The 65,861-nt window shown below is 43.6% G+C and overlaps 1 protein-coding gene across 6 annotated transcripts; it reads right to left on the minus strand.

Annotated features, from left to right (window-relative positions):
• Positions 1–8,296: 8,296 nt before the first annotated feature.
• On the minus strand, positions 8,297–59,421 carry FGF1 (fibroblast growth factor 1). Of its 6 annotated transcripts, none has more exons than XM_081179927.1 (5): positions 59,331–59,421; positions 53,356–53,528; positions 19,104–19,305; positions 10,327–10,430; positions 8,297–8,810 (listed from the first exon to the last, which is right to left on the minus strand). In XM_081179927.1, exons 3-5 carry the CDS (start codon positions 19,270–19,272, stop codon positions 8,619–8,621), a joined length of 465 nt encoding a protein of 154 aa, XP_081036053.1. In that variant the 5' UTR covers positions 19,273–19,305; positions 53,356–53,528; positions 59,331–59,421; the 3' UTR covers positions 8,297–8,618. The 6 variants fall into 6 exon arrangements, with proteins under 6 accessions (XP_081036053.1, XP_081036048.1, XP_081036052.1 ...); XM_081179922.1 differs by having other exon boundaries at positions 8,297–8,813; XM_081179926.1 differs by lacking the exon at positions 53,356–53,528 and having other exon boundaries at positions 8,297–8,813; positions 59,331–59,352.
• Positions 59,422–65,861: the final 6,440 nt, after the last annotated feature.

Raw genomic sequence — 65,861 nt, forward strand, 5'->3', positions numbered from 1 at the left:
GAAAGTAAAGGTCTGACTATCAACAGATGCAAGAGCAACAGGATCTTAGGCAAAGGGCCCCGAGGAGAAGGGGGGAGGCTGGGGGGAAACGAGATGGGTTGGGAAGGATGGAGTGAAAGAAGCTCATGGGAGTCCAGGTAGAAAAGACAGATTGGAGGGATAAGGTTGACAGGCATTGAGAAAAGTACTGGGAGGAGAGTGTGGATATTATGAGAGGAAACCTGGGAGATTGTGGTAGGAGATTGCTGGGCTGGTAGAAGTAGCATTAGGGGAATATTACAAGCCACAGGAAATGTGTGTGAAGGAAAAATGAATGCAAGCACTGACCCAACACTCTGTCTCCTCCAAAATTTTCTGCATGTGGTCTTTAGGCCTGTTTAATTTTCTTTCCTCCTGACAGCTGAGACTGTATACTGGTTTCCATCCCTCCCAAAGTCTGCTTATAACCTGGAAGACTTGAAAAAGAAATGTGAAGATTCTTGCTTCCTGCTTTGGGGAGGCAGTAGGCTGTGAATGTAAAAAGGTCAGGTGTGATGAAGAGAAGTGGGTGGGAGTGGAGTCTTGCTAGCTCCTCAGGCTTTCTATTGTGTGTGACAGAAAACAGAAGCTTTGGAAGTGAATGAGGAACTCCCCTCCATTTTCCTAAAAAAAACATAGAGGGCTTCTCTAAGGAAGGTAGAGGGAGCCCCTTTCTAGTTCCCCCTGGAACTGACCTGGGTGTTACAGTTGTTGCATGCACTGCTTGATGCTTTCCACATACAGTGGTACCTCTGGTTACGTACTTAAGTCGTTCCGGAGGTCCGTTCTTAACCTGAAACTGTTCTTAACCTGAAGCACCACTTTAGCTAATGGGGCCTCCCGCTGCTGCCGCGCCGCCGCGCAATTTCTGTTCTCATCCTGAAGCAAAGTTCTTAACCCGAGGTACTATTTCTGGGTTAGCGGAGTCTGTAACCTGAAGCGTATGTATCCTGAAGCGTATGTAACCCGAGGCACCACTGTAATGGACTAGCCACCGTGCAGGCAGCATCTCTGTGTAGCAACTGTAATATGTGGACCACCATACCTCAGATTGTGTCTTCCTTGGACTGAGAATCACCTCGTAGGTGGAGGTGTTGTCACCAGTAATGATCAGTCATCTCTCTTTCCCACCCTCAAAATGTTTTATCGGGAAGCTTAAAATGCATTTTCTCTTCACCTGCTTGTCCATCAGCCGGCATACATCGCCTGACAAAATTTTCTCTTGACAGACCACTGGAATTATTTGTGGACTTTTTGAAGGTCTGATTTGCTAGGAATGAAAAGGTAACCGTGGAATTTTTCAACGTAGGAAATAATTAATACTGTCATCTGTTGAGATGTAACTCTTGTTATTGTACTTTATTGTGGTAAAATATGTGCTTAAAGGCATAAACTAACCTGCTTGTGAAACCACAATTAGTTCAATATATGTTTACACATGTAAAGGACGAGCACACTCATGGATTGCCCCTTCAGTATGAATGCACCCACCCATTCATGTTCTTTTACTCTTGTGAAAAGAGACCTACACATGTACGCATGTTAGGCACTTTCACAAAAGCAGGAAGACTCATTACACATCCACATCAGTTCAAACACTTGGCTACCTAGGCATAGCATGTGAAGGAAATTCAGTTTTCCCATGTGCACATTCACTGAGTAGCCCTAGAGAGGTCATTCTGTGAGTTGCCAGCTGTTTTCTAAAATGGCTCCTGTGCCTTTAACAGGTACATGAGACACAGAACAATCCAGCTGCTACAGTCTCCAGTGTGGGGGTGGGCAGGGAAGGGGGGGTTCAGGCACTGGTTTTCTGTTTGCCAAGCAACTGCTAAAGGCATGGGAGCCCTGACAGAAAAAAGTCAGCAACCCATATCTTTCATTGCAACTGGTCCTCAAGGTAAGGTTACCAGATTTATTTCAATTAACCTGGGGACACTTAATTGAAATAAGTTGGAATGATAGGATTTTGTCAGCGGACTGATTTGTAAATCTGAGGACTGTGCCCGGGAACCTTACCTCAAAGGCAGGTAAGGGAAACACACCCATTCCAAGCTTAGGGTTAATTTAACTCCTAAGGCTTAGCGGGAGAAAGAGAGGCCTCTTTTTTAATTGCCCCTAGATAGCCTCCCATATATAGGCTGAACAGCTATCTGGACCAGCTCCATTTATGTGGATGTTTTGTGTGCATCCAACTGCAGAAAGCTGACCTGTAAGAAATCCCCCCCCATGCCAATCCACTTGAAGTTCTCTGAGTATAGGTCCCAGTAATTCTGTCTCTGTGTTCCTTTTCTACAGATTGTTTCTTCATCCTCATTATTCAGTTACCAGCTTGTCATGGGCTTTAGAGCTGCAATTTATATGTCCAGCCAGCTTTTTCTTTATTACACCGAGGGGCCCTCTCTATCCTGGGGCTGTGGGAGGGTGTGTTAACCTCTCTGCAAGAGCTTTTACATTCCAAACATCCTGTGCTGCTGCAGTCTTGTTCAGTTTTTTCCCTTCAGGTGCTTGAAGATCCTCTACCCTCCAACACCCTCCTCCTGTGCCCCATTCATACAAAATATACTCACTTTCTTACCTCCCCCTTCAGCCCAGCAGCTTGAGAACTATCCTGCCCCCCCACCCCCATTTTCCATCGTTAACAGATATTTAGTTCCGATAATCTATTAAATCAATTTTTTAAAAGGAAGGTTTTGTCATCTTTCATCTCTTCATCTGAGCTGGAGGAGGGATAAACTCCTTAAAACCGTGTATGGCCATATTCCAGTGCAGATTTAAGCAGCCTTAAACCCATTGAAATTGATGGGCTTAGGCAGGCTTAAATCCGTTTTGGATAATTTGTGGCCTATAGCTTTAGCTGGCAGTGCTGTTCTCTCCTGTTCATCCATCTGGAGCAATTACTGGGGATTATTTTTCAGGCAGGAGTGTTGACATTTCCCCCCAGTTGGGTGTCAAGTATACACGTGAGGTTAGCAATAGCCAGGCTTCAGATGTCTAATGAAAGGAATGCCCTGAGGTTAATGAGGTGCTGGGAAACAGCAGAACTAAATCCGATATTACCGTTTTCCAGCTTTCGGATTTAATTAGAAGTTCCAATCACCTGTGCACACAGACATTTCTGTTTGCACCCAATTGGCAACCTGGTTCTTTGAAAGAGAGGGGTGTGTGTGTGTGTGTGTGTGTGTGTGTGTGTGTGTGTGTGTGATGGTAGCAAAACCTGACTATATATGCTGGTTAGCTGTAGATGGCCCATAAACTAGTTCTAGCAGTTTCTCGTGCCGTGTTCCAAATCTGTTAACCTCTGTACTACTACTGTATCTTCCTTTCATAAAGACTTCCTTGCACTTTCCTTTGCCTTTTCCCTGTGGCACCAAGAGTTCCATTTGCATTTTAGTGCACAGTTTTGGTCCTTTGCGAAAGTTGCTGCCGCTGTGTCCTTGCACTTCTTTTAATCCCAGGGCTTCCAGCTATTATCCATCAAAATTAAGCTGTTCCGGCATCAGGTTAATGGACATGAACCTTATCAAGGTGAATGAATTATGGAGTTAAATGCTAAGTCATTTATGTAAAGGATGGCTCATATCCAAGAGGGCTAAGATATTTGGATACCTGCTTTCTAACTGCACTGCAAAACCGACAGGTGCATATTCATACAATCACAAGTGTCCTGATGTAAGTCTTCTAGCCAAAAAATAACTGCACTGTTGAATGAAGTGATCCATGTTTTTGCTGCTTAAGCATTTTCAAAACATGCCTACAGTCTGCATATATGTATTGCTTTGATCTACTCAGAATAAAGTCTCAGCTCAAGGAAGGCACAGATCAGATGGCAGGATGCATTCTGCACCATTTCAAACCATGGGCTTTATGGACTATTCCTCTACATAAACAAAGCAAAAATGGGCATACAGAAAAGTAGAGGTCAGGGGCAAGGGTTCTTATCTAGCCTTCTCCTGACAAACCATTTTCTTTGTTTAAGGATGTATTGTCATAGGGAAGTTTTCATCTGTGGCCAGAGGTCCCCCACCCTTTTATTATATAAATATTGTATATTTTTTTTGTATAATTATAGTACAACACTGTTTTATTGCATAATTATAGTACAACACTGTTGATTTGGGATTGCCATTTGTTCCAATCTATCGCAAAAGAGCAGGTTTTCCCTCGGAAAGGAGCAGGACAAGGAGAAAATTGCTCGGATCTGCGTTTTCTAGGCAGTCCACAAGTGGAAACACGGACAAGCTCGTGGTCAGTTCCTGTCCCAGCAGTTTGTATAAGACTGTATGGAGGAGCATAAACAGAGCAGGGAAGCTCCTCTTGGTTGGATTACATCAGATGAGAGTCTCCAGCAGGCCAGGTGGAGCAAATGCACATAGATAGAAAAGACAGCTGGGCATTTCAACAGAAATGCTTAATCCCCGGAGAGGATGATGACTGGGAACAGGGAGGGGGTCTTATAGAGAAGGAGTAAGCGAGAAGAAAATTTGGCAGGAGTTTACAAACAGAAGAAAAACAGAATGGTGGGAAAGAAACACTGATCTCATTTGACAAACGAAGTGCTTGCTGCAATGTAGTACTGTTGAATTGTATCTTATAGCAGTGAAAAGAAAAGAAAAGAAAAGAAAAGAAAAGAAAAGAAAAGAAAACCCTGCACGCACACACTGGAGAAAAGAAGTTTCCAGCAAATAAGAAAAGTGCCTTGTGAATCAGAGGCATATTTCTCGCAGACTCTGGTTCTGTGGAACTCTGTTCTTTTGCTGAGGAAAAGTTTCTATCTTGGGACAGGAACGGATTTCCTGAATTGTCCTCTGTCCAAGAAATAACAACATACCCTTCCTTTAGCTGCTATCCTGGAAATACCTCCCACATGCTAGGACTAGAGACAGGATGTTAGGTAAACTGGACTTGCACCCTGACACGTGTTGTTTTTCCCCTTGTGGAAATACTTGGTAGGTAGGCATTGCTCAAGCTCAGGATAGGAACACAGGGAACTGCCTTATGCTCAGTCAGACTCCTGATCCATCTTGTTCAGGGCTGTCTAAACCAGCCTTTCTCAACCTGTGGGTCCCCAGATGTTGTTGAACTACAACTCCCATCACCCCTAGCTAGCAAGGCCAGAGCTCAGGGATGATGGGAGTTGTAGTCCAACAGCATCTGGGGACCCACAGGTTGAGAACCGGACTGGCAGAAGTTCTCCAGGGTTTGGGGCAGGGAATCTCTCCCAGCCCTACCTGGGGATTGAGCCTGGGACTTTCTGCATGCAGAGCAGATCACTAATGAGCCACGGCCCAGACTATGATCACCGTAGTCTGATCTGAAATCCTTCCTGTTCACAAATACTAGGCTAGTGATGCTGGGAAGCTTTTCCTTGTCGCATGCAGCTTAGCTCACAGCCTTGCAACATCTGGAGCTAGTGCTTGGAATGCGAGGGACCCAGGACTGGGGCAATTATTCCAAGTTGTTTTGGGTGGGCTTATTGGCACAGGTGGCTGTCACTTTCCTCCCATTAAAAATGTGAGTATTGCAATGGAAGACGGTTCTCTGTTTATCTCTCTGCCTATCTCTCTCCACCCCTTGCACCTATGGTTGTTATAGGATCCCAGGCCTGTCCCAAACCAAAGCAAGAAAATAATGAGACACAAGAACGCATCCCTGCAAAAAGGCCACTATTTCATCTATTGAGGAATGTTATTAGCAAATGGGCCTAAAGGATTTCAGAAACCTGCAGTGATGGTTTAGGAGCAGATGGTCCAATGGGTAACACAGAGTGCCCTATGTTTGGGTTTGTTCTGGAACCAAGTGTGACTTTTTGGAAACACTCAAGTAATGACATGAATAACCCTTACTGGTGTGAGATGTAGGAACTGACAGTGGGGAAGCACTGAGGGTGTCCTTTGGTAGTGCCAGATATGTTGAGGTACAACAGAAAACAGATTGCCAGCAAATTAGTGTATCACAACAGCTTTGATTTGAGCACTTTTAGCCAATTGATTTTTGTTTTTTGATACACTTTAAATTTTCTATTGTATGCTTTTATAACTGTATGCCACTTTGAGATATGTTTGTAGTAAGCGACAATTAATGTAATTAGTAATGATAAAATAAAACTCAGGAAAGGCAGAATGTTTAATCAGAAGTTAATCTGCATGCTTTGCTGCTGTGGAAAACACACTGGGAAATCCGGAAATAAGAACAGCAAGATAGCATAGTTTACCTCCCTTGGAACTAAAAACTGTGGCAAGCCAAATATATGGCTGATCAAGCAGCTTTTGAAATTCAGTAAAATAATACAGATTACAGTACTAATACCTAGGGAAGAAAGTGATTCATCTGTCATTTTGCAACTGGTCAATTTGCAATTGTATCCCCAAACCACTCTAGAATGTGCAGATGTTACATTCAGATGTTATGTTTATTAGTCTTGTACTCTCCTTCAGCATAGAGCTTATGCCTGTATTATAGGCAGATAAATAGGCTCTTTTGAGAAATGATGCTGAATGCATGTAGCTGGGAATGGGGGGGGGGGTTTAGGTCAGGGCCAAAGTGCATTATTTTGCTCCCACTTTTGTGTGTTTAGTCAACACTGAATGCAGCATCTCTGCAGCCCCTATAATGATCTAGATTCTACAGTAATGGCATGCAAACAGACCCACCCTCCTTCAAAATCGTGGAAATCAATGGAATTTAAAGAGGTCACGAAACCTGGGATATGACCTGCAAATCACAACAAGGTTCCATGTATCTTGCAAGGACAGAGAAAAGTGCAAGTTCTCTTAGAAGGTCATTGGAAATTCGGTTATTTAACCACACAGTCATTGCATACAGTTGAGCTGGTTGTTTTTATGCCTGCAGCAAGTAAATGAAATATGTGGCAAAATATGACTGCAGATGAACAATGAATTCCTATCACACTTCTCTAAGTCTGTTCCCTAGTGCAGTGTTTCCCAACCGGTGTTCCGCAGCACAGTAGTGTGCCGTGGAACTTTGCCTTGTGTTCCGTGGAGGCGGGCGAGTCGGGCGGTGAGAGGCGGGGCGGCGGCGGCGAGCACACGCGGGACGGCGAGCGAGCGAGCTCCCACATCCCATCGCCGCTCGCTACTTGGCCTGCGCATCCGCTCGCTACTGGGCCTGCCCCAGGAGGTGGGGTTGCGGGCATCACGCCCTTCCCCACGTGAGCGGGGAATCCCATCCGCCCCCACGTGAGCGGAGCGGGGAATCCCATCTCAGCCCCCGCGAGAGCAGGGGAATCCCATCCGGCCACGCCTCCTGGCCAGCCAATCGGCTGGCTGGAGGGGGCGTGGCTTGCCTCGAGATTTTTTTCATGAAACAAGTGTGCCTTTGCCCAAAAAAGGTTGGGAAACACTGCCCTAGTGAAATCTGCTTTCTACCAGAGCTCCTTGCCCCCACCACTCCCCAAAAACATCAGGCAACCAAAGAGCATGTTGTTCACTGGTTCTGACATAGCTGATCATGTAACGGTGACTGGTGGAATAAAGCCCCATCAGCCTGGAGCACCAAGCCCAGCTGCAACACTCGTCCTAACTGGGGGCTCTTATGATGGCTGCACCTACCCATAAGCAGGGCTGGCCTTTATCCCATGGCCTGTGGGCCTTGCCAGCTCCAGATCTCTGGTTTGCCTGGGGTTTTCTGGGGCTCAACAGACTGTGCTGGTCTCGAGGGGTGGGGCTAAGTGTCACCATCAGCACAGTGCAGACCACATCTTTAATGCCACACTGAAATCAGCAGGATTTGGGCTCATGGTTAAACTTTCATTGCTTCCAACTGGAGTTACATTTGTATATAAATGTTCCACTGTGTTTTTATATTTGTTCTGTGTTTGCTCATTTTCCTTGCCAAAGTATTCAAGATCTTGTCTTATGCAGTGCTTTTTTTCTTAAAAAAAATGTTTAGGGGTACTTTCATTTTCCTGCTCATACTGAAATACTGCCCCTCAACGAGGCCAAATTTAGATTCACAAAATGTTTAGGGGTATGCGTACCCCTGCGTCCCCACCAGGAAAAAAAGCACTGGCCTTATGTAATATACACAATATTGATTGTCTACAGTTAAAATGGCTTAATAATGTAGATTGTATACAGTCTTATTAATAAATAAATATATATTACAGAAATATTACCAAGAACCAGAGCAATGTTACTTGTTAAGAAGCAAGGATCCTGGTACTATAAGCACACAGTTAAATTTGTTTTAAATAATAGGATAGCTTCAGCATTGTTGATTATGATTCCATGTGATACACAAGGATTATGAAAAAGCTGTCTGGAAGTTAGATCATATGGTTTAAATGCGGGTTTCAGAAAAAGGGGAGCTTTGCTACATATATGACCGTAGAAGCTGAACACCAAGGTACGTTCTGTTGTATGACTATTAAGTGACCTGGTTCATTTTGGAGGCAGTGCGTCTGAGATGCCTGTGCACTCTGCTTGTATACATGCATGTTTTATGGAATTGCTTTGCATTTTCCCCATCTCCCACATCTTTTTCATGTTCCCCAGCAGGAGGGAGAATCGAAGGAAAGGAAAGGGAAAAGTCTACTGGCTGCTTCGGTCTAAGGAACATATTTTGCTACGTGGGGAAACTATCTAATCAGGTGAAACTGGCAGGGGAAGGAAGAGGATTGCCTTTTGGCCATAATGAGTCCGTGGTCCCAGTTTGCTTTTCCCATTCTTCTTCAAGCCGACAAACCAGTTTTTATCTGCGTGCATCTTTGATGTGTAGGTATTGTAATGGTTTTCTTCCATTCTCTCCAGGAACAAACACTCTTCCGTTGGCAACTGCTGAAGAAAAGAGAAAGAGAGACGTGCATTCATAATGGGAAGCAAATGAAGCAGCTGAGTTCTCTGTCAGCAATGAAGGATGGTGCTGGCTTCTGCATCAAGCAAGTGCTCTCTCTCACTTTTCGGTGCATTTCCCCATCACGTTTTTCATTGGGAAAAGTCTGGTCTTTGGGGGGAAAACAGGTGTGTTAATTGTGCAGCCTACATTTGCTGCAGTGTGACTGATAGTGAGAGTCTGGAAGTGCCCTTCTGAGTCAACAGTGCTGTGCAGCAGCAAAAGAAGCTAATGCTGTTCTAGGCTGCATCAACAGAAGTATAGTGTCCTAATCAAGGGAAGTAATAGTACCGCTCTATTCTGTCTTGGTCAGATCACACCTGGAATACTGTGTCCACTTCTGCGCACCACAATTTAATAAGGATGTTGACAAGCTGGAACGTGTGCAGAGGAGGGCAACCAAGATGATCAAGGGTCTGGAAACTAAGCCTTATGAGGAGAGCTTGAAGGAGCTGGGAATGTTTCTCCTGGAAAAGAGGAGACTGAGAGGAGGCATGACAGCCATATTCAGATATCTAAAGGGTTGTCATATGGAAGAGGGAACAAGCTTGTCTTCTCCTGCTCCAGAGGGTAGCATCCAAACCAGTCACTTCAAGTTACAAGAAGGGAGATTCCATCTAAACTTTCTGACGGTAAGAGCTGTCCAGCAGCGGAACAGACTCCCTCAGAATGTTGCGGACTCTCCTTCCTTGGAGGTTTCTAAGCATAGATTGGATGGCCATCTGTCATGGATGCTTTAGCAGAGATTCCTGTATCACAGGGGGTTGGACTAGATGACCCTCAGGGTCCCTTCCAACTCTGCAATTCTCTGATTCTGTGTTGATCCATGTGATTGGGAAACCTGGATGGAACATAGGAAGCTGCCTTATAGGAAGTCAGACCATTGGTCCATCTAGTTTAGCGTTGGTCCATCTACACTGTCTGGCAGTGGCACTCCAGGATTTTGTCAGCCTAGCCCTAACTGGAGATGCTGAGTTTGAACCTTGAACCTTCTGCCTGCCACTATGATGCTTTGCTACTGAGCAACAGCCAAGATGGCAGCACTAACTTTTTGGCTCCACCTATCTGTTGTTCTGCAGGGTTGTTTCTTTTCAGCCCCTTCTCTATCCTTCCACCACTCCAGCCTGCTGAGTGAACGGCACATACAGCATCTCTGACGCTTGTTTATCCTAGGGTTAAATTTGGCTCAGTGTCTCTAATGGCATCACCCTCTGTGATTTGGCAGCTGGAGGAAGAAGCAGCATTGCTCCTTCCAAATACGAAATCCAATATCTGGAAGTATTTTGGAACATCGCTTCTCATTATTTTATTTATTTTTCCAGAAATAAAGCTGGGCAAAATGTGGCAACCCAGCTGCAAAAACAACAAACAATGTCTATTTGCTGCTCGTGGGCTACAATATATCTGCAAACCTCAAAACCTCCCCCAGTCCCAGTCCCACAGAAACCTCATACTTACCGAGCCATATAAACGGCCATTGGCATCCATGGCCAAGTAGTGCCCAGACTCTGTGCTCTTTATGTACACCTCACCCAGATTTTCTGCACTTAGCAGCAGTTGAACTGCAATAGAAAATAATAGTAAGAACAGCAGCAGGAAGGTAAAGCAGTGGTCCAGAGAAGTAGGAAATGATGTGCTAGCTTCTCTAAGCTCCTTGGAGGAAAAAAAGAATGTGGCATGGGTGTAGCAATTGAGACCTGCAGCAAACTATTGCAGTGTGTGGACTGTTCCTTGCTCAGCTTTCCAGTCTTTTGTAAAGTTATTCATTACAAATATCTCTGTTTCCTTCTTCTCCATGGTTGCATAAAATCCAAATCTGAGGGGATCATTTAGTCTTTTGGTATGACTCCTTTCACATTTCTGGACCAGTCATCAGCATTTAATGCCTCCCCTTAAATATGAACCATCTCACAGAAAAAAGTAAGTTAGAATGGCTAGCCCAGTGTGCCAGGACAAAAGTTATGAAGGGGAATATGCACCCATGCCAGAGGTTCTTCCAGTGGCAGGGAATTATTTTGTTAAGTCACATTCAGATGACTCAATCAGATGAACCATTCCCCTGCTGAAGGAGAACTTGACAACCCTCCAGGATCACTTGGGCTGTGCAGTAGCTCTGAATGCACAGCTACAAGTAGATGTGAGAATTGCAGCCAACAGCCATTTATGAAAACAAGAACTGCTTCCTATGGGAGGTTGGGGGTAACGATTCTTAATTCATATTCATGTTGCTGTTGTTGTTTTAAGAAATGTGATCTTGCAAGATAAAAGATGATGCTGAATCCTCTAATGACTTTGTCTTAAAGTTGGCTGCGCATGCACAACTCATGACAAACACCAAACAGAGAAAGAGAGAGGAAATTACATAATATTGTCAGGGGAAAACTGACTTTATTTATATTAAAATTATTAAACCAATCCTTTATTTTATATAATAAACTCCAGTGGGTAATTTGGGGTCAGTAACAATGAAGTGAGGGGACACGGGTGGCATTGTGGGTTAAACCACAGAGCCTAGGACTTGCCGATCAGAAGGTCGGCGGTTCAAATCCCTGTGACAGGGTGAGCTCCCATTGCTCAGTCCCTGCTCCTGCCAACCTAGCATTTTGAAAGCACATCAAAGTGCAAGTAGATAAACAGATACCGCTCCAGCGGGAAAGTAAACGGCATTTCCGTGCGCTGCTCTGGTTTGCCAGAAGCGGCTTAGTCATGCTGGCCACATGACCTGGAAGATGTACGCCAGCTCCCTCAGCCAATAAAGCGAGATGAGCGCCGCAACCCCAGAGTCGGTCACATCTGGACCTAATGGTCAGGGGTCCCTTTACCTTTACCAATGAGGTATGGGGGTTTTTTTTGCCATAGATATCCATTAGCTACCTTCTCTCTCTGTCTCCCACGATCTTCTTGCTTCCTTTCTCTGTCTCCCATTTTTTCTTTACTTCGCTTTAAAAGGGACACCTAGCAACAATCTGGCAGTGGTGCCACTGGTTCCAACCCACCACCCTGTACAGCAGCCCTGTTCATGTCTGCTCATCCAATTCAGCATGACTTTTTCTGAGGCAAGTGTGTTCAGGATTTGCATGTGTGCAAACACAGACATACAGAGGGAGAGAGAGAGAGTGCGTGCATGAGAGGAAGGGGTGAAAGAGAAGATTATGTTTCCCCTAGTAGCAGCCCATGCCTCATTAAAGAAGACCTCTTTCTACTTTTGTGGCTGTTTTGTGGTGTGAGTTAGAGGATGGACTGCTTATCACTAAAAGAAACAATTGCTGTTTGTACACAACATTCCATGTAAATGGGCTCTGTTCACTTCAACAGAGTCAGGGCTCTGGCCCTGTACAAATGTCATTACAAAGATTAGTTCAATAGGTTGTGGAAAGTGAGGGCACCACCCAAGTTTACTTACGTCGTCAGCCCAAGACTTGTCCTCTGTAACTAGGGTTATTCCGCTGGCACATACCCGTTTAAGGAGTTTCCTCTGTAAATATTTTTTCATCAGGATGTCCAAGTTTAATAGCTCATTTACGCTAAGCTCATTTCTGGCACAAGCTAGCAAACATACACCCTTTAGAAAGCAACACTGGCTACACGCAACATTTTTCCGAGGGGGGGGAGAAATCATTGAGAAGACTATACTGCGCCAGTGATGCATGGTGGGAGGGGTGTGTGTGTGTGTGTGTGTGTTTTCACATGGAGCTAATGCTTTTCCTAGTTCATAGCTGTTCTTCCTCTTACAGCTTGCTGACCTATTAGGGAGTAGGAATCCATCCTTGTTACAACACAGCTGGACACTGGGAAGGCCTGGAAAATCTTTTGCTACCACAAAAATGAAGCAATGGCTACTGTGTTATATGGCCTTTTCAAAAGGATTAGACAAATTCATGGAGGAGAGGACCTCCAGCATCTGGTGGTGGTGGCTAAATGAGACCTCTGTATACATAAGCAGCATCCCCCTCAATACCAGACGATCAGAATACACAATAGAGCAGGGAACCTTTGGCCCCCCAGATGTTGCGGGACTCCAGCTCCCATCAGCCCCAGCCAGCATGGCCAATGGTCAGGGCTGATTGGAGCTGGAGTTCAACAACATCTGTAGGACCACATGTTTCTCACCACTGTAATAGAATAAGGCCCCGCTTTTCTCCCCACTCCATTAAAAAAAAAAATTGCCAATATAATAGAAAGTAAGAGAAAAATAAACACTGCCAGCTGACTCTATCTTCAGGGTCAGTTTCAGGGAACAGCATTGGGTGGTTGACTTTTGGCCCACAGGCAGTTGTGCTGTGGGGTATCATAGGGTATTATCTGGTCCCCAATGCTGTTTAACATCTATATGAAGTTGGAAACAGTCATCAGGAGATTTGGAGCAAGGTGTTACGAGTATGCAGATGATACCCTTTTTGTTACCATCTGAATCAGGGGAGGCTGTGCACAATTTAGTCTTGGTGGTGTGCTGGATGAGGACCAATAAACTGACTCTGAATCTTGGCAAGACGGAGGCACTGTGGTTGGGTGGTTCCCAAGTCCAAATAATTTATCAATTACTTGCTTTGCATAGGGTTGTATTTCCTCTGAAAAACCAGGTTAGTCGACTGGGGGTGCCTCTATATCCATCTTTGTTTCTAGACCCAGGTGACCTCAGTGGCTAGGAATGCCTCCTACCAGCTAGGGTACATAAGATAGGTAAAGCCATTTCTGGACCACAATAGACTGACTATGGGCTGGTAGCCTATTGGACTACTGCAATGCACTCCATGTGTGGCTGCCCTTGTGGTAGGTCAGGAAGCTGCAGCTAGTGCAAAATGCGGCGGCTGTACTGCCCACTGGAGCAGAATATTATCAGCACAGTGTTCTTAAAATCTAAGTGCAGGTCTTTTGCACTTGCTTCCAGGGCGACTCTTGGAGTTCTTGTAAAACACATAAGTCTGGAGTGGATTCTGTTTTTCTTTGTTCTGAACAATGTTCCCCTTCCCCTTCTACACACACACCTATCTGTGATATCAGTGCATTGTGAGTGTGTGTTCCAGTGCATAAAAACAATATTGTTGTGAAGTGGGGAAGATCTCAGCTTAAAATATTTATCTATCTATGTGTGTATACTTGCCAACTCAGGATGGCATTCAAGGCATCTGATGAAGTGAACTCTCAACATAAGAAATTTGACTAGCACTACATCCCCTCTGAAGCCTATTCTTGATATCTCTGCAATTAATGGTAGAGGAGTTCCTGCCATATTCTTTATGTTCTGCTGTGAGCAGCAAACCTTTTCTGAGGTCCACAGAACTCCCTGAAGGCAGTGGGACTGACTGATGGCTTTACTTTGAACAACAAAACCTATTTCCCCTGTGCCATGTAACTGCTTTTGAGTGTCTGCTAAGTTTGGAAGACGTTATGCCCTTATGAAGGTCATGTTCTGAGCAGGGAGTTGAAACTGGTTGACCTCAAGGATTCCTTGTGGGATGAGGGGGCTCTCTTTTCAAACAGTGCAAGCCCAGACCCCATACTGCATGCTGAGCTAGCTACACAGGGCTGACACCAAAGGTCAGCATCAGGGGCTGTTCAGTGATGATGGCAGTGCAGTGGGGCCACTCAGAAATGTGGCTCTAGAGCTGGTGCTGCCTATGTATTGCAGAAGAGAGAGGTGTTAGCAAATACACTTGTCGGGAGGGGTGGGCCTCTGTATTTCAGAGCATGTCTCTCCTCCTGCATCTTGCCCAGCTTGTTCCTTGCAAACGGCAGGCAGGCTTGTGTGCCTTCTGCAGATTTCCCTCCTTGTTTGCTTTCCTACCTCCGTTGCTTGAACAGGGTTTCTGAAAGGTTGCATGCCAGTTTACTCTGGGTTAGAGACTTCCCGTCTGTCCTTTGCTATGTTTACTCAGGATGAGATCATCTTCGCTCAGTCCACTGTTGAGCGTGTGTGTGAGAGTGTGAGTGTGTAAATGGCATTTATAATTAAACCTCTGCCATAAACTGACTTCAGAAACAAACCAGAGAGCAAAGTTGGGGCAGGGGAGGGAAACCACATATTCCTGTGGCTTTCCTTTAAAAAAGAAGGAAAAAGAAGAAGGTGCTTTTCTTAGAATTTGGAGAGCGCGTCTGACTGCCTCCTGTCAGCACATCCTGCAGCAGGGAGCCCAGCTGTATTCCAGTAAGTGCGCAGCAGCACAGAGTACACACACAGGGCAGGAAGAGGCTCCTCCTGTGAAATCAGTGCATTGCAAGTGTGTGTTCCAGTGCACAGGGGAGCACGATGCATGTCAGAGCTGCTATACCATCACAACAGTTGAGCTTATTGTCCTGTCTTATCTTCCAGTATCAAGCTGCCAATCTCACCCGCCAGTTTCCTGGGGCAAAGGAGTTCCACAAGCCTCCCAAGCATTTTGTGACCGTAATAGCATTGGAACTTCAAAACGCAGATTCGCATGGGTGGAGCCGTAAGCCATACATCTGTATGTATGATTTTGTAAAGAAAAGAGCCATTTCTTAATGACATAGATACAGGTGGAGTTCCACAGCTGCCTTGGATCGTAGAATTGTACAGTTGGAAGGGACCCTGAGGGGCATCTAGTCCCGTGGTTCCCAACGTGGGGCACATGCCCCACAGGGGGGCAATTGGATTTTTAAGGGCGGCAATTCGAGAATGAGTCAGGCCTTTTAGGCTTCCGCCACATGAAAAGGATTTCACTTTTTGAGTAATAGGAATTATATGTCACGGAGTGGGGTGGGGCATCAGGATTTTAGAGATGCTTAGGTGGGGCATGGCCAAAAAAAGGTTGGGAACCACCGATCTAGTCCAACCCCATACAATGCAGGAATATGCAGCTGCCCCATACAGGGATTGTACCTGCAAATCTTGGCATTATCCTCACCACACTCTGAGCTATCCACACACACCCCTTCCCCAACCTGGCATCTGCCAGATGATTTGGACTACAACTTCCATCAGTCCCAACCAGCCCAGTGAGCGGTGGGCAGTTTTATTCATTCATTTATTACATTTCTATCCCATTTCTCCTCTGAGCAGCACAAGATGATGTACATAGTTCTCGCCCCTCCCCGGTTTTTATCCTCACAACAACCCTGTGAAGCAGCTTAAGGTGAGAGACTGTGACTGTCCCAAGGTCACCTAGTGACTCTGGAAGGATTTGAGTCCTGGTCTGGCAGGTCCTAGTCCAGCGTCTTCACCACGACACACACACGTCTGAAGGGTGTTGTAGGTCAAAAGATCTGAAAGGCATCATGTTGAGCAGGGGTGCCCAACTAAGGGCTGCGGGCTGGATAAGGCCTGAGGGACTCATTTATCCGGCCCGCACCGCCTCCCGCTGCCGCCACCCGCTCTTACCGGCGCTGTGCTGCGCAGCTGCCCACTTCCGGGTTGGAGGAGCACCGGAAATAGCTTGTGCGCATGCGCAAGTGTTATTTCCAGTGCACATCCGGGTCGGAGAAGGCCTGTGCACATGTGCACAAGCTATTTCTGGTGCTCCTCCGACCCGGAAGTGTGGCAGAAATAGTGTGTGCGCATGCGTATGGGCATGCGCTCCTCTGCCCTCTGGCCCACTGCGCAATGGGCGCTGGAGACACTGGTCAGTAAGTTTGCTGACCCCTGATGTTGAGGAAGGATGCTAAACACTAGGCCATATTCATCAGGCCGCATGGGAAAACTGATTCACATTACAGGGCAACACCCAGTGCTTTTCTTCTAGGAAAAAAATGGTGCTGGCACTGTGTACCCTTGAGTACCCCCAGAAAAAAAAGCACTGGCGAGAAGCTCATTTTTTTCCTGCTTTGCAGTGTTATGGGTAGGAAACAAGTACTTTATTACAATAGTCATGTGACACAGTCCACGACAAAACTGGAAGCAATGCATTTGCTCCTAACATTGTAGTTTGGACATTCATGAAAGGCAAAAGTTTGGGAAACTGCTGCTCTTAACTGATCAAGGATAAAGTCTCTCTTAAAGCCCCGTTTAGTCAGTTTAGGACATTCTTCAGAACACACGGCGCAAGGAGCAAGCACTGAATCCCAGTAAGGGAATAAAGTGTTCTTGTCCTAAGGAGGAAACTATTGGCTCCCATGCATTCTTCGTCCTTCCCACTTCCTCTCTCCATCATGTTAAAGCACAGAATAAGCATTTCAGCAGATTCTGTTCCCTCAGGAATCCCTTATGAAGTGCTGTGTAGGGGGAGAGGAAAATGGATCTTGTGTTGAGAACACATCCTATACAAAAGAGCGATAAAACACATTCCTTATCCATAGGACCTTCAGTTACTGTAGGGTACTGCATACGGTCCCCAAACATGGAAAGTAAATTGATATGGTCAAGTAGGAAATATGGGCAGGTAAGCTTTAAGTGTTTTATAATATTGTTGGCACCAGTGCCACGACGGCTGTTTCTCATCACTCTGCTTGACCCATCCTGAAGGTCATAAAATCATAGAATTGTAGAGTTGGAAGGGACCACAAGGAGTCACGTAATCCAACCTCTTGCAAAGCCGGTCAGCTGAAAACTGGGCAAGGGTGCTGGCTTCTATGCATAAAGTAAAAGGTAAAGGTAAAGGACCCCTGACAGTTAAGTCCAGTCGCGAATGACTCTAAAGTACTCCTCCGTAATTCTACGAGTGTATGTATTTAGTTTTGTGGGCTGGGGGAGAATGCGTTGAAGGCAGTCTGTACATGATCAGAGCCAATCTTATTCTTTCCCATATTCCAGGATCCATCACTCATGCTAATTAATGATTTTGAACCTGAGCCCTGGAACAAATGAGGCCCAGGTAAGTGCCTGATTTCCTCGGTGTTCTGGGATACAGGGCATCATTTTTTCTGAGGTTTAGAACAGGCACCATGTTCCCTGTGCTTTGGAATTGTAAATGTAATAATATATACGGGGCCAATGAGGGCAATTATTTAATAGGTTTGATTAAAATGAGCAGGGATAAGGCTATACAATCAAGACTAACAGTACTTGCAAGAGATTGCTGTGGTAATGCTGCTGGCTGAAGCAGGCTAAGGGCTGAGCTCGACTTTATAAGGGACATATCGCTGCCATAGATCTGCACCTCGCCTAGTAAAATTTCTTGTAAAAGGCATGTTCAGTGTAACAGTATCCCGCTGAATTTTCTCCACTTGCAGTGGGTTGGGAAATGCTGAACAAAGAGATCTCACTCCACACATTTCTCTGACTAGATACTGTCTGGGAGAATGGAGGGGAGAGATGCTGATTGGTTGTTACAGAGCAACTTGCAGGACACTAGCTTCTGACTGAGGTCTATGGAAAGAGCCAGGGGATGACCTACAGACTGTGATGCACAATGCAGACATCCTCCTAACCAGCTGCAGTCTTTATCTTGTTGAATCTCAGGCATTCAGGCTGTGGGATCAGTCAACACACGTAAAGGAAATGCAGCAGGATGAAGCCTCTGCATATGTGGCTGGACCTACAGCAGCCTCTGTCTCCAAGTGCAAGATTCCCAATCATCTGGAAGGATCATTCTGTGCATTGCAGGGACTCTGTTCAGACGTCCTGCACACATGTCCATTGATCACACAAATCGAACCATTATCTCCTGGCTTGCAGTTCTTTTTGGTTTTCAGCTACCTGTGTCTGTGGTTGCAGCTATGATTTATGTTTTAGGGGTGGTGGTTTATAGTGAATGGTTTAACTTACACATGTGTACATATTTAATGTTGAATTATCACAGACACACACATTAAAAACACACACATATACATGGGAAGCCTTTGGCATGCTTTAAACATCACTGCTTGCTACATTGTCATGTAGAGGAGAATGAGATTTGCATAGCTGTCAACGTTTCCCTTTTTTCAAAGGGAAATTCCTTTATTCCGAATAGGATTCCTCACAAGAAAAGGGAAAAGTTGACAGCTATGGATTTGGTGTTCGGCATGTCCTAGGCTACACTCAGCTCTCATTGGTCGAGTAGAAACCCCCCACAACGGTGCACTCTAGAATGTGCCACAAGGATCCTTTGCCAAACAGGCAAATGATCAAAGGTTCCATAGTGGAGATGTCCAGTGCTGGATTTAGGGTGGTGTGAGTGGTTCCCCTGCACAGGGCACGAAGCACAAGGGGTGCAAAACACAGAAGATTCATAATTGAGAAGATACATTTGGGGGCCTCGCTCAGGGCACCATATTACCAAAGTCCACCCCAATAGGCCACCACAATAAGGGTTTCTTTCCGTTTGAGACCCACTGATAAAAAGCAAGTAAAAGCTTACTGTGTTGGTCATTTCGATCCATTGTACCATCTACTTTGCCATCAGGAAGTATCCTCAAGAAATGGCCTCCGTTGCTGCAGTAAAGGAGTTTGGGCTTCTTGTAATTCCCCATCGGGAGATCAAACTTCTCTGTCAGAGCTGTGAATGTCGTGATTTCCCCTTCAGCCATTTCTTGCACGGTCTGGGTGTCTGGGTTTCAGTCCTGAAAGAGAATTTCAACAGACCCATAGATAATAGCAATAGTCCCTCCCCCCCCCCATTTTCTCCCTCTCCCTCTCAGCATTCCTCCATTGCTTCCACCCACATTGCTCACCTGCATGAAATGAGAGACCAAGGGTCACAGGTTGCCCACCCTGCCTTATGAGAAGATACCAGAAGCAGAGGGGATAGGGGGAAATGTTTTCATTGCTGCTTCTGAGATACGCCTGCAAAACAAACGGGGGTGGGGTGCTCTGCTGCCTGCTGTTTTGATGAGGTTTTTGAATAGCAGCACCTACTGCCAAAGCAATCACAAATCAAGGGGATGGTTAAAAGAAAGTGAGGGATGGGAATCCTTTTCATCTCTGAAGAATGAGCTGGGTTAGACACAAAGCTGTTTCTAAACAGAAGTTCTACTTTCAAGGTATAGGAAATGAACAACTTGAGACAACCCAGAGGGTGTTCCTCAAGCCAAGCTCTGCTGAAAAACTACTCTGATTTTTTTTTTGGGGGGAGGGGCACCAGGAAGAGCAGCAGCCAGCGCTGCAGCCAACACTGGGTTTGAGTCTCCTCCTCACCCAGTGGATGAGATTCCCTCTTATACTGCTGGGCTGGAGGCAGCTATCTAGCCGAAAGCCCACAATTCAACTGAGTAGCAAAACTGTTTAGTTTCTTTTTATTTATTTTCTTTCTGTCCCGAACCGCCTGATCTTAGGGACCTCTGCTGAATGGAGAGACACAAAAATATAAAACAAAAAGTAGGACAGATATTGACAAGTCCAGTTCCAGCTCTTGTATGACCCATTTAAACTCTTGTGTCAAAGCAGACGGTCTACTGACTGCAGGTCATAGAAGATACCCTAGGAGGTGTCTCTCCAAGCACCTTGCAGCCTCTTCGCTAATATGCCATCGTCTAGTACAAATAAAATAGAAAACCAACTCAGACCCATTTGTTTTATTTGTTAAAACAGGGAGGGCTTGGCCATGATGCTTCCTTCCTATATATACAGTGGTCTAAGGACCCAAGTGCTTCTCCAGATTGTTTTAGCAGAACAGCTCTATGGGACATTTGGAAATGATTTAGTTAATTCCACGTTGCTTCTCTCCTTTTAAGATTCGGCACTATTTTTAGAACCCATCCTTGCTTGCCAGCAGCCTTTGACTCCACAAGAGAAGTTGAATGAATACTATTTTCCACCCCCATTGTCCCACTGTGCTAGACGTGAGCGCTGTTCTCATACTTTTATGACCGTGTCGTTGGTATTCTGCACACAGCGCTCCTCATGAGCTCGCTATTATACTTTTGGCAGGGAGAGGTTGGGTTTTACGGGAATGAAAGTGTGTGTGTGTGCACGCGCACGCAAGAGGGAGAGGAGACAAACCAAAGACAACATAAGGGGCCTGATTTTTCTGGTTAGAGGCCTAACCCGCTTAATGATTAAAAAGCTTGGAGAGGGCCAGGAGGCTTCGTCCAAGATGACATCTCCCTTCAGCGCTTTGCAGCAAAGGGGGAATAATCCAGACTAAGACACCCTGTAAGGAAAGGCTTTTGGCCTTGGCTTGGCCAGGGAAGTAATGAATGGCAGCACAAAAGCGTAGGCATCTCAGGCAATTTGGGAAGGAGTTTTGTCTACTGATTTTAGTCACTTGCACCCAGCTTCAGTTTTATTTATTTATTTGAAAAATAATTACATACTGTTATATCATTAAAAGAAAAAAGAAAAGCCATCCAAGTGCTTTACAGCTATAATACATAAAACATGCCATAAAGCCATATAAAAAGTTTAAAAACAGACATCAATGAACCATTGTGGACTGTCTCATTTGTAGGTAGGCATTCAGCGCAATGTTTCCCTGGAAATAATTTGCACTGAGCTCAGTAGCCTTCAGTAGCTCAGTTTCACTGGAACTCTCCTTGGTTGGTTGGCATCCCTTTGTCTTGGGAGAAATGGAAGGGTGTGCCTTTGGGGAACTCTCTACGTGCCCTGAAATGATGCGCTTATTTTCTCTTTGCTTCAAACAATGAGTGTGATGCCCTTGAACAGGAGTCAATACAGTGGTGCCTCGCAAGACGAAAATAATCCGTTCTGTGAGTCTCTTCGTCTAGCGGTTTTTTCGTCTTGCGAAGCAAGCCCATTGACGGATTAGCGGATTAGCGCTATTAGCGCTATTAGCGGCTTTTAGCGGTTTATCGGCTTAGCAGATAAGCGGATAAGCGGCTTAGAAAAAGGGGGGAAGGGGAAAAAACCTGCAGGAACTCGCAAGACATTTTCGTCTTGCGAAGCAAGCCCATAGGAAATTCGTTTTGCGAAGCACCTCCAAAACGGAAAACTCTTTCGTCTAGCGAATTTTCTGTCTTGCGAGGCATTCGTCTTGCGGGGCACCACTATACTGTGTATTTAGAGGTAATTAGACTTGGGTACACCCCCATCAAGAGAAGCTGAGGTCTTCCAGCCAAAAAGATAGGGGAATTTCCACATGGTGACTGATATACATAATGAACTATGTAAATCAGGCCTGGTCCCCCGGAATCTCTGCCATATCTAATGCAAATAGAAGTCCTTATTTAGCATTAATTAATTAATTCTTGACAGTTATGAAGGAGCAGTTTCTATCAAGCAACTTCTATCAACCCCAGATAATTAGATTAAACCAAAATTTACATTTCCTGCAAAAGTCCTCCACCTTTTCCTGACTGACTAATTCATTGCCTTCCATGGCAATGTCTTTCACGTGATAATCCTTCACATGATAAATGTCCTTCGCATGATAATCCTTTGTTTCTGAGCCCAGGCCAGTCAGGAAGTCTCCTTCCTATAACTAGGCACCTGTCCCCAAAATGTTCATTCTCTTAGGTCTGACACTCACCAGCCTGATCCACATAACTTACTGTATTTTTCGCTCAATAAAATGCACCAGACCACAAGACGCACCTAGTTTTTGGAGGAGAAATACAAAGAAAAAAATATTCTGAATCTCAGAAGCCAGAACATCAAGAGGGATCGCTGCGCAGTGAAAGCAGCAATCTCTCTTGATGTTCTGGCTTCTGGGATAGCTGCGCAGCCTACATTCGCTCCATAAGATGCACACACATTTCCCCTTACTTTTTAGGAGGGGAAAAGTGAGTCTTATAGAGCAAAAAATATGGTATTTCAAAGTTTGCCTCTACCTCATGGATACAGACTGGAGTATGACATCTTTTTCTGAGCTGGCCCCTGTACCTTTGACTCCTGTTCCCATTTCCCTGCTTCTGTTTCTCTCTCTCTTTCTTTCAGGTTATTCAGGACCTTTGCAGGAAAGCCCTAGTCAATTCCCACAAGGAGAGTTCTTTCTATTTTCAGACTTTATTGGAGGTTTCTGGCCCTGGATGTGGCTAGCTGAATAAGACTGAACCTCTAGGCAGAACTTGTCAGGTTACAAAGAAGACCCCTTGTAGAAGGCATAGCTGAATTAATGTGCAGACTTAGGGCTTCTCCACACTGGGGAGAACCGCTCTTTAGCACTCAATCAGAGCAAACAGCATACTTCGGATCTGACCCCAAATTTAATTTCAGTCCTTTGTTATTTGATTATTTAAATTACACGAATATAATTTATTATACAAGTGGATTATTTGTAACCATCTCAACATTCTGTACAGTGGTACCACGGGTTACATACGCTTCAGGTTACAGACTCCGCTAACCCAGAAATATTACCTCGGGTTAAGAACTTTGCTTCAGGATGAGAACAGAAATCGTGTGGTGGCGGTGCAGCGGCAGCAGGAGGCCCCATTAGCTAAAGTGGTGCTTCAGGTTAAGAACAGTTTCAGGTTAAGAACGGACCCCTGGAACGAATTAAGTTCTTAACCCAAGGTACCACTGTACTGTGGATTTAAATATGTGTTTTTCTTGTTTGTTAGTTAAATAAATAAATAGTATTTTAAAAACCACTGAGACTTGTTTCCTCATCTTTATCTACACTGTATTTCACTCTTCATCTGTTTTTAATCTTCTTTTGGAGGGGGGGGTGAGGTATAAACCTGAGGGAACTTTTAAAGAAATATTTTTCTTGTTGTTCCTTAAAAACCACACCACCCCCTCACTCTCCCCCACTTTCAGTTGTCTTGTAAAAACAATACTTTTGTGTCTATCCTGCCCGTTACAGTAACATTTAAGTAATTGCTTATGTACAGACTCCTTGGTTTATGTGGCTGAGCGATTCCTCCTGCCAAGCAGAGAGCTGCCTCAGACATTCTGTCAGGTTATCAATATTTAATACAAAGGGATCATAAAATCTGATGGATTTCTTTGTACTCATCATTCTGCACCAAGAGAACACATCGGACAGAAATGAAAAGTACATTGTAAATCTAGTGGGCTGGAAGAACAAGCTAGGGGTGGGGAGAAAATTTTGTCTATATGCTTTAACAGCAAATTATTTCATGTGCTTTAAATATATTGTAGTGCCTGTTTGGGAGGCTTGTCTGGGTTTCTTGCCCATATTTGTCTATTCTTTTCCTCTCCTTCCACCTAACTTGCTTCTTCTAGATCAGTGTTTCCCAACCTTTTTCCAACTGTGGCCCCCTTCTGACCTCGTTTCCTTCCTGTGGGCCTGCCCATAGGTGTAGCTGGGGGGGGCAGGGGGGCAGCTGCCCCCCATAAGTAAAACTCAATACAAATCAATACAAATCAGAGGTTCTGCCCCTAACCAAAGCCTGCCCCCCTAACAAAAATCCCGGCTACATCCATGCTCCCATCCCTACCAGGAGAAAGGTAGCTATTTACCGGTAAGTGTTTTGTTTGTAAACAGAACATGTTTTATTTATATTTTGTATGATTTGTACAAAATACATGGTTGGCCACTAGAGAGTCCAAGTTAACTCTCTCCCTTGCCTTGGGCCCAAACCAGATGTGAAGTGAATTAAACACTTTTAGAAAATGTAAATAGCAGCTGCAATCAGTAGTGGCACTACTACTGGGTTAAAAGAAAAGCCCGACTAGCTTTTCAGAAACCCTTTAATTGAATAACATTTTGAGGAAACGCTTCAAGTAACTGATATTATGGTTTGAAGTCTTGTTTATTCTGTTATATTTTACCCCAGGAAGATCCATTCATCCTAAATAGAACCCAATAAGGTCAACATGTATGTACATTTTTTTTTTTTTAAAAGTGATCCCATTGATATCCCAAGATGAAAAATTGCAGGAAGCTCTTAGAAATATGAAATAATCAATACATTTTTTGGGAATTTTTAAAGCATATTATTATTTTTTAATCACTGCATTAAAAAAAAAGTAAATTAACTTTAAGATTTAAAGTAAGTCCATCATGTGCCATATCATATTAGAGCCCATGAAGTTCTGAAGAGGTTGTGGGTTTTTAAGTTTTGAAATATATTAATTCTGGTCTGAGCTTTTAAGGTTTTTGTGTAGTCTGTCAAGGGCAAAATTGTCAATTTTTTGAAATTTCAAACCTTCATAACTCAAAAACTGGATGAGATAAAAAATTAAAAACTGAGATCTGGGACCTTCTCTTACACTGAAGATGAAAGCAATATAAAATAGTAAGATAAAAGTCCATGGATCACCTGACATGGAATTACCCTATCGCAACATCTCTCTATAGTGCCCAGCTACACAACCAATGGCTTTCTTTGTAGTAAAATAGTTGACAGTAAGAACTTAAAACCACCTTCACCTTCCAGCTGAAAATGGAGCTTTTTATCTTTGTGCCTATTTAGTTTATGTTGTGATGCTTAGCCCCTCTTGGGGTGGAGTTAGGGGCAACAAAAATGAACCTAAGTATAATTGAAAAATAAATGGGCTTTCTGCCTGTTTGGTGATATCTTTGCAACAACTTGGCGAGCCAGTTTCATGTGTTATTTGAATTCAGCTTCACAGTATTTACCTACAACTGGTTCGCTTAGTTTTGGCATGTCCCTTGAATACAACCGAAAATTGGCTTGCAAGAGTGACACCTGGTGGATATGTTTGGTGTGGCTGCACTCTCTTCCCTTGAAAAAACCTCCTACTTACTTAAGTGCCGCCCTTCAGATATTGCAGGACTCAATATCAACCCCAGCAGCCAGTTTGGCCCATGTCCCGGGGTGATCGGAGGTGTAGTATAGCAATGTCTGGAGGGTCACAAGTTCCCCATCCCTGTGCTGAGGCAATGCCCTCCCTAATGAAGAAAAGTGTCATAGGCCTTGGAGTTAAATTTTGATTTTGCCACATCTGGCTTTGAGGACAAAAAATAATTCTGAGCAAGCTCATCACTGCACCACTTGGATTTAAGAAAATACCAAAGTTATATTTTTATGGGGGGGGGGATTAAAAACTTCATTGCAGTGTCTTCTACTATTTATTATCATTTCAGATGCAATTTGAGGAAAAGTGCAACTTTTTCAAGGGCTGGAGCATCTCCCGTCAGAGGAAAAGTGACAATATTTGAGGCTTTTTCGTTTACAAAGAAAGGCAAGAAAGAAGGGGCATGATAGAGGTGTTTTAAATTATGTGAGATACGGAGAAAGCTGGTAGAGAGGGATTACCCACCCCCTCATAATATGAAAACTCGATGAAGCTGAATTTTGAAAGATTCTGGACAGACAAAAGAAAGTATTTCTTCACATAGCATGTGACCCTTTGAAATCTGTCGACATAAGCAACTCCAGTTCATTGATTTTAACAGCTCTGCTCTGACTGTGTCTTGGATAACAATGGATATCATTCGTATCTCACAGCTATCACAAAAATCAAACCATCGCAAATGCAAAATCCCAGTACCAGAAACATCCCCTTACCTATTTATAATTCCAAACTAAATTAAGTGCATCATAACACACTATATTATATATATATATATAATGTCCTCTTCATGAACTTAGAAGAGAAAGCCATGTTTCAGCAACCTGTCGCACTTCTGCCCCAAAACACTATGAATTGCAAGTAAGGAAGAGAACTTTATTCAGGCTCCTAGCAGCATGGGCTCAGTACATGAGCAAGGCAAGAGATCAGGGGTGCCAACTTGAATAAAATATTGTGGGGGCCCAGGTAAGCCCCGCCCCACATAATCAATCACATGACGCAATGCGCACACACTATTTGAATAGGAATGCCCATCAACTTTGTGGGGTCCCGGCCCCCTCAAATATCTTATTGTGTGGGCCGAAGCCCCCACGGCCCCTAGGAGTTGGGTCCTCTGCAAGAGAGGCAATGGGCAAGGCTGACCAAAGACGTTTTGGCACCTGAGGCAAACCACAAAAGGACATCCTCCCTCAGTCAGGGAGGAAGGGATGAGGGAAGAGTTACATCAGGAAGAAGTGTGGGGAGGGGGATAAAGCTCTACATCAGGATGGCTTTAAAAGAGGATGAGACAAATTCATGGAGGATAAGGCTATCAGTGGCTACTAGTGGTTCCCTCACTGCGAAAAGTGAAGCTACAGGGAACCAGGCAGAGGTCCTTCTCGGTAGTGGCACCCGCCCTGTGGAATGCCTTTCCACCAGATGTCAAGGAAATAAACAACTATCCGACTTTTAGAAGACATCTGAAGACAGCCCTGATTAGGGAAGCTTTTAATGTTTTATGTTTTGTTCTGTTTTTAATGTTCTGTTGAAAGCCGCCCAGAGTGGCTGGGGAAATCCAGCCAGATGGGCAGGGTAGAAATAATAATTTATTATTATTATTATTATATTATTATTATTACTAGTCACAATGCCTATGGTCTACCTCCACTGTCAGAGTCATCAAGCGTCTGAATACCGAGTGCTGCTGCACCCATGTCCAGCTTCCAGGCTTCCCGCAGCATAGCTGTCAACGTTCAGATTTGAAAATAAGAGATCAGCAGCCTCAAAAATAAGGAATCAGCAGCCTCACCTGTCCTGGGGACAGTCTACGGGATATCTAACAATCTGGGATAGCAGCAGGAAGCAGCGGGAAATGGCACAGGAATAAGGGAATTTCCCACAAAAAAAGGGAAGGTTGGCAGCTATGTCCCACAGGCATCTGGTTGGCCACTGTGAAAACAGGGTGCTGGATGAGATGGGCTTGTGGCCTGATCCAGCCGGGTTCTCCTTATGTTCTGAATTACTTTTGCATCCATATTCAAATAAGAAAATTGTTCATTGCAGAGAGACAGTTCTGACATCTATACAGAGGAGAAATGTTTTGCATTAAAAACACACTTCTTGTTTTCTCTGCCTAAAGCAAGCTGCTTTTCTAGCATTGCCAACATAGAATCGTAGACTTGCAGAGCTGGAAGGGACTATGAGGTTTATCTAGCACAGCCCCCTGCAATGCAGGAATCTTTTGCCCAAGGTGGGGCTTGAACCCTGACCCTGAGATTAAGAGTCTCATGCCATAATCTATTTTATTCATAGAAGAGGGTATGAAATATTTCTTTTTTGCAATTAAAAATGTGTGATCTAACTACAATTACTGTTCTCTGATTAATCCCCAAACGGCTAGAAAGACTCTCATGATTAGAGGCAAAAATGCAAACCAATCTGTATTCAAACTATGTTTGAATTATACTCAAAAGGAAATCACAATACTTATGGTACCTTTTGCCAAATACAGAGCAATTCTAAAACATCTGCATTAATGTTGCTTGCTCTTTATTGCAGTGCCAGTACTCATCAAGTTAAAAATTTACTTATATTTCAAGCATGTAAAGGCTTCTTCTTTTTTTCCCTGGACCGATCTTAAACCTTATATCAAGTGATGCAAATTGAATTGCCCCCCAAGCCACATTTTCATAGCAGTGACTGTATATTAACTCCTGGATATTTTATTCAGGTTTATTAAGCATTTAACTTTTCAATAAAGTTTTGAAAATTAAAAATCTTTCCTTTTTTAGGTGAAATTGTTGCACTAAGGCAATAGAGTGGTTTAATCCACTTTAATTGTGCAAATGTAATTTTCCAATATGCATCTGAAGTCCTCACACAGAATACTCAGTCTGAAGGTACCTTCCTTGGCACAGCTCCTGACAGCATCCTAAAGACCCCTCTGCTTGCTTTAGGATTTTGGCTGTAATATGTTGGCATTAACTGTCTGTGATAAACTAAGAAGGCCCTCAATTTCTGCAGTGTCCTTGCTGACTTCCTTTATGTGTAAAATCAAAATAGATCAAACTGGATTACTTATGGTGTAAAGAGATGCAAAGAAGTGATGTGAGGTGAATAGTGTTTGGGTCTGAATAATCTAAGACATAAAAATAACAAAAATGACCAATGTATTTCCAGTGAAGGGATTTTTATAATAACCATCTTACAAAACACTCCTTTTAAAAAAAGTATCTAAGTTCAAAACAATTACAGAAGCTTTAAGATTACAAAGGAATTGTTGCCTAAAATGTATTCTCTATTATTGGAACCAGAATAGCATACTGGAAATAAATAAAAGGGAGGAAAGGGAAAGTGTTTCCGCCCTTGAAACCTACCATTGTATCAGTCTTAAAGAAAACATTATAAAATTTTATATTGTTAGAATTTTATCCCATGGAAGATAAACAAGATTGCAAAAATGAGAATGAGACATTTTTCTGCTATGGTAGACAGGAGTTTCAGAATATCTGCTGCTCCTGTCCTAAAATCCATCTATATTGGAAAATAAGAGTGCATTAGTTACACTTCTATACAATTTGAACAGATCATGTAGAGCCTCAAAGCATCACCATCCCAACAGACCTTGCTTCCCCATTAGAGTTCCAGGGAAGCCTCAAGTCACAGCTTTGAGACCAGGTCAGAGCAGAGATGCATTTGTCCTCCAGCTTCCAGCATCAGCCAAACTTCACTCTCACAAGCAAGGTTTCTCTCAGGGACTCTAGCCTCACATATACAGGATCACAGGTTTAGAAGGGATCCATACGTATTATCCAGTCTGACCCCCATGACCTCTCTCTCTATATATATACTGGTATATATATTTCATAGAATCATAGAATCCTAGAGTTGGAAGAGACCACAAGAGCCATCGAGTCCAACCCCCTGCCAAGCAGGAAACACCATCATTTCTGTTCTAAATAGGCAGGGATATGTATATGTATGTATGCATATATATGTATATATATATATATATGTGTGTGTGTGTGTGTGTGTGTGTGTGTGTGTGTGTGTATATATATATATATATATATATATGCTTTCGTAGATTTTCACGGGTACAGGAATGCAGGTTTTGGTGTCTTCGGGTGTCTTCCCGTGTAAGAGTTGGGGTGTCTAGGCGACGTTTCGACGAGGTCTCACTCGTCATCTTCAGGCTGGTGCTTTCGGCTTCTTGTTACTGGAACAGGGCCAGCCTGAAGATGACGAGTGAGACCTCGTCGAAACGTCGCCTAGACACCCCAACTCTTACACGGGAAGACACCCGAAGACACCAAAACCTGCATATATATATATGCAGGTTTTGGTGTCTTCGGGTGTCTTCCCGTGTAAGAGTTGGGGTGTCTAGGCGACGTTTCGACGAGGTCTCACTCGTCATCTTCAGGCTGGTGCTTTCGGCTTCTTGTTACTAGAACAGAGCAGGATCTCAGTGTTTGAGTTCCTATAAATACTGTTGAGGGGGTGTGGTGTATAGCCTCCAACGTTCTGGGCAGAGAGGAAGTTCCCAGGTTAGTGTGCCTTTTCTTCTTTTGTTCATTAATTACTTGAGGGATATCTTGAGTGATTTCTTGAGTGATATTCTGAGTACCACTTAGGAGGGTCATTAGGTGTGGATTAGTTGCTAAAGCTTTCGTGTCTTGACCTCTTGAGCTTGTGAAGAGTTTTTCTGAGAAGATGGCTGTACTGCACTTAGTTGTGCTCTGGCTTGGCTTCGTGTATAGGGGCGAGCTGTGGTTTTGTGCCCTGTGCCAGCCAGATCTGTGTAGGGATTGCAGGGGGGTGCAGCAACCGGAGGTGCCACTATGGTTTGGCTACTGGATGGTGTCTGTAATTTATCTGTGGAGAGGGTCTGGGTTTGGGTCTGGTGTGGTTGATTGGAGATGGCGTTCTGTGTGCCTCTGGTTCTGGTGTCGGTTTTTGTGGGGAGGGCTAATTTCCAGATGTCTGGCAGGCGGGACGTGTCGTCACGCTTGTTCATGTTGTGAGGGTGTTTCTCTATCTCGATGGCTTCCATGATTATTCTCTTGTGGTGATGTTCCATGTTAAAGAGCAATTTGGAATCTGCAAAATTAATTTCGTGTCCTGTTTCTTTCATGTGTTGGTAAAGAGAGGAAGTTTTTTCTTCTTTTTTGACGGCATTCTTGTGTTCTGCGATACGTGCATTTATTCGTCTGTTTGTTTGTCCAATGTACGTGGCTGGGCAGACTTTGCAGGGTATTTCATAGACCCCTTGGTTTTCTAACTGGATTTTATCTTTGGGGTTTCTGAGGATATTGGCTATTTTTTGGTTGGTGCAAAAGGCTGTTTTGATATTGTGTTTATGGAGGATTTTGCTAATTTTATCTGTAGTGCCCTTGATATAAGGAAGGAGGGCCATGCCATTGTTTTCTTCTGTGTCTTGGTTTTTGGGGGGTGTTTCTTTTTGGATTAGCTTCGTAACCCTGTTTTGCTGGTATCCGTTGGCGATTAACACATTTGAGAGATTCTGTAACTCAGTTGTCAAGTGGTCTTTGTCAGCCAGGCGTTTGGTTCTGGAGATGAGAGTCTTGGCTACGGAGTTTATTTGTGCAGGGTGGTGGTGTGATTGTGCATGTAAGTAGCGGTTGGTGTGTGTTTTTTTCCGGTAGATAGTGTGTCCTAGGGAGCCATCAGGTTTTTTGTAGATATATATATCCCTGCCTATTTAGAACAGGAATTGATGAATTTGTGTCCCTCCAGATATTGTTTAACTACAACTCCCATAATCCCTGGCCATTAATCCCTGGCCCTCCAGATATTGTTTAACTACAACTCCCATAATCCCTGGCTGACTAGGGCTGATGGGAGTCGGAATCCACAGGGTTAGCCACCCCTAATTTAGAGCTAAGCAAAAGTACTTTGAAACAGTTTGCACATCTGTATGCTTCAGGAATAATTCATATATCCCTATCTTATTCCTTCCTTTGTTCCTAATGCTACCTTAATAGAGTGCAGTCAAGAGAGCAGTTAATTCCATGTGCTTCTCTTCCTCTCTGCTATAAAAAGATGCAAATCTGTACAGGTAATTCATGCTGTGTTAATGATCACTGAGAACTAGTTTCTGTATTAGGAGTTCACTAAAATGTTCTTAGCCTTTGTTAGGTGAAAACATGTTATGAGTATTTCATCCACTATGAACTCCTTCTGTGGAATCAAACCAAAGAATCTATCCCACAAATCATGAAAAAATATTTGCTCACCTGGTGACAATGGTGTCCCAGAAAGAAATTGTCTTCTGGAGTTTAGCATTTTACAGGTAAGGTTCTCACAATCAACCTGCTGAACTAGCAACCGTCATATGAATCCACTGATTCATTTGTTGATCAAGAGAAAACATCAGACCCATCTGCACCTTTTGCTTCAGAGTTCTGTCAGTATGCATCAGTGGGGCGTAACCATAAAGTTGCCTGACCATTTCCTTCCACGTGGACAACGAAAAGAAATCCTGAGGCAGGCCGACTGGTCTCTGTGGTGTTCGTGTTTGGTGAGTAACTTAATCATGATACAGTAACTGGGAACATTTAGTAGTTCTAGTGGAGAGAAGTTTACATTATCTGTAGACTCCAGAAGAAAAATAAATTACGGCTTATTAAGCAGAGGCAAAAGAATGTTGGCTTCGTTTCACTGTTTTCTGAGTAATCATGTGTCCACATCAAACAATATAATCTTTACTTGAGTCTCTTTGGTTTAAAATGGAAAGTGTCATTAGTCATCGTGGTCAACAGAAGGCATCAAGCATGCAGGCAGAGGCCATACACCACAACAAAATTAATCACCCCATTCTTCTAACACCCACGAATACTCACAAACACACACACTACAGCTTCTGCACCTGAGAACATGAAAAAGGTGTCACTTGGATTGTTATTGATCACTTTTGATCGTTCTAAAGAAAATTCAGAAATGTTGACACTCAAAGGAGACAGCTTAAGCCTGCTCAAAGTGCTTAGAAGGCTGGACTTAAACTGGGGAGAAAGAAAAGTGAGTGATTGTGACCTTAGGCTCATCACTATCCCTTAGATTTGCAGGGTGTTGTGAGGAGACACACAATATATGCCATGCTGAGTTCTTTGGAGAAAGGGTGGGGAAGAAACCAAATAATTGGTTTCAACCATCCCACAACCTCAACCAACCACTACTGAAACAACACCCAAGTATTCATGGCTGTATTATTTGCTCACATTCATCCCTTGTTCTCCATGCCACTTCTGTGCCTCTCCTGTCTTTGCAATGTGGTACCCTTGTATTGTATCTCCCCTGTAAAGTGTCCAGGGTATCTTCAACCACAGTCGCAAAATGTTCCCACCCAACCCCAATCAATGTAAAAATAATTAACACATCTTGCTTATCCTATGAATTCACCTGAGGGGATTGCCGCCGCTGAGGTGTGGTAATATCAGTTTACAGAACGCAGCCTCAAGTTGCCTCACATCACTGAATAGAGTTTGGCTAGGACTTCAGCTGCTTGTGTTGAGATTCACTGATTTTCCCAGCTTTCCCCAGCCAGTGTGGTGTAGTGGTTAAGAGCGGTAGTCTTGTAATCTGGGGAACCGGGTTCGCGTCTCCGCTCCTCCACATGCAGCTGCTGGGTGACCTTGGGCCAGTCACACTTCTCTGAAGTCTCTCAGCCTCACTCACCTCACAGAGTGTTTGTTGTGGTGGAGGAAGGGAAAGGAGAATGTTAGCCGCATTGAGACTCCGTCAGGTAGTGATAAAGCAGGATATCAAATCCAAACTCCTCCTCCTCCTCCTCTTCTCTTTACTACTTTGGTAGGAGAATAATGCATAATAACTTTCTCTTGCTGGTTTTTTTTTTTTTTTAATGATACAGCAAATGCCACACGGAAGCTGTGTCAAAGTGATTTGGATACCTTTTGAGATCCAGGTTTAACCATTGAGAAAGGCTGATATTTTTGAACAAAAACCATTGTAGAAAAACAAAATATTTTATTCCTAATTGACAACCTTGTGAGGTTAAATGGGGCCAGATATTCACCCCACCTTCCCCTTCTCCACCTCCTCATTCTTTTTTCTGTATGACACAGGCCTAAATGTCAGACCACAAAAACAATACTGCTGAGGTTTGTTTGGTGTCTTGCTGCAGGTGTGGCTTCCTTAGCAGAAAGATCCTGTCCCGAACCACCTCCTACAGAGGTAGTTAGCCATTTCCTCCTCTGTATTTCAGAAAAACAGACCAATCTCCCCTGGACCAAGGCGAGGCCTTTAATACGTTTATTTCACCATGCCATTTATAGACACCATTCTGTCCCTTTTCCTCTGTCTCTTTATTTGTGTCTTTGGGGTCCGAAAATATAAATGGCCAGTTGTTTGTGGTCAGCAGGCCGGACACTCACAGCTAGGCCCTGTCCGCTGACCCCAGGAGTTGACGTAATATGGGACATGCTCCGTCTTGTGGATTTTGCTGTCTTGCGTGGACATATAGGCTCCATCCAAGAAGAAGGCGTTATGTTTCGTTTATTTATGGCATTTCTTTATCATAAAGTCCGCTATGTCAGTTTATGGCATTAATGCCACAAAAACCAATTGATTCCAAAAAAGAAGCACAAAGAGAAAAACAGAAACAGACCAGCACAAAAAGCAGCATAAGCCACCATAAAAATAACCCGAGAGATGACACTATTTGTGTAATAGTCCAGATTTAGGCAACTGAAAACAATCGGTTTTCCCTGAACACCACCTTGAGAGGCAAAGCCAAACTAATGCAGCATCCAGCCCTGGAGTCCATTTCTGACACAGATTTAGAAGAAAAGGGGGGGTCTGGTACTGCATACCCTTGAATACCCCCAGAAAAAATGTGCTGGTTTTCACTGTAACCAGCAGGCGCACCTAATAGCTAGGGCCAGGCTTAGAGGCAGGGCCAACCCAAGACATTTTGCTGTTTGAGGCAAAGGACAAGACTGTATACACACACACACCCCAATTCTACATACAGAAGGCAATTGGACAGATAGTTGAATATCACTTATATCCTCCACAGCACCTGAGAGATACTCTGCTTTAAAGCATGCTGGTGGTTTTGCTTCCTCCCTCTAGACGCCTAAGTGACCTTCTTGGTCTTCCCTGATCCTACTGACAAAAACAAAACAAAGCACAAAAAATTCCCACAGAAAAGCAAAGGAGTAAATGAAGGGTTTTCAGTGCTATAACACCGGACAAAATTATAAGCTTGAGTCGCCAGTACTTTTAGCCCAGGCCTTTCTGCAAAAAATAAAATAAAAATAAAATAGTCTGGGTGCTTTTGTAATTGAAACCTGTGAATAGATGCACTTTTTCAGTTGTGAAAGAAACTTTACTGGGAATAGAAATCTGCTCCCATGACTACATACAGTGCTCTATTCCCTCATACCCAAGCTACCCTGCACAAACACACAGAGGGGTGTCATAATGATAAAAACAAAAACAGAAATAGTTAGTAAGGAAAATATTAAGTATTCCTGTGCCCTTTTTCTGTTTAGAATCTTCCCTCAAAGTATTTTTTCCCTTTTTAAAAGGGGATCTATTTATGTTTGCATGGAATATGCAGCAAGCCCATAAGTTTCTACTTGCTAGTGGAAAGAAAGATACATGTTAAGCTACATGTGTGAAGCTATGTGAACTTAAAACCACAGACGTCTTCTTTTATGGTGGCCAATATAATCACATTCAATTGCCCTTCTGTCTCTCTCCAGTGCAATATGCCATCTTCCTAAAGAAACCCAAGTTCTCCCGAACCTTGCATTGTACAATTGTAGAATTGTCTCCATGAGCCTTTAGATTATTTGAGGGGAATCTGGAACATTTGAGAGGTTGTAAAACTGGATCCTGGGAGACTCATCAGGGATATTTCAGAGCATAGCTGTCAACTTTTCCCTTTTCTTGAGAGGAATCCTGTTCGGAATAAGGAAATTTCCCTTAAAAAAAGGGAAACATTGGCAGCTACCGGTATGTTTCAGAGTTGACTATCAATTTAACTAAGAAACCCAGTGTGTTCTTCCTTCAGTATACTATAGCAACGGAAATGTCTGTATGTGCCAAACTCAAGCTATTTCATATATATATAAAGTAGACTCAAAATATTACACTGCTCCAGTGTGCCATGCCTACTTATCTTAATCCCAGCAAAAGGTCACAATCAAGAGGGTTTTGTCAAGGAGCCAGATATACCAAATGATGTGGCAAACTCCTGATGACTAAAATTGCGTATATGTATTTCTGAAAGCTGAGTCTCCCCATCCCTATCTGACTTGATTCATACCCCTGCCCTTCCCACAGCATTTAAGGGACAAGTCACACTTCAAATGTAAAAGGGACCCATTTTTAACTGGTAAGATATATATGCACAGTGAGCACCATCAACTGTGAATGGCTCATGAACATTTAAATGGCTGGATTTCACATGGAAATTAAACTTGATTGCTGCTCCTGTGTGTTTTGCAGCGAAACCTGCCCATTTATTTAAAATGTATGTGTTTCATGATTTTCCACCACTTCAGTTTGTGTTTGAATATGGTTTGATATGTTAATTTGAGTACATTTTGCACCTGATGTTAGTAAACACGGAAAACTGGCCCTAAGAGTTTCTTCCCTTATGATCAGTGCTTAAAACAACAATACATGGCACTTCTAGATGACCTGATTATGGCATTTGAAATTCACATTTTGCACCTGGCTATTGGCCACTTGAGTGAGGTCAGGTGATACAACAGCTTTGTCTGATCCGTGATTGCTCATTCACACATGCAGGTCATCACTCAATATTGCATTCTTCAAGCAATAAACATGCATATCTGAATGAGTTCTTTATTTCACTTCATATATACAGCATGGTATTCCCACCATATGCATAGCCAGCTTGACATCACATTGTTTGTGGATCAGAAAAGGTTGGATAGGCACTGAGCTAAACAGACGCAACAAACAGCTTTAGTGAAATAATGTTTCTAAGCACATAGGCCAGCTGAGAAGTGGCAGAAGACAGAATGCTGAGACTGTATCATTCCAAAAAGAAGCATGGGCTTCGGTTGATTGACAGAAAATGAACAGCTCTCCAGCAGAGGGTGCTCGAGGTGAAGCTGAAGGACAGGTTTGTTGGTATAACAGTTCCAAATACCCAGCTGCTCTGATAAGAATCCACCCAGCTTTCCACTGTGTTTAGGCACCATGGGAAGAAAGGATGAGGAACGGCTATAGCATTCCCTGGCACTTGATGTTGCTGGAATTTACTGACTTTGGCACAGTCTGCCTGGAATGAGTAGTTACTGTGTTAAATAGTATCAGCTCTTAAATCAGAGTTTTCTTCATATCTTTCTTGGTAAACCCTTCAGTTCTTTGGATTCTTATTTTGTTTCAATTTGTTACTGAATGCATAAGCCACCTTTCCTCCAATAAATCTCAAGACATCATACATATATGGTTCCCGTGCCTGCGTTTTGTCCTTATAAAACCCTGTGAGGTAAGCTTGGCTGAAAGAGTTACTGCTCCAAAGTCACCTTTTTGGCTTGCCTGACATTTTCAGACAGCAGATACTGGGAGGGACGGGGAACGAGACAGAGCAAACAGAGCTATGTGTGCCACATGGTCCACCTTGTCCTCTCTAAGGTAGCTCTCAGGTACTGTGGAAGGCACAAGTAAGAGTCAAGTATCTGTCTGGTTGGCATTTATATGCGGAATTGGTGGAAGTAACCATCTCATCCTTCACTTCAGGTCGCAAAAATGTATGGGGTGGGGAGCGCTGCCTCTAAACCTAAGTCATGACGGTGCACCTGCCAGTTGCAGAAAAAACTCCAAAGGCTTGGCTTCAGAGCATCCAATCTATTTCCACCCGGGATAAGTAAGCACTGTGATTCACTTTCTCTCTGCCTCCTGTATTTTCCTGCCCACCTCTAGCTCGCTTGAGGCAAGAACATGACTACTTTGCTTGTAACCACTTACCCTTCATGAATCTTTCACTTTCCCAGTAGTAAAAGTCAGACCTTAAGGCTCTGGCTCACAGTCAGTGCTGGATTCCACCCCACCCCAACCCCCTCACAAAAGTAAGCAAAGGCTACCAAAGCCCATGCATCTACTTTTGTGCCCAGTTGTCTCATGTAAAGACTCCAAGAGCAGTATGGCCAATTTCCCAACACTAGCTTTTTCACCAGAACACATAAAAGATATGTGTTCATGAACAAGTGCGTAGAAACAACAAGCAGATTTGGAAACAGGAGGCCTTTTGGGTGAGGGGCTCTTAATCGTCCCCTCCCCCTGCTTCCTGAGTAGGACCCCCTCCTTCATCTTCTTGCCACCACTGAGTGGCGTAGCATGGGGACCACAGAGCAGGTCGCCCCAGGTGCAAAATTTCAACACTCAGTACTGCCTTAATACAGCTTCTGTCGCTGGGCTCCATTGAAAACAGCTTCTCCATGCGAACCAGAAAGTGACCTCTCCAGACAACAGAATGACTCTTCTTTTCTTATCTTTGTGGCTGCAATCTCCTATGTGACCTGGATGCTGTTAGGCAATTAAATGTGCATGTGTACTCTCTTTGTTTCTCTTCCACCCACCCCTCTGTTCAACTCTGGGTGCTGGAAACCCAAGCTAGGCCACGGCCACCATTGCAATTTGCCTGTGCCCATTCACTTGCCTTTCTCTGAGCTTCACAGGCAACACCTCCCAAAGGGAGAGGACAGGGCAGAATGAGGTTAGTGATGCTTCCCCCCCCTCCTCTCTCTCTTCCATTGGAGGGCGCAGATGGACAAGGTGACAGCAGCAAGTAGGGAGGACCATGGGGACAGGAGACACCCAGGATTGGCAGTGGGCCCCTACTGAGGCATGGGACTCAGCAGGTGCCTAATGATGCCAACTCAGCAGAAGTGAGTCTCCAAATTCAGTCTTTCATCACAATTAAACTGGCCTGAACAATGCGGTGGGGTAGGTGGAAATAAGCAAATCAAATGCCTGCTTGGGAACTCCAAGTTCTGTGCTTGGAATAAATCATGTAAATAAAAAAATAGGCACAAATCTTTAACCTGCATTATCTATTCCAGTTATAAACATTTGGGAAAGCTGGCAAGGCTAAGAACTCATGGGGTTGTTTTTTTATTTACTTATGTTTATTACAGAAAGTGCTGGCTAGTCCTAAGGGTTAGGGAGGGTTAGAAGGAATTATTTTGATAAGGCTCACCTAGATTTTTGAGATTCCAGAAACAGATTCTATGCTGAACGCACAGATGATGAATAACACTGACCACAAGTTTATCAAAATAAAAATGTCCTTAAAAACCCATCACCTACAATAATCCTAGACAAGTATGCAGATGGAGGCGTCAAGAGAACTGGTTTAATAATGTAAATCAGCAATTTATCTGAGATGAGAAAACAGTTGGCAGAATGGGGTCAACAGCGTGTCAGAGAAGGGCTGCCCCCAAGCTATTTATATATTGAAAGGCTTATGTTGCTTTCCAGTAAGCTGCTGTTCCCAAGCAACTTCTCCAAGGCTGCCAGGGGAGGTTCAGATCTTCAGACCTAATTATCAGGCACAGGACATACCAATCAAGGAAACTAATGAAGTCTCAAATGTCGCTCCTTCTGACATTCAGAAGGAGACGCTTTATGCCGTGCAATTGGAACTGTCTATCTCCTGGCTACCAGTTGATGAACCCTTTCCTATATCTTCCTATATCTAAAGGAAGACGTTCCAAGTAAACACAAATTGCCCTAAGATAATCATTTCTATGTAGGGATAGTTATTATGGTAGCTTACTACCAAGGAGATATGCACTTAAGGAGCATTTATCCTGTGGTTCTCTCTCTATGTGGGAACTTCTCACAGCTACTTGCAGAACAGTAGATCAGTGGCAGAGAACATTTTGCGCATGCAGAAGGCCCCAGGATCAATCCCTGGCCCTCCTGTAAGGATGGGGAAAGACCATGGCCTGAAACCAGAAGGAGCTTCTGTCAGTCAGTGTAGGCAATACTGAGCTCAATCAAGCAATGATGGGAGTTGCACCACCCTGGCGTCCCCTGCTATAACATATTCCCCTGTTCATGTGAGCAGACCTGAACAGACCACTTGTGCAAATAATTAAATGTGCAGTAAGCCCAAAGTATTAATGCTTGCAACAGCTGTCAGAGACAGGCTTGCCTCTTGGCACTTCTCACTCTCGGTTCTCACATACCTTCACGCCGGAGTGTGCCCTCTGAGTCTATGACACTATGCTAATATCTTTAAGGAGTAACATGAGAATCAGCCCACAGAAAGCCATTTGTTCCATTGATGGTGCAGAGGTCAAAAATGGTAACTAAACAAATCTATGCTACAAGCCAGAACTCTCAATGAACTAACACCCATCTGCCCTATAATGTGTGATGAAATCTTTATTGCCACAAAGAGTCAGGCCTCGGGGTGTATATCTCATCTATTTATGTCTCTTTAAGGAGTGGTTACATCTGGTTTAAACGGACACTCTCTGAAAACCCTTTCCAGCAAAATGTTATAAAGAATTAAGTAAAAATGGATTGTTAATGGGCTAAAGTGTAAAATTTAAGGTCAGATTGGGTTAAGGTAATTTATAGAACAAAAATTGAGAAAGATGGAAAGGATTTGCTGAAATAGCTAAATTGTATTAGAATACAAAAAAGGGAGGTGCGAGGAAGTCGATGAAACAAGTAAATGAAAGACAAAGACATGGAAATACTGGATGTGTTTTTAAATGTTTTTGGGTTTTAAATGTTTTTGTTTTGTTTTTTATTGTTGTGCTGTATTGTTTTTTATTCTGCTTTTTATTTTTTTGATGTATTGTAATTCTTTATTGTCTCTCTTTTCTCTCTTTTTTTGTAATTGTTAAACTTTTAATAAACATCATTTTTTTAAAAAATGAAAACCCTTTCCAGCACCCCTAAGATATCACAACGTATCGCAGGCCAGAGAAACAACAGACCCAGGAGATGTTTTTCCCCTCTTGATATGCTTGCTTCCCACCCAGTGGAAAGTATACTGTCATCACAGCTGCTACAACATGTATGTTCTCTGTGAATTTCTTCCACATAAAAATTACATTTTCTTAGTAATGATTTGCTTGATATTGTGGCTTTGTAGGCTTCACAGTAGCCTCTGCCATCCTGGTGCCCTCCAGATGTTTGGGGCTGCAACAGGGGCAGAAGGCAGTTGTAGCCCTAAACAACTGAGGTTTCACCAGATAGGACAATCTTTCCAAAGGAGCCTTCATGTATACAGAGACATATGGTGAAAGCTGCTGATCCTCACCACTCCCCCCTTCTCCTTAGCACGTTCAGTATATGAGTACACACATCTTCGTGGCATGTCTCTGATGTACAGTGGTACCTCGGGTTTCATACACTTCAGGTTACAGACTCCGCTAACCCAGAAATAGTACATCGGGTTAATAACTTTGCTTCAGGATGAGAACAGAAATCGTGCAGCGACAGCGAAGCAGCAGAGGGAGGCCCCATTAGCTAAAGTGGTGCTTCAGGTTAAGAACAGTTTCAGGTTAAGGACGGACCTCCGGAACGAATTAAGTACTTAACCCGAGGTACCACTGTAGTTCATATTAGGGTATTGGGCTGTAACAGAAATGGCACCGAACAGCATGATTGTAGTCAGCACTTCTCTCCCTGCAAGCGTGCATTCAATGAATCTGAGTGAGGGTAGGAAAATGGTGAATCCGATGAGGTCACATTATGTGTTTCTTTTATTAAACATTACAGGTGCCTTTTCTGTGTGGTGGCTCTGCCCAGGGAGGCTCACCTGGTGCCTTCGTTGCATATATTCAGGCACCAGGCAAAAACATTCCTCTTCTCCCAGGTCTTTGGCTAATTAAAAAATCTATGATCTTTTAAACTGTGGTAGAGTATTGTTTTGTTTGTTATTACATTATGTATTTTTGTGTTTTTATACCATAAGCCACTGTGTAATCCTTGGATGAAGGGCAGTTATTTTCCCGGGCACCGAGTGTATATGTGAAATTGCATATATTGGGGAACACCAGCTAAAAAGCCTGTCAACACCCTCTAAAACCCTTTTAAAAACCCTTTAAAAAAGCCAGAAGCACTTACCAGACTGGCATGAATGGTGGCGATGGTGGCTCTCAGTCCCCAAAGGTTGGCGCAAAGGCTCCCAGGATTGCTAGCTGCTTTCCCGCTCTTTTCACACCATTTTTGCCCTTTCCATGCCTTTTTGCAGTTTAAATTGATTTATTTAATTATGTCCCACCTCCCATTTGTTATAGTACAATACCCTAATGAATGGGGTGGGGAGCCCTTTTGGCTCTGTGGGCCAGATCATTATCAGTAGTCTCGTGGGCCAAATTCACCCGAAGTCCCAGTGACATCAGAGGACTGGGCAAACTGACTTTAGGGCATCCAATCATGCATTGGTAGCTGCCCCTCTACCTGCCCCACACCTGATGTCACCTGGTGTTGTTTGTTTATTTGTAAATTTATGTGCTATGTCAAAAATGTGCCATGCATGTGCATTTGACTGCTTCTCCCTTTAAGATGCATGTGAGAAAAAAGCTGATTCTTTCCCAGGACTGACTCACATATAGGGAAATGAAGAAGGAAGCCATAAAAAATAAATTTGCACAGTGAGTATGAGAAATCAAGTAAAAGAGGACTGCACCTTTTTGGGAGGGGCCAAAACTCAATTATACACCCTACATTTTTTGCATGATTCAATCTCATTCCCTTCCATTCCCAGTTAACATAATTTCCCGTAGCAGAGTTGGGGTAGGACTTTTGCCTGGAATACTGCTACTGTCGCTGCTGCAGTCAGAGTAGATTGAGCTGGGCTGTGTGAACCAGCATTTTGGCTCAGCAGCATGTGTGTGCTGTATCCTGTTGTGTTTATTCTATTTCTTAGTTGCCCAATAACAACTATTCTCTGGTTGGCATATAAAAAGAATGCAAATTCCAGAGAAAGAAAATTCTGCACAAAAGCACTTAAAACATGGTAAAAGTAAATACAATTATTTTTAAACCAGGGAGTCTAAAAATCATAGCAATCTCTAAAATATACCAAAAAAAAACAACCCTTAAGAACTGCACAGAATTATAATGACCACAACATAATACTACATAAGGCAAGAACAGAGTTTAAAAGGCCTGAGCAGATCAAAGATCTTTGGTGCAAAATAATAATAATAATAATAATAATAATAATAATAATAATAATAATAATAAAGTAGGTGCCAGGCAAGCCTCTCTGGGTAGAGCATTCAACAACCAAGGGCCAGTACAAAGAAGGTCCTTTCGCATTTGACCACCCGCTGTATCACAGCTTGCTGGGAAGCTCAGAGAAGGGCCTCTGATGATGCTCTTAAGACTTAGGTAAGTAGTATATGAAGAGAGAAAGTACAAAAACAGGCGTTATGAATCAATTCTAAAGAAGAGTCTATATTTGCTTGAAATGCATGCCTATTATTCCAACGCTAATGGCAGCCATCTTCAGATATCTGAAGGGCTGTCACATGGAAGATGGAACAAGCTTTTTTTATTTCTGCTTCAGAGGGTAGGACCTGAACCAATGGATTCAAATTACAAGAAAGGAGATTCCAACTAAACATTAGGAAGTTTCATCTAGAGTGTTCTTCTTATTACATAGGTGCAATTCACAAAACTCCTACCTTTGGAATTCATTTCAAGAGGACCTATACAGGACCAGTTGTCAGTAGATTTCATTATTTGTTGTCACTGGTTTAACTAACAATTACCTAGGACAATCTCTGGAAGGTGAGGAAGAAGAGATGCCCCATGGTCTTTCCTGCAGTTAGGTGCACAGCTTGTTCACATTTCAAATCTGGGCCTGAAGTAGTCATGGGTGTTGACCTTCTTGGAAGTTTCCTGTTTCTATGCTGTACTATCATTGCAATATTATACACCCAAATTACTTCAGACCCAGGGTGTTTTTGGCTGGTTGGGTATCACTTGGATCTGGAGCTATTGCAGTAGACTAGGAAGTCAAGGTGTCAGTGTCTTACCTCAAGTGGTTGAAAATTCAGTGGAAAAGACATATTTGTAGAATTTTCCTAACCATGCAGAACACATTTTTTCTCCGTGCCCTTGCCTAAACTTGAACCAGTGAAATACCAAACTCATTCAGCTTATTGGACTTCTGAAAAGTGCCTAAAAGAGAGACTCAAAGAATCTGCTGCTCCAGAGAGTGAGACCCTTAAGTGATGTAAATAGATGTGGCGCCATTTTTCACTGCTGGATAGAGAATGTAAATAAATGTAGGGCAGACTCTCAAACAAGATACCTGCTATTTCTAGCCAGACTATAAACAGGGTAAGAACAACTTCTTTGCTGTTTTGCCCTTCCTCTTCTGTTTGCAAAAGAGAACCCACAACTTAGTCAGGAGAAGCACCATGAAAATGAACAAAACGACCAGTATTTGGATTCTGCTTGTACAATGTGTGTCCGGATGATTGCGTAAAAGAGAGAGAAAAGTGCACCTTTCATCATGCTTAGCAAGAGCTAAGGTCGGGAACAACCCCCTACTTATTGGTCCCTTGATAACAGCAAGCCAGTTGATGACTTCGACGTGTGAATGGGCCATGGCAGGTATTTCTCCTCACATCTTAAACCCAATGCTTTTAAGTGAAGTCAGTTTGGACTTGGTCCAAACTTGGTCCACTTGGTTTGATGCTGGTCAAAAAGCGTACAACAGACAAGTGGTGTACAGGCACTTTATCAACCAGCATAAGGAGAGCTTCAGCTTGTGTCAAAATTTGAACTGTGGGGTGACAGCATGCATTCATATTTTCACAAGAATATCATTTTATCACTTTTTTATACTGTTGGAAAACTACGTTTGCACTGCCTCGAGTGATGAGTATATGACATCCTAAGAAAGTTATTTCCTTGTAGGAAACTATTCTGAATGAAGCATCTCTTCTGGTGAGTAGAGTGAGCTTGCACCAACATGTCCATTTGCAATTGGGTTGCTTACATCCTAAAAGAAAAATGCTCTGCTTTGAGATTTGCATCAAGGTTACTGTTCATTAAGGCACTGTATATGTGTGTGCATATATAAACTGTATAGAAGAATTTAGTTTTAAAGCCATCTACACACTCTGTAGTGCAAGGTGAGGAACCTGCGGCCTTCCACATGTTGGACTACAACTCCCATCAGTCTTCAGGGATGATGGGCACTGTAGTCAAATCTCTGGAGAGCAACACAGTGGCTATCTCTGCCGCATGAGAAGGAAGTTCTATACTTATGCTACTGCTATTGAGGGCCTGGGCAGATTTAATTCTCTGAAAAACATTTTAACAATTATTACGGGATCAGGAACAGACTATGCCTGTGTACACATGGAGTCATTTTTCCCACAGTGTACTTTGTACAGAGTAGTTTGCAATTGTACACACCTTCTCATGATAATGTCATTTAAAGTTTCAACTGCTATCCCTGTTGTCTGTATACACAGGTGGGCAAAATTTCAGACTAGTACACAGTCGTCTTCTCTATTCCCTTCCCCTCAACTAGTGTTTCCACAGGACTTTTTAAAAACTGTAGTCTTTCAAAAGAGGGGCTTGAAATGAGTGTGTGGATATACTGGTATACAGAGGATATACAGTGGTACCTCGGGTTACATACGCTTCAGGTTACTTACGCTTCAGGTTACAGATTCCACGAACCCAGAAATATTACCTCGGGTTAAGAACTTTGCTTCAGGATGAGAACAGAAATCGTGTGGTGGCAGCGCAGCAGCAGCAGGAGGCCCCATTAGCTAAAGTGGTGCTTCAGGTTAAGAACAGTTTCAGGTTAAGAACAGACTTCTGGAACGAATTAAGTACTTAACCCTAGGCACCACTGTAAATCAGTATACAGAGGCAGCTCAGTCACTTCTTTTTTGCCTATTTTATTCATAAACCATTTAAACATGGCGAGGCAGAGCACCACAGCCCTGCAATGTCAGGAGGTCTGCCCAATGGGAAGTGACCTGAGAAAGTGCCCTCTATGTACACATTAAACTTTTCAGAAGAATGCACTTTTAGATTAACAAATAGTGTGGGATGGGGGTGACATCATGTTTAGGTAAAGGGTAAAGGGGACCCCTGACCATTAGGTCCAGTCATGACCGACTCTGGGGTTGCGGTGCTCATCTCGCTTTATTGGCCGAGGGAGCCGGTGTACAGCTTCCGGGTCATGTGGCCAGCATGACTAAGCCGCTTCTGGTGAACCAGGGCAGCACACAGAAACGCTGTTTACCTTCCCACCAGAGCGGTACCTATTTATCTATTTGCACTTTGACATGCTTTCGAACTGCTAGGTTGGCAGGAGCAGGGACCGAGCAACAGGAGTTCACCGCTGACCTTCTGATCGGCAAGTCCTAGGCTCTGTGTGCAAGAATAGAGTCCTAGGCACCCACAGTGCCACCCGCGACAAGGCACCTGCATTCAGCACTGAATGCACACTATCATGCAGTGTGTACATGCCCTATGTACATTCCCTCCTCAAAGTTTCTCTGTTCTTGCACACAAATTTCCCTCACACTCTCCCTGCCTTGCAAAATTGGGTACCATTTTCACTGGCATTAATCTTAACCATGGTTAGCACTAACCTTAAAACATAAAACTCTAGCTAGTGTTAGCCACTGTTCAGATGGGTGCCACTGGAATGCTGAACCACTTGGACAATACATGTACAAAAGACAGGAGGTGCTATAGGAAGGCAGCATGTCGGCCTGCAGTTGTGGCATGGCATCGGGAATAATGCACAGAGATGCAATCTGGCCCTACCACGTGAATGGCCAGTTCAAAATGGCTTTTTCCAGACCATCATGGAGAGTTGGTGGTCCCTTAGATATGTTGGGTCAAAGGCTTTAAGGGATCTATGGCTTTCCTCCTTCTTTTTCAAACTTTGAATCGTGCCAGGAAGACAATAGGAGACAATGCAGATGATGAAGTACTGACATAATAAGCTTCCAGTGACTCACTCCTATGGGGAGGCAGGCTGACGCATTCGTTGCTGGCCGAAACCTCTAAGCTATCATTAAGAGCAGTTCCACTTAAACACCTGCAAGTAGGCAAGGCATTCAACATGAAGCATGTTGGGCCAGATTCAAGCTCTCAAATACAAGGTACTTAAGGGGAAATTCCTTGAATTGTCATGAAGTACAAAAAAGACTAATACCTACCCTTTCAAGGTAGCTAATTCCAGGCTTGCAAAGAGATCAGATCAAACAATGGGTTCAGCTGTAATGAATGAATTTTACTATTTAAGCTAAAAAATAAGATGCTTATAATAAAGCAGGGACACGAACAGTTAGTTTTTCCACAATTTTTTAAACTGCACTTATTCACTCAGTGAGGCTGTGATCATATAACATTGGTTATTCACAAAATAAGATTAGCAGAGTCTCATGAGATTAGTAAACCAACCAATGCCTTAAGAAAATCAGTATATAAATCGCCTATTATTTTATGTTTGAAAAATTATGAGTCACATCAATGCAAAATTGTTTGCATTGTTACTTACTAACTAAGCATCTATGAAATTGACACACCTAGGTGAATGCCACACACATACAAGAAGCATCATTCCTTCACACATATTATTGAAGGCAATAATGTGCTCCCATCTGTACTTAAAGCTCAGTATTTGGACTGGTCCAATGAACAGGAGACTGGGCAGGCCCCTCCACCAGTGTTCTGGTCTCCATGTGAGACACATACAGATAATGTTTTAGAAGCTAGCAGGCAGATGGCTCAGTTGGTAGAGCATGAGACTTTAAATCTCAGGGTCATGGGTTGTCTGAGCCTCACGTTGAGCAAAAGATTCCTGCACTGGAGGGGTTTGGATTAGATGACCAGGGCTCCAGGGCTGGCTGTTAGCTTCTCCAGGGCTACATCAGGACATCTGCCCCCAACATGCCTCATTTCTGACCCTGCTGCACTGGCAGTGGAGGTTTCTGGCACTGTACAGTACTATTGAGGCCCAGGCTCTACCTCCAGAACTCCCCCTTTGTCCATGGAGAGAAAGGTCCACAACATCTTGCAGCTCCTCAACCACCCTCCCTGGAAGAACCTTGGGGAAATATAATGAGCCATGCACGTAAAATGAGGAAACCTTTCCCCAAGACTATGCTTACATACATACACCATAGATTTCATGTTTGCAAATTAATTCCATGCTGTAATACAAAGAACTTTTCAATCACCTGAGATTCTTATTACTTTTCCTTTCATGATTCAGCCAATATTGGCTCACTTCTATATACCCCATGTCCTGAATACTCCTCCAAATTTAGGCAATCTGTTGGATCAACATATGGAATCTACATATCCATACATGGTCACTTCTCATGTGTTCTCCCCCCCCCCATCCTGCCTTACCTCAAATGAAGACTAATCTATGTGTCAGCGGGGTGCAGCATTACCTCATAATGCATGAATGGTAGCACGGACGTTTCTCTGTGAGTCTATGTTAATAATCAGCCAGCTGCTCGCTTCCAGAAATAATTACTCACATGAACTTTCTACTCTCGTGAGCCGAGTAATGTGGAAGCAAACAACTCAAATGTGATCTCCCCTGCACTTTTCTGAGCTTTCCCCCATTCACAGAAGGGACAAGGCAATCTTGTGCGTGAGTCTGCACCTGGAAGCCTTCTGGAGAAATCATCAGACCGCTCAAAATGGGCTCTGGAAGCACAAAAGGTGATGAGGAAGGTACCTTGCATATCAGGATGGGTGTGTGTGCCTGAAGCTGCTTTTGCCAGCCTGGTACCTCTAGCTATTTTGAACTATAGTTCCCATCAGTCCAAGCATCCACCCTGCGTTCCTTCCCCTACCTCACTGCTGCCTCCCCATGTTCCTGTCTCAATGAGCTCAGCGCGGCTGCTGCTATGGAACAGACTGGGGACAGAGCGCTGCCGCGGCTGCTTAAATGCAGCTAACCCCACCCACCAGCCAGCCCTATTGGCCAGCTGAAGGGCTTGGTCGCGGCAGCGGGGCAAATCAGAAGCAGGGAGCCGAATACGCCTCCCTGCTGCTGCGGGAAGCTGCTCCCACTCACAACCCCTCCCCTCCGGGAAGAGGAGAGGCCTTGCCTCCACCCTATCACAAGTCACAGAACCACTCAGGGCCAAACTGGGTGTTAGAAGGTAGACACAAATAACAGTTTCACAGTTGTTGTAGTAAACTATAAGTAGCCCTAAACGCTACAATGGGGAATGAAGAAATGGCAGCAGGGGGAGAAGCTGCTTAAGTCCTCTGTGACTATTCCTTCCCAATCACACACTCTCAAAATGGCTTCCCAGTTGCTTCTCCACCCACACAGAAACGATCCACCCATTTCCCCCAGGAGGTGGAAGAGAGAGTTTGATTTTGAGCAGGAAAGCAGATGGAGAAGAAAGGTTTTCGCAGCTGGTCCTTCCACTGTTTCTCTGCTCCTGATTGCAGCTGCAATTGCTTTTCCTCTTAAAAAAAGAGTGAAGGAAGTGGTATCCATGTCTATCATGCTACATCTATTATGACTGCACTTTTCAGTCCCTGTTGCCCTGCCTGACACATGTGTCAAAGCGCACTTCTTCACTGCACATTTCTCCGCCTTCTTCTTCACAAGCATATTTCTCCGCCTCACCAAAGAATCCTAGGAACTGTAGCTTAACCCCCACTGAGCTACACCCTCAACAAACTACAGTTCCCCAGGATTCTATAAGAGAGGAATGTGCTTTGAAGGATACAGTTTAAAGATCTAGTGTGTATGCAGTGTCTGGCAGCAGCTCCCAGATAGGATGGATCATATCCTGTGATCAAGCACCTTGAAGCGTTACCTAATGATACTCATTACTGGAAGTGCAGCAATGCCCATGGGGGCTTTAGCAATGTGATTTCAGCAGAGCTGGAAAGAGGGCTTGGTTTTAGCTGCATTGAGACACCCAAAACATTACTGCATTACTTCAGCAAGCAGTTTAACTCCCAGGGATTTCAAACAAAGATACAAATGTAGTCAGATGGCGGGGCGATAAATACACCCTCTTTCACACTGACAAATACCATTAGTGACAACTGATCTAATCCTTTAAAAATAGTGCTTTCAATGGCAAAAAAATATTTATTGTGTCAGTAGTTCCTGAGCTTGTTTTCTATTGCGTGTTTATATCATGTATTTGGACTCTACTAAAATTGATAGATGCACCTGCCATTGTGAGTGAGCCTCCATCCACACACCCGGCAACTAGATCCATTCAGCAGAAACAACTAGAACTACAACAGGGCCAAAGTTCAGGAAAAAACCACCCAGTCCTTCAACTAAGTTTACAGTACTAGACATTAAGACACGAATGATGTCAAGCACCAAATAACTATTTACCTCAATATGTCCAAACTTAAGTATCTTCATGAGTCAGACAATCACCTAGAGGGGGCTTGGAAGAACCAGTTGGGGGCTCCCAAACACTTTCTAGTAGGAACTATGCCAATTCTTCTCTCAGTGATAACTAATTCATAGAGCAATTTGATGTGAGGATACATCACTGACAACCAAAAGGCCCAAGAGAATGCCATCACAATGGCACTGAAAATTATCCCCCTTCACATAGCGCTGTTATTTTGGAGAACAAGTTAGGAGAAATTAATATAAGGCCAAGTCTTATTCCCATAGGCTGTAGTTATTATTATGAATTTAAAAAAATTATTGCCCTTCATCAAGAGAGCACAGGGCAGTTTTCAGTTCTTGTTTCCATCCACATGTTCAGAACCTCACCAGGCCAATGAATGATTGATTTCCCTGATAAGCTTGAATCAAGCACATAAGTGGTTTTTACCAAAATAGCAAAGCAATATATGGTATGGTTGTTCAAAAATTGGAATAAAAAGAGGAGACATGTCCATATTCAGCACTTTAAATCTTGCTGTACATTTGACCATTTTTATTGGATGAGTTTGAAATCTCAAACATTTGTAGACCTCATTAAGTAGAACATGTTTGCCTAGCTATAAGTCACTAGCTCAACAGGTGTTATTTTTATAAACTACAAAAGGTTGAGGTGTAGGTGCAGAAGATTTTAGAGACCTTACTGTGCCCCTTTACCTTGAACTCAATAGTATTGCTTGGTACTAAATTTAAATTTAAATTTAATCAAATATTAGTTTTGGCCAACCAATGGCATATTAAACGGCATTCCATTTCAGGTAGCTTTCATTTCAATATCTAAGTAGGGAATCTCCAAATTGGGGTACTTGATCTCTGGATTTGCATGATGCGTCTGAAATACGTTAATGTGTGAAAACGCACTAGCAAAACCTGCAGCAGTTTGTCTCTGCTATACCACCATAAATCTGACTGAAGGTTTATTGTTGTAAAATTGGATATTTGCCCAGAAGAGGGTTAATCTCTTTTAATAAAGAGATCCTCTGGAAGCACCCAGAGAGAGCTGAGTTTGGTCTCCATAAACATCTCAGGGTGCTGGCGGCCTCCCTGGAGCAATGGACCTTGGCTGCCTGCTGGAATTTTTAACACAAGCCTCCACCTATGCTTGACCTGCGTGTTTGTAAAGAAGTGCAAATATTACACAATGCCAATAGGCCTTCAGTGTCCTCCTTCCAAAGGAAACCAAAGCACCGCACCCTTAGAGCTTCTCTCTGTTGGTGAAGTGTGGTGAGCATCACAATAGGCATGTGACAGGATTGCAATATGAAGGCAAGAAAGGTCTATCAAAGATCATGACTGTAACAGTATAGTACTCTGTAGGTTGGAATGGTAGATAGATATCCTCCCCACCCCCACCCCAGGTGTGTGTGAATGTGGGGAATTCACATCATGGAGCTATCATATCTCAAACAAGCAAAACAAACAAGCAGATGGAGAGACAGGCAGTCAGGCAAATATCTGCTTCCACATCCCTGTCCTATAGCCATTTGTATCTCATGTGGTCAAATGTAACAGAGTGGAGATGTTTTCCAGGCAATGGTTTTGGGGACAGAATTGTACTTTGCTTTGCAAGCCAACAAGCTAACAAGACGACAGGCACTATAATAAAATAGGCACCATTTCTGAAGTAAAGAGCACATACATTAGGTGGTGTCATCACCACCACCATTGTCACCATCCAAACAACTGTAAGACTTGGTTTTAAAATGCCAACTGAGATTTAACATTAAAATGTTGCATCTTCCTTCACAAACACACAACACCAGAAAGATCATTCTCTTTTCTATATCTGTGTAAAGCTGTGAGCAAACATTTTACCACACAGCAATTAAAACATGGAGAGCCACCAGGGACCAGATAAAATCACTCCAGAATCTGCAATAAATAGTGCAGTAACACCCCCCCCCCAATTCTTCACCTCATCCTATATTTCTTGTACAGCACTAGAGATGATTGTAAGGTAAAAGTAAAGGGACCCCTGACCATTAGGTCCAGTCATGGCCGACTCTGGGGTTGTGGCGCTCATCTCGCTTTATTGGCCAAGGGAACCGGCGTACAGCTTCCAGGTCATGTGGCCAGCATGACTAAGCTGCTTCTGGCAAACCAGAGCAGTGCACAGAAACACCGTTTACCTTCCCGCCGGAGCGGTACCTATTTATCTACTTGCACTTTGACATGCACTCGAACTGCTAGGTTGGCAGGAGCTGGGACTGAGCAACGGGAGCTCACCCTGTCACAGGGATTCGAACCGCCGACCTTCTGATCGGCAAGTCCTAGGCTCTGTGGTTTAACCCACAGCGCCACCAGTGTCCCTGTAGAGATGATTGTAGTTAAGTGCTATATAAATTGTGTAAATAAATAAATAAATAAATAGACAATGCTTTAGGAGATATGTTGAGTACATAAACAGCACACGTAAGGCTCCTTTAGAGCCCCATCACTCAGGGTGCTTCCAAACCAGGGCTTAATATTGCAAAAGGGTCAAACAGATATCAGAAATGGGTCATTGGCAACAGGTTTGTTTGCTTTTTAACTTACCAGATTTTTCACAGAAAGGGTAAATCAATAGTTAAGGGAGGACATAGGTTGCCAATGATGCTTTATGGGTGCTTAAAAAAATTGCATGTAAGGGCAGCACCAATCCAACATTAGACACCTGTCTGGAAGCACTCTCAGATTGTGGCATGTCACAAGCAGAAAGGAAAGAAGAGGCATGAATAATGGCGGGAGGCAGGTGGTGAAGACACCCCAGCCTCCTTCAGCTAAACTGTAGCTTCTATCCCAAGGGCCACCTACCACCTACTGACCTGTGGGAAAAAGAGGGCCAGGCCACAGTATTGTTAGAAGTCTTCTTCTGCTTCCGCTGGATGGTTCCCCATGCCCACCCCATCTCCATTCTCCATAGGGCCAACTGACATCAACTGGGAAGAAGCCGGATGGATTTTTATGTTTTGGTATTGTCTGCTCATTTTTTTAAACGTGTTTTGATTTCGCTTGTAAGCTACCTTGGAAGAATCTGTATCCTTAAAAGTTAGAGTGATATGGGGGCAAAGGAAACTAAACAATGTATATTTATTAAATGCATTACTCAAATAAATTAAATAAATACATAACTAGGGAACTACATTGCTACTGCTGCTATGACGGAAAGCACTGAGCATACAATTAGCATCCAAGCTAAACTCATCCAGCAAGCCCTCTTTTTCTTAGGCAAACATACAGCGTACAGTTCCTATCATTTCCACTGCCGCAATTGATGGTACGGGAAGGGGAGCCTTTCCTTCCTGGCCTCCGAAGACTCTTACTCCCAGACACCCTCCAACCTGTGGGCCATGCTATTTGCACATAAAAGTACACCGTAAGTCTTGCTCAGCCAAGAGCCCCAATTCACTGCCTTAATGTCAACATGCAGAACAATCTTGGCAACTGCTGTCTTTTCTAGAGCCAGGAAGCATCCTCTGCATTGCAAGAACCTTCTGGAGTTGCCGCTTTCCCTCATTTATCTTCCCTCTCTCACTCAGTCCCTCCTTGGCTGGGATCCTTATCCCAGGCTCACACCGGATGGTTTTCCTCTTACCTGCTGATGGCTGTGGGAGCTTTTGCCAGGAAGCAGAGTCCTTGCCTGTAGCAATCTGGACAACAGGGAGGGAGGTGTGCCAGCCCAGTATGCCTGCAGGTTTCCCTCTCCCACAGGATTCCTGTACAGTTTCTCTTGGGTGCTATATAGCTTTCCCCCTCTTCCTTCAGTGACTGCAGAGAACAGAAGTGACAGGTCACAGCATGCAGATCAGGTCATTGCAAGGCTTCCAAAAACTGCATCCAGAACAGGGTGCTGCTACCAGAGAGGGGGAAGGCTCTGTCTGTTCAGTGCTGGCTGCTGTCCGGCTCTCTCCAGCTGCCTCAGAGACCTTGTCTGATGGAGCGGTGGCAGACAAACCCCTTAAATCTAAAGCCACAAGTTGACACTGGCAGGAGAGGAGGGAGGGTGGAGGAAACCCGAGACAATCGTCTGACAGACAGCAGGACCGGTAAAGAAGAAGAACAGGCTCATCTGATCCGCTAGCACAGTCATTGGCGGGCAGGAGGCACTGCAACTGCAGCAGCAGCGGCAGCAGCAACAACACAGCCCTTAAGTAAATCATGCTTCTAATGGGTTTCCTCTCTAGACAGATGATTAAACTAGATGGACCCACTCGACTGAGCCGGAGAGAGATCTGTATTTATTTTGAGGCTTCCATTGCTAAGGAAAGGGTGGACTGCACTAGAGCGGGATCGTAAAAATTTGCAAGCGGTAGGCAAATATTTTCCCCTCTTCATTTTTTTGTGTGTGTTTTTTTACTTTTCACGGCATAAAGGCAAAACTGGACGTGATGGTGACAGACCCATTTCTTGAAAACACCCAAGGCTGGACACACTCATGTAAAGTGGAGCATTGGTGTGGTGGCCGGTTTTGAAAAAGGTTGCTTGATGGTGGGGGCGCACTGGATACCCCTTGCCACCTGCTGCCCTTCCTTCTCTTGAAGACACTCCCCACCTTACTTGGCCCACCAGGTGCTGATATACTCAGCTGAGGAAAAAGTGACATTACTAGCATCAGTTTCTGGGGAGCCCCTTGTGGAAAATGCCCAGTGAGTCCCTCTACACCTCAACAACCTCTTCACTCAGTCAGTCTCTCCCTCACATCCCAATCCCCATCTCCACATAGAGAGAAAGGCCTGGCCTTTTTCTTCCCTTCCCTCTGGGCCCCAGGGCCAGAGAGGGTTACAAGAAGACATTGACAAATAAAAGCTGCAGCAAGGCCAATGGGTTCTGTGGGGCTGGAAGTGGGGGCCCTGAAGAGGTTTTGGGCTTCGGCAGGTGCCTTGTGATGCTCACTTGGCCCTGTTAAAATGGAACCTGCCCATGATTGGAGCAGATCCTCATTTATAACAGGCAGGTTTTTCAGCTGTCTCATCCAGTTTATTTGCCTTTTCAAAATATTGAAAGCTACTTTTGGAGTTATGTCCTCACAAAACAGCTTACGAAAGAGTGAGAGACAAGGTACAATAGAAGAAAAGGAAAAAGAAATGCCTTCAGAATATATTGTGGGGGGGGGAGGGAGAGAAAAGTAGTCAGAGCAGAATTTGATGTAGAAATTAATATGAGATGGTGCCCTGGAAACACAAACTATTTATGGTGTCTGTTAAAAGGAAGAGTCTCCAAAAAACCACAGTGCCTATTGTCCTATAAGTGCACCATAAACAAATCAAAACAAATGCTCAATAAAGAGCAGACTTAGTCTAACCACCACATACGTTTTGTGCAAGAAAATCAGAATGAATGCTCCATAAATGGGTCATCTGGAGCACCTATAGTACTAAATTGGAAGTTTGGAGAAAACTTATTTCAAGGGAAAGAAATGGAATAGAATAGTGATTTTGTGCAGTGGCCATTGCTGCCTAACAGCCCCAAGACTGTAGGCCACATCTGGAATCACCAGGGATTATGGGTCAGGTGGAGGGATGAAGCAGCAAACCCAGCCAGGAATAGAGGGGAAAGAAGAAGAACTGAAGGAGCAGTGGTGGCAGGGACTGGGAGTGGTTGCTGAGGATGAATGGAAATCTTGTTAGAAAGGATATGGTGATTTGAGACTGCCAGTATCTTCTTCTATATATTTTGGAAAGTTGTTTTTCCGCCATGCAATTGAACACCCTTTAACGTACCATAATCAAATTTGGTGTTATAATTACTGAGAGCAAAGAGCAGCTGCTTTTTGTCCATGTTTGGATACAATTGGGTGACATTTTGAATCAAGATGGTGGACTGAATCCTTCAAAACTTTACTGATGTTACCCAAAATTGGTACAATGGTTTCTGAGGTTTTTATCCGTTTGGATATAGTTGGGCACCATTTTGAATCAAGAATGAAGCTTCCCTCAGAGTGAAATGGCAATTCCAAGAAGATTCCACTGAACTTGTGTCCCAGGATCTCCCTCTCCTTGTCCTGGTGTCCTTTCAACTCCACAGTTCATAACCCCATTCTGCCTCTTTATCAGGGGGAAGCCACAGGAATGTTTTCAGGTTAGCAAATGAAAAACCCTAGGTCCAGAGACAGCCTGATTTTTCTGGTCCTTAAATGGCCTGATGAAAAATAAGATTTTAGGTTTTTGAATCTGTCCTGCAATACATTTTCCATTTATTCAGTAGCATGGATATCTTTTGCCAGTATGCGATATAAAGAGCTAGCTTTTCCACCTATCTTCCTTACATGCAGTGCTTGCCCACAGAGCAGAAAACATGGGCTGTTGCTTCCCAGTACATTGGCAGAGGTGTACAGCACTTCGGGAGTGGAGAACATGCTGAACAGACATGCAAAAAGCAGCTGGCAATCAGAAATAAGGTGGGAAAAGCAGAAATGCTACTTCAATGCTTCACAAATGAATGAACATTCTCTATTCCATTCATCAGGATCCTCACAGTAAGTTAGCCTTTGCTAACCTGGTGTATTCATGTTTTGGACTACAGCTCCCATCAGTGGCGTAGCGTGGGGGGTGCAGGGGGGGCCGGCCGCACCGGGCGCAACATCTCTGGGGGTTAGGGTTAGGGGGCACAAATCCATGGGTCAGGGGGCGCAAATCCACGGGTTAGGGGGCGCAAATTACTTGCCTTGCCCCGGGTGCTGACAACCCACGCTACGCCACTGGCTACCATTAGCCTCAGCCAGCATGGCTGATGGAGTTATAGCCCCAAAGATCTGAGAGGCAACAAATTGGAGAAGGCTCTGTAAGTGTTAGGAATGGGATTGGGGAGGAGGCGGAGGAATACAGGATTGTGCGTGAGCATGCATCAGTGATATGGGGTGGTAGTTTTTACTAGGGCTTTATTTTTCCATGGAAAAATTTCCACATCATAAGTTCATTGATAACAGTGAAAGAAGGCCAAGCACAAATGCATTATTGGTAAAGCTTAGGAAGTTTTTAACTTTCTAAACACATATTAAGGGCAAGTAAAGTAACCATACTCTCTAGCATATGAGAATTTTTCTCTGATGCAAACTGAAAAATTTTCCAATGCAAACGAGCCTAGTTCAAAATTTCCCCAATTTTTTTTTTAAAAAAAGGTTATTCTAGTTTGCTGTTAAGAGTGCAGACTCTGGATTTAATGGTTTTATTGGGCGGGGTTGCTCTTCGTTTACTTCCCAATGTGATAATCCAACCCTGCTGCGTTTTGGAGCTCATCTGCCCCTTGTGAGCCCTAGACGTCTGCTCTAAATTCCTGCCCCACAACACCACTGAGTTAGTTAACAAATCTAAAAGAAAAAAGAGTGCATTGGTTCCCCTCCACGCAACACTATTACTACATGATGAGTAGTAATGTGACCTCATGCATATCTACTTAGAAATAAGCCCCACGGACTTCAATGGGAACTACTTCCAGGTTAATGTGTACGAGGATTAATACATCCTATATATACATCTCACCAACCTGTAGTTCACTGGCTTCTGTTCTCAGCACTTTTACTAACATCTTCCCTTCATAAGAGTCACAGGGTTTCTCCCACATAAGACTTTTTGTTCATCATACTGCTCCGTAAGCTATTCTCAAGGTAAAAATTAAAGCCCAGGGAGGATTAGTAGCTGTTGTGTCTATTGATGAGTTACTAAAAATCTGGGTGCGGTTTGATGCCCCCTTCTGTCTGACTCACAAGTAGGTTCCAGTGTAAATATTTTCCCAGCATCACAAGGAGCTTGTAGGTGCTCTCCTGTGAAGAAAAAGTTGTGATTGTGAAGCTACAGTAGATATCCCTGTATAGGCGTCAAAATGCCCTTCATTGTGTCAGTGGCTTTGGAAAGAATAGGGACTTTGGTTGGTGAGGGGGAACAAGCCATCACTTTTCATCTTGTGGAAACCATGTGGAATAGGAATGTGAGCTACAGAGAGGCAAGGAGGCTAAAGGAAGCAGAACACGGTCTTGGGATGCAAGTCCCATGAAATCTTTTTTGCTTTGGAATGGTGACTTCATTTTGAGAGAAGACAAATTTTCTCTTTGCTCAAATCGTAGAAGACAAAATCAGTCAAAGAACCTGAGCTTTTAGCTTTGCTGCCAAACTTTTGTGAGATTCTCACAGAACTTCCGTGAATCCCTTCTGTCCCATACCCTCCAACATTTCTCCGATGAAATTACGGACGTCCCATTCCATAATGATAATTTTACTATTTATACCACACACATCTTAGTGGGTTGCCCCAGCCACTCTGGGCAACTTCCAATATATACAGTGGTACCTCGGGTTACAGACGCTTCAGGTTATAGATGCTTCAGGTTACAGACTCTGCTAACCCATAAATAGTACCTCGGGTTAAGAACTTTGCTTCAGGATGAGAACAGAAATTGTGCCGTGGCAGCAGCAGGAGGCCCCATTAGCTAAAGTGGTACCTCAGGTTAAGAACAGTTTCAGGTTAAGAACAGACCTCCAGAACGAATTAAGTTCTTAACCCGAGGTAGCACTGTATATAAAATAATAATAAAACATTAAACATTTTAAAACTTCCCTATACAGGATTGCATTCAGACAGCTCAGGGATCGGATAACTCCATACCTTCCAACATTTCTTCAATAAAAATAAAGACATCCTAAGGAAAAGTGGGACATTCTGGGATCAAATCAGAAACCGGGATGGCTTCTCTAAATCAGGGACATTCCTGGAAAGTAGGGACATCTGGAGAGTCTGCTCTTCTCCCCAACTCTAATTTACATCCCAAATGAAAAAAAAAAAAGATCAATATATATATATATATTATAATTTTAAAAAGGCCTGAAATCCAGTTCTCACAGCTTTCAAAAAGGGACTCACAAAGTTCTGTGTTCTCATTGCTCAGACAGTGTAATTAAGTTAAATTCCATCTGGTATCAAATAATCCAATATGAAGCAGAGCTATTGCCTTATAAAGATTAGGTCGTCCCCCCCCCCCCATTTTGCTGGAGGAAGTCTGCCTCAAAGCTTGACGCACATGGGTTAGAGAGAGAAGGCTGCCAAACACACCCGAGCTGAATCTGTATACCGTGCTGTGATCTTTAATAACCACAGACATATTGCAGATCGTTTGGGATGGAGGTGGGGGAAACAAATGGAAAAGCCACTATGAGGCTTCCTTCAACTGCAGGAAGTCAAGAGGGAAAATTAGAAGAATTCCGCAAAATCTGAAAGACCACAGTGAAGAATAGAGAGGTGCAAAAGTTCCTCATTGTTTTAAACTCTGAGGAATTGGGGGGCTGGCTAGTCCATGCAAGAAAGGATGCCAGAAGTTCAGAAACTGAAGCAAGTCCCTTCCTTCAGGAGCACCATCTCAAACTGCTAAACAGGGAATTGATTTGTTGAGGGGGGTGTGTGTGTGGTTCATTCCTCTTTTCACATATTGGTGCAGTTAGAAACAAGAGAGTCTATGGAAAATAGAATGGGAAGTGGGGCAGATTCTTCCCCCCAACTTCCTACATGATTTAAATCTAATAAATAATAAACTTAACACATTAAATAGAATAGAAGCCCTAGTAAAAATTCAGCATCACTTACCAGGATCAAAAGTTTGCAGGATGAGATGGAGACCTTGAAACAAACGTCTTTCTGAAAGCACAAGTCACTGCAATGACATCCACTTTCAACGAGCTAAGAAAATAAGAGCAATCATTGGCATTTCTATCCCCCCCCCCCGCCGCCTCTTGTTTTTGGAAGTGGTACAAGAGATATTTTAAGGCTGGCCTGAAGCCCAGGTGAAAGGACAAAGATTTCATCTGGTTTGCCTCCTTCACATATACACAGAGAGTTCTTGAGAGTGATAAATGCCTGTCTTTGGATATGAAGCTGAAAAAGCTTGAGACAAGGCTTCCCTAATAAGTGTGGCCCAGCCTTTCACAGATTCCATTCCTCTTCATTATCTACCAATGGACCATAAAATCCCTCTGTCCAAAATGCCTTGCTGAACTTAGGGGTTTCATTTTGAACTTTTGCCGTTCTCACAACATTGGAGTAGGAGAGGCAAGCCATCCAGCCTTGTCAGTCACAGAGCATTTTGCTGTGCACACTCCCTCTTGTTTACATTGAAGAAGTGCAGCTGAACACATAATAACTAACCATGCTATGCTGTGAAAGAACCAGTGGTACAGTCAGGCAAATTTAGACTCAGGGCTTACTATTACATTTATATATATCACCTTTCCTCCATGGAGTTCAAAGTGGCATACTTCCTCTCCCCATCTTAACCTCACAACAGCCCTGTGAGGTGGGTCAGGCTGAGAGATAGAGACTGCTCCAAGATAACCCAGTGAGCTTCATGGCAATGTGGGGAGTTGAACCCTGGTCTCCAACATGCTAACCACTGCCCCACACAGACTCCTACAATGGCCAACCAGTTGGGAAACCCACAAGCAGGACAGTTTACTGCCCATTCACCCAGTTTGGCAAGATCCTTTTGGAGCTTTTAACAATCCCTTCTGGTTAAACCACCCTAAACAATCCGGTGTCATCAGCAAACCCAGATCCCCCACTGCTCACTCCTAGCTCTAGATCAGGCTTCCTCAACCTCAGCCCTCCAGATGTTTTGAAACTACAATTCCCATCATCCCTGACCACTGGTCCTGCTAGCTAGGGATCATGGGAGTTGTAGGCCAAAAACATCTGGAGGGCCGAGGTTGAGGAAGCCTGCTCTAGAATAGATCATTTGTGAACAAGTTTTAAAGCACATGCTCCAATATTGATCCTTGGGAGACTATACTTTCTGTTGGGAGAACTGTCCTTTTATCACTAGTATCTGCTTCCTGTTTCTTCACCACTTATTTACTGATCCACAAGAGGAGCTCACCTCACCTTGCTTTTAGGAGCCTTTGCTGAGCGACTTTTGTCAAAAGCTTCTGGGAAGTCTAAGCACACAATGTCAACTGAATCACCTCTGCCTATAGGTTTGTTGGCACTCTCAAAGAACTTGTACAGCTTGCTGAGACAAGCTATCCCGGTTCTGCTTTAAAATGACAGTCATCTTTCTATATTCTTAGTAATTCTACCTTAAAAAACACACGCTTTCCTTCAGTTTCCCCAGAACAGATGTTAAACTAACCGGCCTGTAATTTCCAGAAACTCCCCTGAATACATTTTTAATAACTGGTGTTACATTGGCCACTTTCCAGTGCTCGGTTTAGAATTCTCAAGTGGATGCTGTCCAGACCTATGGATTGGTCAGCTTCTTGTCACCATTGTTCACCTCACTTCCTCAGACTCCCTGCCCGTGAAAATTGGTTGAGGCACTGAGATGTGCCCTGTATCTTTCGTTGCGAAGAAGTCAAATGCAAAGAATTCCTTCGGCTTCTCTGCAATATCCTTATCTTCCCTTCAGCACACCTTTGACTCCCTCTTTGTTTTTGCTCCTTATGTTTTTAGCAATGTGCTCCTCGCCTTCTTTTTTAGTATCCTTCACTGTCTGCTTTTTTCTTTTGCCAGAGTTTGTGTTCCCTCTTATTCTAATTTATACAAGGCTTCCATTTGCTAAAAGAAGCCCTCTTGCCTCTAATAGCTTCTTTGACTCTGCTTGTTAGCCATACAGGCATCCTCCTTTGCCCTGAGGAATCATAGAAATGTAGAGTTGGAAGGGACCCCAGGGGTCATCTAGTCCAACCCCCTGCAATGCAGGAATCCTGCCTACGGCCGTCCCTGGATGGGCTCGAATCACAAACCTTCTGGTTTACAGCCAGACGCACAAGCGCATTGTGCCACGGGATACGGATCGCTCTTTGTGATCTACAGCATTATGGTCTCCTGGAATGGACCTTTAGATGGGAGGTGTGTGTTACTTCACTTACTGTAAAACATGGCAAGCCAACACTGCTGAATTTGGGGAGGCCCCTTGCTCATTTTGCTAAATTGGGCCTCAGGCCACTGCTCCAAAGTCCAAATGGTAACGTTTCCAGCTGATTTCACAAAGTGTTCCTGCTTTCTAAAAGCAGAAGGACCAAGGTTTCATGCAGACCTTGTGTTTAGTTTGAGAGCCCTTGTCTTAGAACATAATCTCAGATTTGTTGTGGATGGTTATAGCTATTCAGCAACAAGGCAAAGGTGTTGTGTACATGAGCACAGATACTCTCTTTCATATATAAGAGCTCAGCCTCAGCCTTTGTTATAGGCACTTACCTGGCACTGACTGCTGCTGTTTCTGCAGACAGAAAACCTCTTTGGGTACACAGCACACTCTGAAACCCGAGTACTATTGTTCCTCAAATGCATCTTCTACTGAATTTTAATTTCCTGATCTCACCAGAAAGTTACTATATTGACGGTGCCCTTGTTATGTTTGCTCCTACCCATTATAATAAAATCGGATACATTTTGATCTGTAAATATTGTGGTTTACTGCTCTTTTCTCTTGTTTCAGATTACACCAGTTCTCTAGCATATTCCAGAAAGTGCAAATGGACGTAAAAACAAGCTCTATGGGAAATGCAAGGTCCTACAAGGCCACAAGAAACTGCAAGGTGTCAAAAAGTGGTCAAATACTGGCACCTGCAGTCTGAAGGGCAGCATTACTTCATTCCCTGATACTATTTCCCAAACACTCTGCCCTGGGGAGAAAGTGGGTGGTAGTCAAGCCATTCTGATTTTGCCGCTTCAAAGCACAGCAACTAATTATGTTTTAAAATCAAAGTTCGCTTTTCTGTTTTTGTATATCTATAAAACAATTAGTCCAGAACAGGAAGGTTCAAACAAGAAACAAACTCCAGTAGGGGATCCACCTACATAACAAATTAAAATGCTTTGTGCCCAAACCATGTTGTGGAAGCTTTTGAATTAACTCAGGCTCATTTTTTTGCAGCTCAGACTAGCATACAGAGTAATACTTAGCACTGAGACTGGCCCAATTCGCAAGTGATAAACCATGGTTTATTAAATGGTTTATTAAATGATGGCTTCTTAAAGCACGGTTTAGCATTATGTGTGAAGCCAGGCCTACTCCTTAACTATGGTTAAGTAGCCAATATCACTGGAAAGCTGCAAAGTGTAAAACTGCTAGCAAATTCAGATTGCACAATCAAAGCTGATTGGGTACTACCTATCTCCCTCCAATCCTCCAAAGTAATGCAATAAAGCGATAGGAAATGCACTTGAAAATGTGGGAAGAAGACTTGCTGGATACAATGTCATATAACTTTCCCACAAACAAATCAGGATGATTGCTGAAAAACCTGGAAGTGTTCTCAATGCAGGGAGGGGTCCAGGAAGGTCATTTTCGTGTTTGGTCCTTATAATAATAGTTTATAATAATAATTTATTATTTATACTCTGCCCATCTGGCTGAGTTTCCCCAGTCACTCTGGGCAGCTCCCAATCAAGTGTTAAAAAAAAAATACAGCATTATAAAAACAACACAGCATTATGATCCGCATTTGGTGAATTTCCTAGTGTTATGCAACCTTGGACACCCCTGATGTTGTTCAACTAGAACTCCCATCATTCTTGACCATTGGCTAAGCAGGCTGGAGGGGATGGGAGTTGTGGCAACGTATGGGGGGACCAGAGGTCGAAGATGGAACATGATTGCTTACAATACACGTGCTCGCAATAACAGCCACAAGGGGGAGCCCTGACCATATCTGCAGCCTCTGATGAGCCAACTGGGCCAAGCTCCAGAAACAACTGGAACTGATTCGCCTCCCTTTAAATGAAACATTTGATGATGATATTTTTCGGCTTGAATTCACACTGGTGAAAGAACTCTGTCTTCTTAAAAGATTGGCTTTCACCACTGCACTCGAGACAGGACTTATTAGAATCAGGACTCTTGGCAGGATCATAATGCCAAGCATGTGAGGAGCTAGAAGCCATCTAAAAAGTGCCTAGATGGCTGTGTCTTGCAAGTCTTTAGCCATTGGACAGAGCAGCCATTAGTTTCTTAGCATACTTAGGATACTACAGTGGTACCTCAGGTTACATACGCTTCAGGTTACATACGCTTCAGGTTACAGACTCCGCTAACCCAGAAATAGTGCTTCAGGTTAAGAACTTTGCTTCAAGATGAGAACAGAAATCGTGCTCCAGTGGCGCAGCAGCAGGAGGCCCCATTAGCTAAAGTGGTGCTTCAGGTTAAGAACAGTTTCAGGTTAAGTAAGGACCTCCGGAACGAATTAAGTACTTAACCTGAGTTACCACTGTATATCTGTTAAGGGTGCTGAGAGTTACAGAGCTACAAAGTGGTTTGACAGTCAATCCCTCTTCCTGGGGAACTCTGAAAACTGTAGCTCTGTAAGGAGAAAAGGGCTCTCTTAAGGACTTCTTGGCATCCTTAACAAACTACATTTTCCAGGATTCTGGGGTGGGGTAGGGGGCCATGACTGTTTAAATTTGTATAATACTGCTTTAAATGTGTAGTGCAGATGGGACCTATATTAAGTTTTACTGGGCCAGTTCCAAAGCCTGACTTCTTACACAATCCTTCTGTAGCAGCTTAATCAGTTCTTCAATAAAATCAATTAGAAGCCAGCTCTTCTGTGGTCTGGATTTGTCTCCTCTGTCCCTGCTATTTTACTATTCTTGTTTTGTTTTGTTCCATGAACATCTCAGCACCCCCACTTTTTTTTTTTTAAAAAAGCCAGATAATGATAAATAAAAGGTTAGGCCCTCCACATATTTGACATCTTGCCGTCAATCCCGCTAATGCCATCTGATCCAATGAGATTTGCTTAAAAAGCCCCCGCCCCAAACACACAAACCCCGAGCAAAGGCAAAAATTGTAGACATCCCTGACCGGTCTTTGCAGTCAATACATAATTGCCTGCGATCTCGAAGCATTTCTTAGTTTGTCTTTTCTCAGTCCAGTGATTAGCACAAATGGTATCAGACAGGCCTGTTCACACAATGCCTGCCTGGTTTAATGTCATTCCCCTGGAACAGAGGCACTAGGAACCTAGACAAAGAAAACTCTGTCTCTATCTCTCTCTCTCTCTCGTATTCCATTGACATCCAGGCATTCAACCCAGAAAAATCGTCGCTTGCTTTTGTCTGTGGCATTTTTGAATGTGCCTTTGCAGAGAGTTCTGCGAGTCTTTTGCCAGTGTCAGCAGAATTTCATTATCTGTGCAGTACTGCAGCTCTGTGTTGAGATTTCCATTGACGTACGGTTCCTGTTAGGCTGTGGGTGTAAGCGTTCACCGAAGGTCAAATCATGACCTCGTCGGAGGGATAGTGGCAGTCTAGTGGCACCCAGAAAGGGCTGTGTGCAATGGCTGGCAGCCATGAGATCAGGCGTTATGCTTAACTTGCTTGGAATGGAAGATGTTGCATCTGCCTTCCGTTCTGGGGAACTTGATTCAGCATTTTCATTGCATCAGCAGTGATGCAAAAAGAAAGGATTGCTGCCACAGCTTGAAAATAGTCTTGATGCACTCACGAAGAGTGCAAACTTCTTTGGGGCTAATGTAAGGCTATAGAGTGCTATAGTAGGAGGCCACAGAAGTTTCCAGGCCAGGCCCCTGGTGCACCACAATGATGCCATTGCCTAACCTAACCCATGTACTAGAGATTGTTTCGGGAGTGGGTTAAATTAGGGGAGGCAAGATCCACCCTTTCCTAGCAAGAATGTTTGTGAATATTCCATTACATCACAGGAGTGCTGCCAGGGCCTGATTTAGATGAAGAGAGGCCCTAGGCTACTCCACTTGTGAGGCCCCTTCCCACCCCCCATCCTCATGACTAGAAGAAAATGGAAGTGAAGCAAACAAAATTGAGTGAAGCCAAGGATGATGGCAGGTATTTAAAATTCTGCAATTCACAATTTCTCCTCTAAAGGACATAAGATGTTATTGTTAACTACCATGGTGATTTTAAAAAATGCATAAAATTAACTTTTGCAATAGCTGAACTTTGTAAACATTTTGTGGAATAAGCATTATTTCTTAGGAAAACAAAGTTGTAATGTTATTCTTTAATATTCTTAAAATAAGGCCTGGGACTGTAGTTGCGTAAGAAGGCTAAGGGTCTCTAGGAGATAATTTTCAGTACCCTCAGCAATATGCAGTTTTCAGAATTCTTTGGAGGAAGCCCTAGAACCAGTGCAAGTTCAATGTG

Source organism: Podarcis bocagei (genome assembly GCF_964188305.1).
Source record: "Podarcis bocagei genome assembly, chromosome: 2".
In the NCBI taxonomy this organism is placed as follows: domain Eukaryota; kingdom Metazoa; phylum Chordata; class Lepidosauria; order Squamata; family Lacertidae; genus Podarcis; species Podarcis bocagei.

Bases quoted from the DNA above. Each gene is read 5' to 3' on its own strand.
- FGF1 (XM_081179922.1), bottom strand. From the start codon at position 19,272: ATGGCTGAAGGGGAAATCACGACATTCACAGCTCTGACAGAGAAGTTT. The intron at 10,431-19,103 runs GTAAGCTTTTAC...TTTCTATTGCAG, and splicing joins GGATCGAAATGACCAACACA to TTCAACTGCTGCTAAGTGCA. The intron at 8,814-10,326 runs GTAAGTATGAGG...TCTTTTCTTCAG, and splicing joins ATGGCCGTTTATATGGCTCG to CAGTTGCCAACGGAAGAGTG.